We start from the raw sequence: 70566 nt of genomic DNA, 5'->3' as shown, positions 1-70566 counted from the left end.
GCGAGGTAATCACAAGTAGCAAAAATCCCAATAATAATATATAGTGTTTCAAAACCTCTTTTATTTATTGAATATCTTCTTTTTAATAGGTTTTAAAATTTATTTATTATTTTACATGATTGAACTATTTATAATTCCGCGTGGTTGGTGGGAGCTCTCAGTGCACGTCTTTCTGTGGTGGGGCGTTGCAGGTTCAAAACCCCAGTCGTAAGTTAAATAATAACTAGTGAGGTCTGCCTAACCCGAGCTTGCCTTTCATAAAAAAAAACTTTTTTATAACTTTAACTTCATAAAAACAACAAATTTTAATCTATTGCAAGATTTTTCCTTATCGAGGTTCGTGACTCTCTCTCCGGATATGCCGATAATTGGCATTCCAAAAACGAATCCAATCCATTTGCATCACTATCGTCGGATATAAAAAGTGCCTTACCATGTCCGGATCGGATATACTTTCAGACCTGATCCATCGACACGCCCACCCGTCGGTGGAGCTCGAGGGGAGTGGGGTCTGCGGATTCATGTTGGAGAGACAATGATCATAGTAGTTAGTGTGTTATTGACATTTAGGCAATCATTTAATCTTGGCTTGGAATCCCGTTTTTAAATGGAAATTACCGAGTATTTTAGGTGTTAGCTTTATTAAAAGGGGTATATTCCTAAAAGACCAAATTGCTCTTTTTATTTTTCAAATAAGGCTATCATTAAAAAAAAAAAAGCCTTTCATAACATGGGGATAAGGACCCTTTCAAGATTGCAGTAAATATGTGATTGTGCATTGAAAACCATTAATTGAATTTTATCTTTACATTTTGAATCGTGTCAAATGGATGGATGGCTGCCTGTTCTAAGACAACACATTTATTGTTTTTTATTAATTACATGAATAATAAAGAAATTTTGGTTAAGGGGGCGTTTGGATGTCACGGAAGGCGGCACCCGCTTCCGCGGATTCTACGGTCGCGAAAATAGAATCAGCCCCCTCACGCGAAATGTTTTCGCGAAAAAACCACCTTCAGCATGTAAAATTCCAAGACCATCGAGGTTTTTTTTTGGCGAAAACACACGATTCTATTGTTTGTGTCGTCATTGTGGACCTTGCGAAAATGCATCCCCCTCAATGCATTTTTTGCGAAGAGCAACCCACTTTTTGTGACACACAAGCGTGCCGCAAAAGTCCGTTTGCTTGTAACAAAAAGTGGGTCATTTTTTGCGAAAATGCATCGACAAGTGTGCATTTCTGCGGGGCCCACAGAGACAAATGGAGAATGCAATCCGCGTGGAAAAAGGAGGTCGTTTTTTATTCCGGACCCCTCTTTTTCACGGAAAGCGTTCTTGGGAGAGGATCTGATTCTGTTTCCGCGAAAGAGGTGCCGTGACATGCAAACGGACCCCTAAAGAAAGGCAGTTGAATGTTTTGTATGCCTTGTTTGGGAAATAGCAGTCATGGCAGCCAAGGATGTAGTTATAAAACCCCCAAAATTTGTGGTTTTAACAAATCCACATAGTTGTTTGGATAAGTTCAATGATTTAGCTGAGGATTTAACACTTCCACTTGTGCACTTGTTTGGAGTGCAACTGAAAAGCTTAAATTAAGACTGAAAAGGCATTAAGAATGACGTTGAAGCGATCACCAACGTTGAAACTGGTGGGCCCTGTTTGGAATCTTAGTGTGGGACATAGAAGAAGGTAGCTGAAGTGAGAAGTGGGAAATACCCTGTGCAAAAGTCGTTTGGGATGGATGAGGGAACTGGGGTGTTATTTGACACCTCCAGTTCCACATTTCACTTCCCACCATAGTGACAAACGTTTTTATCGGCAATTTCTCGTTTTTCAAAAACTTGCAAGAAATTGAAAAAAAAAATCATAAATTTCGCATTTTTTTGGCAAAATCTATGCAATAAAAAAATAAATTAAAAAATATAAAAAAAAAGAATTATAAGAAAATTTTAATAAAAATTATTTAAAAATAAAAATGCATGATTTTTTCAAGATAAATAGCCGTTTGAAACATAAATATTGCATTTAAATCATGGTATTTATGTTTTTTTTCATAAATCTCACGATATTTTAAAAATCTCACAAGAAATTGTCGTTTTAAACTTTCAGGCAATTTCTCGCAATATTATCGCAAGATTTTCATACATCTCGCGATATTTGTCACTATGCTTCCCACCACGTTGAGGTGGTATTGTCAAATACTACACCAGTTCCTACAGTGATGCCTACTCGACCTTCCCAATGCTCTTCCAGTATTAATTTCAGCTTTCAATTGTATTCCAAACAACTGTGCAAGTGAAAGTGCTAAATCCTCAATTGAACCCTTCCACTTACCCAAACAACCATGTGGATTTCCTAAAACCACAAATTTTTGGGATTCCATAACTGCATCCTTAGCTACCAGATTCCAAACAGAGTCGCATAGTATTTGATTACTATCAGCTCATCGAAGTGGGAAGTGAAAAGTGGAACTGGAGGTGTCAAAATACCACCTCCAATTTCATCATTTCCTACAACTGCATCCATCCCAAATGAGTTTGGTGCTGGGGATTCCACACTTCCAGTTTTTCAAACAGACAAATAGTTTTCAGTCAAGAGAACTTGATGTTGGGAGACAGGGTCAGCTAATTGTTTTTCCAGCTTGTTTGTGTGGTAAATATATAGTAAGTTTTTTTTAGGAAAGGAATGAATAATATAATTAAAACATAAAATTTAGTACAAGGTTGAAGATGAGATGTCCTCAAAACCTATGCGATGAAATAAAGATTTACAAGTCCTATAAAGCCCTTGAGGAACAATCAAGACCCGGTATGTGCTATATCAAGATTTACAAATAACTAATTATTTGCATACACATGTACACAGGATAACCCCTCTTTGACCCGAGAACATCAAAGATTTTCAGTCCAGAGGGTGGTTATAGTTATAGGACAATTATGAAAATGTATAGAGCTCTCATAAGTAAAGATAGGACCGCTTTAGGTATCGTTGAAAATATCTGATGACGTATGTTCATCCCGTGAGGCCGAACGTTCGTCGAAGTTCTACCTCTTGTATCCCGAAGCGGACATCGGAAAGCATTTTTCTAAGTCGGCAAGCTGTCACATTCGCCATGACGAGTTAATGAGTATGACTATTCTCGAGATAGAGTGTGGGTCAACTTAAGTTGAGAATTCTTCGGACTCTATACGTTCATCCGGTTTGCCTCTTCGACTATTGGGCCACCAGCATGATCTTGCTTCCGGAAGTTGTGCTGCATTTATTGCCCATGATGGATCTTGGGCCCGTTCATTTTTTGATGATCGTGGGATCTTTTGTTCCGCCGATTCTACACTTCGTATTCTAATGATATTCTTACCGTGCGAAGGCATCCTGGTGTGCATGGGGTCTGCCCCGACGTATTTTTGGGGTTTTACTTGCATGGTCTCACTTTCACCTTGCATGCCGCAACAAACCTACTTTCTGTGTTCGGCGAACTGCTTGTCCGATCAAGACAGGGGATGTCCTGTGGAAGTTCTTGAAGCATCTATTCAGGGGGGCTCGGAGGTCTCCTGCTTGCAACTCGTGCATCCACAACCTTGCCCAGATTTGTTAGGTTCAGGGGGTAGGTCGCAAAGGGTCGATGACATGTTCGACATATGGGGTATGTCCTTCATCGAGGTTGTAAGGCATAGAAGTGCAGATTTCACCCAGACAACTTTCTTCGATCCAGCAACAGATTGTTCCTCGGGCACAATCGGAGATCAAGGTCACAAATAGTCTTCATAGAGCTAAATCATTGGCCCGTTTGTACGCTCAGCTTCAAGAAATGGCTTCAGCTCAGTTCGACGCTCAACCAGACAAAGGCGTACTAGGGTGCTGCCTAATTATTTATAATGAAAATGTGTATTTGAAATACTAGGGGCATGAATTGCCCCCGTAAGTGCTTATTTTTAGCTAATTGGATTAGGTATGAAAGTTTGAACGTTGTTGCAATTTGTGAAACCAAAATAAAGGATATTCTGTTATCAGTGATATCTTACTTATGAATATGTGTGGCATATGCTTTTAAACCGGTCGTTGGATTTGTTGGGGGCATTCTGGTTCTTTGGAAAGCTTTTGTTAAGGTGGCGATAGTGGATATTGGTCATTATTCTATCTTCATTTCTGCAAACTTGTTGTCGTTGCTACAAGATGTCGTCTTCACCTTTGTGTATGACCCTATCGTATCTGCCTCGCGATCAACGTTTTGAGCTGATTTGGACCGAGTTTTAGTTACATCTGGGGCTCCTTAGTGTTTAGGAGGGGATTTCAATTGCCTATTGTTTGCGCAGGATTCTAGTCTACCGTTTTTTCTCAACCCTTTCATTAAGGGGTTTCAGGAGTTTATTCGGCGGAAGCAGCTTTACTCAATACCTCATATGGGGGAGCAATTCTCGTGGTCAAATATGATGTCTCGCCCTTGCTTGCGGATACTTGATCATGCTTTTTCTCTCCCCAGAACTATTTCACACAGTCTCGGATGTCACTGCATGTGTGCTGCCACGGACCCTGACTGATCATGGACAACTGATTGTTTCTTAGGGCATGGGCTTCAAATCGTGTCGTAAGTTCTTCTTTGAGGAGTGGTGGCTTCGTGTGCCAGACTTTCAACTGTTGGTCGGACAATCGTGGGCTTAACTTGCTATGGGATCTTGGGCAGCCATCTGCATTCATATAAAGCTTCTTCATCTTCGACAACGTATTAAGGAATGACTCAACTTTAATAACCTGAACAAGTTTAGGTTCATCGGTCGATGGGAAGTTGCTCTCTCTTATCTGGCCCAACGTCAGGTCGATCTTGTTGGTGTGTCGGAGGGTCAAGTGCTTCAGTTGCAGGAGAGTATCGTCGTCCTCTCTGCCCTCGTTGCAGAATATAGAGAACGAGATGAACTTAGATGAAAGTTGAGGGCCAGAGTTGCATAGTTGGCTAATGGCGATGATAATACATATTTTTTTCACATAAACGCATCAAATAAATATAGTAAGAAATGGTTACTCTCGATCAAGATCGATGGATGCCAATTTGGTCAGCAAAATTGTCTGTCAGCTATTACTTCTTATTTCTCCAGGTTGTATTCGGTCGACTTAAGCGTCGGGGGGTCATCGACGATATGGGCTATAAGCGATTGGTGGCAAACCAATTTGTTCCTCTGCAGGCTCGATTCACTGAAGTTGAGATTTCTAATACTATTAGCAGACTCTCGAGATGGAAGGCCTCAAGCATTGGCGGTTTCCACATCGACTTCTTTAAAGCTTTTTGGTCAATTGTTTAAACTAACATGCTCCACTTATTCGAAGAATTCTATCATAATGCAAGGCTGCCTAAACCATATTATGTGGCAGTCATCTCTTTGATTCCTAAGAAGCAAGGAGTATCAGACATATTCAACTTTAGGTCGATTTTGGTGCATGATGGGTGCTGTGTATCACATTATATCTAAGGTGTTGGCAAATCGGTTGCACGCTGTCATTGATCAACTTGTCTTTCCGAACCAGAGAGTTTTTATTCTAGGTCGAAGTTTGCAAGGGTCTTTTATTTGTGCAACTGAGCTTCTTTACTCTTTACAGTAAATTGAAGCACCGTACTTGTTCATAAATTGGATTTTCACAAGGCTTATAATAGTCTGTCATGAGATTTTTTTATTGAATCTCTAACAAACATGGGGTTTGGCAGCCAATTTATAGCATGGGTTAAGGAGTTGGTCACGAAATCCGTATTGTCGGTTTGCATCAACGAACTGAGAGAAGAAGAATTCAAGTTGGCTAGAGGTGTGCGACAGGGTTGTCCCCTAGCCCCTATCCTTTTTAATATCGTGGTAGATCGTTTACCTATTCTCATGAAAAGGGCAAAACAAACAGGCTTCTTGGATTCTTTGGGCATTCCTGGTTTTGTTGGTCACAAAATTTAATATGCAGACAATACTATAATATTTGGTTATGCGATGTTAATCAAATGTCCAGGTTGTGCTTCATTATTAAAGTCTTCGTTGCAATTTCAGACCTTCGCCTGAACGAGAGTAAGTCTGCTCTTGTCTTACTCAATCTTGACTCTCTTCTCCAATCGATTGCTGCAAGGATCTTCAACTGCCCATTATCCGACCTTCCTGTCAATTTCTTGGGTTTATTGTTGCACTCACTGCAGTCGATGGAAACTTCATCTTGGATGTCTACTATAGAGCGAGTGCAAGGAAGATTGCAGTCTTGAAAGGCCCGATATTTATCTTTTGTAGAGCAATTGATGTTAATTCGTCATATTTTGGCCCGATTACCAGAGTTTTGTATGAGCATGTCCATTATACCGACGACAGTAGAACGAACGATTAACCGTTTGCTTTCACACTTCCTTCGGTCTGAGAATGTGTCTCACAAAAAGTACCCGCTTGTTTCTTGACAACAGATCGTTCTCCCGAGGCAGCGAGGCGGCTTGGAGATTCCGACTCTGAGAAAGAGGAACATTGTTTTAGTCTTGAAGTGGGCTTGGTAGCTTCCACATCTCAATCTCCTTGGGCTACGTTTGTTAGGCAAAAATTTGGTAGTCTACGTGACTCCCTTTATTCGATGCCCAGTTCAGTGTGTCATTCGTCCCTCTGGCTGGATTCGGGATGGACTGGTGTCCCACTGATTATATATAGGGTAAGGGGCTCACTTCAAGGGTAAAATCTTTGGCGTGGCTAGTGGCTCTGAATCATGTTCAAACCCAGATTAATGTCAGAAAATGGGAGATTCAATTTCTCAGCATGTGTGTTCTTTGCGAGAATGCAGTAGAGGAAATGACTCACCTATTTTGGCTCTACCCGGTCGTTTTAGACTTATTTTTTCAAACTTGGGGTGCATCGTCTGTTCAAACTCGTTCGAGTTTCGTTATTCTGGACCTCTTGCTTGGTCCCATGATTTTTACGACACAAAAAAAATGAAGATTATTGTGGCGGGTATGGTTGTTTTCAGCATGGTGGGTGATCTGGACTGAAAGAAACAACATCTTCTTTAGGGGCATCAAATTCAATTTCGGAAGGCTTCACCAACGGGTCATGTCTGATGTGTATCTAGCTTTTCATTTGCATAGTAGAGACTGGGGTTTGATTTGCTTGTACTCTGGACTGTGCATAGTCATCATCTAGATCGTGGTTGTCTTACTCCTATGTTTCTCTCTCATCCAATATTCCGTTGGATGTATTTTTGGTAATGTTGAATGGTGAATGTTCTTTCGTCACTGTTTATGAATGTATACCTTTCACTACACTTTCTCTCACTATATAAATCACCACACCATAGTGTGATGAGTGCTAAGGTGATATAGACTTTTCTCAATTCTCCGAGTTCAAGGGTCCTGTTCACTTATTGACTTGATGACTTATCTACATGTTTAATTTATTAGGGATTTATCTTTAGATAAAAAAAAAAATCTGACGTGTACGTAGGATTTTCCGAAGATTAAAAAATCCAATGCTTAAAATATGCCAAAATTTTTACTTTTAAAAACATTTTACTTTTTGCATCGAAAAGACATGATATTAAAGTCCATTTTTTACTATTTTTAACTATATTTAATACATTTATGGGGTTGGATTTGGTCAATACAAACAGCCCATGAGTTTCAGGTAGGGGTTCCGAGCTAAGAGTGTGTAGCCAATATTTTTCCCTTGCAATTGACTTTTTTTAGTATAAAATATCTTCATTTATTATTAATAATGGCATAAAACATTTAATTTTTTATTCATAAAATTTCAGCTTATTATAAGCCATTCATTTTTTAATATTAAAAACAAAATCATGATGCAAGTAAAAGGATGCTTCTTATCCTGGAAGCTATATATGTATGTCACATTTCCTGATCTTGATCTAAGCGTTATAAAATATTGAACAATCCATGGGGTCTACTGAATAGAACGTCCTAACAACCTGACCAAATACCAAATTTATAAGGTTTATTACTTTCTTTTATGACTAGCCTATGCTTAAAATCTATCACAAAGGCCGTTTGAATTCAAGCTCATTTTATAATCATTTTTAAATTATTGCAGCAAAGTTACTCTTTGGTGGGCAGGACGACCTCAAGGGTTTTACCAACAGTTGGTGATGGGAGTTTTTTTTCCTTCGACTATTAAAAAAAAAAAATATTTGTATTCTTTTTAAAGAGACATGATAGTTTAAAGGGTATTGATGGAATTCTAAATTTGTATCACCTACCATTAATGTGAAAAAAAATTGTTGCTCATGCACCCCTTCCCAAACCTCGACTTAAAATGAAGTGTTATTTTAAATAACTTATTTTCATATTTTGAATGAATAACCCTTTTTATATTTTTCTCAATTTGTCGTCGCCTTCTTTTTTTTTATCAAAACCTAAATAGCCTTTATCTTCTCAATTGACATCTTCCTCCTACTTTTTTTTTTATATTTACACTGAGAAAATGAGTAGGGATGGCAGTGGACTAGGGGAAAGCGGAGCCCCGCGTCGCCCCGTTTGGACCGGGGATGAAGGGTATGAAACGGGGATGGAGGCGGGGACGAAGGTTAAAATCCATCCCCGTTCGGGAGTGGAGGCGGGGATGAACGTGCACTTTTCCCCACCCCGCCATGATCCCCGCCCCAACCACTTTTCCCCGCCCCACCCCACCTCATCCCCGTTTGAACCGGGGATGGAGGACATGAAACGGGGATGAAGGCGGGGGTGGAGGATAAAATCCATCCCCGTCGGGGATGGAGGCAGGGGTGGAGGATAAAATCTTGAGGCAGACCTTGTCCCCCCCCCCCCCTTATTTATGAGTTTACCTTTTGCCCCCAGATAGTCGACATGCTTCAGCTTGTGCAATTGATGATAACCATGGTATTTTAACCTGCCTAGGCCTGGGCCTCACCCCTCTACTTCAAACTCCTTTGGGGCCATCCTCTCCTCCTACTTACTCCCTTTTTTTAGATGACATCCTCTTTTTTTCACCTTTTTATCCATAGCAATAGCGGCATTGACCCCACCGAGGTGCTATCCCATGTGGTAAGCCGGGTCCTGTGTGCCAAGCTGAAGGGTCAAGCTCGAATCCCTGAGACATGGGGCTTAAGAGATATCCAGTAGGCGTCTGCCTAACCCCAGCTTGCCTTTGAAAACAAGAAAATAGCCGCATTGATTTTCCTTTTATTCTTTTTTGGGCAATTTTGCAACTGTCTAATAAAGTAGATGAGCATGAAAAAGTGCAAGAATTTCCAATTCAAGAAAGGGAGGCATGGGTAGGACTGTGTAATGAGGTGAATCTGGATGCAAACTCATCGGATCTGAGACAGCTAAATACATGAAGAGCAGATTTGGAACAGCTAAAAATTAAAGAACCTTCATCTTGGATCTGACCCATTTGCATCTTTAAAGGTGAGCTTGCTTCAAGGCAAATATTTGGGATATGTATTTACAGGCAAGAGAAAATGTCTTACCTTGAATACTATAAAGGAGGTGGTGGGTTGGAATCCCTTTTCCTCCTCTAATTGTTTCAAGTTTCTTCTTTTTCTTTTCAACTTTAAACATGTTCAACTTCTTTTGCTCGAGCTTAGCTGAGCTGAGCTTAGTTCGATCTTGACTTGAGCCTATTTTAGATAGGGGCTGTTCAAGCTTGACTGCTTTGCAGCCCCAGGCATGGGGTCATACCCTCTCTAACAAATATCGCAAGAAATTGCCTAAAAGTTTAAAACGGCAATTTCTTGAGAGATTTTCAAAATATTGTGAGATTTATGAAAAAAACATAAATACTGTAATTTAAAAGCAATATTTACGTTTTAAACGGCTAATTATAGTGAAAAAATCATGTATTTTCATTTTTAAATATTTTTTCTCTGTTTTCTTTGTTTTTTGGAACCCACGAGGGTAGCCAGTATTTTCTGTTTTTTTGGAAGGTCAGTATTTTCTCAGATAAAGATGGGTTATGTTGGCCACTTTAGGTGCCAGGGATATAATAGTTTTTATTGAAAAAAGAAAGGGCATTTTTTAGTTTTCGTTAATGCCCTTTTCGTAGTAATAAAGAAGATGAAAAGCTTAACCATTGACGTGTAAAGCAAAGAAAATAATTCTTTTTTTTAAGAGAAAAGTAAAGAAAAAAAAAATTGAAAACCATTTCTGGACCTTTGGAAGAACGGTAGTGAGAAGGGGTGTCAACGGGTCGGGTTTGGTTAGAGCCAGTAAAACCAAACTTAGATCAGATTTTTGGGTACGGTATCGGGTTTGGACCAAAGTCTAATCGGGTCATGAACCAAAAATAATATTTTTTATTATTTTTAAAAGTTGTGGGTCTTAATCAGAACTCGGGTCAGGCCTGAGTCCCGAGTCTGGTATAAAATTTCACAAATTATACCCAGATCTATGTATCAATTGAACCTCTTGAAGAATGGTAGTGAGAGCATTTTTCTCATCACCAAAAGGCAAAAGAATACCGCTTACGTTACTTTGTGTTGGGACATTGCAGGTTCAAAACCCAAATGGTATAGTTGTATAACTCGTAAGAGTCTGCCGAACCTCAGCTTGCATTTAAAAAAAAAAAAAAAAAAAGGAAGAACCTAAGATCATAAAATTACAAAATCCACCCTTCATTCTAGGAAACACTTGGGTCATTTATTTTCCAAATTATTTTATTTTGCAATTATGGCGTCTGCCCTTCGTAAGGATAGATAATGGGCATAATTAATTTTTTCATAAAGTTTCCTCCAGAGAATAAATACTACCAGCACATGTTTTTCTAACGAGATAGTATTTGGACATGGTGCCAACAAGGGCTCTGCTCATCTGGTAAGGGCGACCTGCGAATGTCACCAAGTTGACCAGACGTCACAAGACTGAAACCCATGAGTGATGTCAATTGCCCTAAGGTCTAAGCTGGGCGTGCATCCCGTTAGATAGAGGGACTTCAAAGGTTTTACCATCGAGAGGCCAGCTAATGTGTGGTTGGTGATGGGACGGTTTTTTCCCTTGGACTATTAAAAAAAAAAACAAAAATATTGGTCATAAAAACACGAATCACAAACACCTCTAAATCATATAGGAACAAGTTATTTTGATTCAATCGAACTTAATAGGTGGATTCAACATGATCCATTTACTAAGACCCATAATTTAGATCGTGTTTTTAGACTTAAAACACCGTGTTAGGTGTCCTGAAAATATCAACATCGTGGGCTGTTGATTGTTAAGCCTTCCAAAATTCATATCTTTGAGTCATAGTGATCCAAGCAATGATTCCCACTTTTATATCATTTCTATTATGTTAGATTCTTAAAAAAAAAAGTATTTTCAATTAGAGTACAAGCAAAAGGCATCTTTGTGGATTATCAAATGAGTAAAACACAGTGTGGATAACACATTTGATGCGGAGTATCGTCACATAAGTGTCCCTGTCATTGCGATGAAGCGGGCGACAAACGATCTCCTCAACTGAACTGCTCATGTCGATGAGTACAGGCCTTCAAGCAGTGGGTGAGTAGAGACCAATCTATGTTAGCTTTTAATTTCACACACACCATTACTCATCATGTGATGTATATATAAGTATCTAAAAGATACCTCCGAAGGATCACCATGCATCATACCTATGAGAAAAAACACATACGAAAGGGCACCTTGTTTCCCAACAATCTTCCCTCCAACTACAACGGGCGGCTTCGCATCCAATTTGGCTAGCGGCCCATGAACCTCATGGCAACTCTACCAAACGTTAACCTTTTTCTATTTAGTCATTTTATGGTAATTCCAGCGTTTTACTCAAAAAAATGTGCTGGCTACTTTTTTATTTTGATTTTTTCCATATCAAGCTAAACATATATGGTCTTCAATTTTGCATGATTTGTATTGACAAAATCATGTTTTGGATTGTTATGCATGTGTTACATAAGCAGGTTTCTTTAAAGCTTAAAAAATTAACAGCCACATGCATAACAAATTCACCAATCAAAGAATCAAACTTTATGTCAAAAGTTTTTTAATGTGCAAATTTTAGGGCATCTCTTTTCACTTGAAATCACGTGATTCCAACTCATGCCACTCAAAATCATATGATTCTATATTACATGGCGGACAGTGTGATTTGGAATCGCATGATGAAAAGAGTGAAGTGATCCAAAATATGATTTTGTATTTTTTTTTATGATCAAGTCCCTGCTGAAGTAGGTAATCTCTGAGTGAGGTCATCAACACCCACGCCCTTATAAAACCCACCAATGAAAGGCAGCGGCACATTCTAAAGGAGTCCAATATGAGACAAAGGATTCAACACTTTCTCCCCGCCAAGCTTGCTACCACAATATTTTTATGGTATTGTATCTCACCAATTCACTTTTTTTCATGTTTGTTTACGCAAAAGAAACATGGCGAGAACTATTTTCTAACCATCATGAGAGAGATTCTCGGTTGGGATCATAGGAACGTATGCTCACGTTGCCATGAAGTTTGAACGAGTTTTTTTTTCTATATTTTTTGTTCATTTTCATGAAACTCACCTTACAAATTTGATTTATATGGTTTGGTTAATGGTCCGATTACTACACAGGCACATTTTCATGAAGTTTGAAAAATCAATATCCTACAATGTTATACTTTGTGGATTCATAATTTTTTTTTCTTCTAAAAAATGTGATCCAAGAGTAAGTTCCTTGCATTTCTTTGACCACTAGAAGTTGATAGTCCGTTTTGTATCTTCGTTTTATGACATTTTATCTCATTGTATTACATACTGTTCTGCGATATTTGATAATCATCGTCAATACCTCAGATGTAGATCCGGGACAATCCTTTATTTAGGATCCGCTCTCTTACGAGGTACAGAGATTCAAACAAAAATATGCTGATTCGGACCGTGTGTACTGTATGTAGTTGTTTTTTGTTTAAAGGCAAGCTGGGGTTACGCAGACCCTTACCAGTTGCACCTCTGTATCATTGTGTTTTGAAACTGCAACGTCACAACATAAGAGCACTAGCTGCTCCTACCAGACAAGCGGAGCCCTCGTTGCTATACTGTTTACAACTACTACAGTATTATAGCGTAAGCCTATTCTATTTCCAACAAAAGACCTACACGTGAGTCCTACGGATCATGCTGAATCCATCCATGAAATCTAATCGGGTGAGTACAACTCACAATTATGATTTCTAGCTCATTCGGACTGTCATGTCGACATGACCCAAATATTGATTTGTACCGGCGGGAGCCAATCGTATGAAACTTGCATTGTTTTTTTTTTCCCGACGGAGAAAGCTGAGGTTAGGCATATATACCTTTACCAGTTATACAACCATGCCATTGGGATTCGAACTTTCAACGTCCCAACACAAGGTGACGTACACTAACTACTCCTGCCAGACAAGCGGAGGTCCCATTGGTATGAAAACTTGCATTGCATCTCAACTAAGACTGTATTATCTATTTACTATTAATATATTTTTTCTTAAAAAAATACTTACGAGTTCCTGTTGGAGGGGACGGTACAGTCCAATGCAACCAATGTTTTCCACTTCTGTTTTTTTTAATGTTTAAGGACAAAATGGTCATTAAAAAATTTTAAGGGACGTTGAGGAATTATTCGACGGGAGTTGCTTGGGGATGAAGGCTTCCTCAAGTCAGAAAAGGGTTTGGGAGAGAGTTGAGGTGCCACGTCATCTGTCTCCCACGTTCATCTTTATCTTCAGACGTGGCACCATCCACACCGTTCAAAGGCACACAGGGGTTTTAAGATGGAGCAAACATGCCACATCTGACGGATGGGTCCGGACCCGCCTAGCATGTGGGTCCCGCTACAATCGGGTCGATGGGACTAGGATCTTGTTCTGACTGTAACGGGGATCCGACTGACCTTAATGCTGACCACCTAGCAGGTGCGGTAAATGGATCTAATTTTTTTTGCGTTATGAGATTTTGGATTTTGGATCCCAAATTCAAGTGGGCACCCAACTGCCCACATCCGTTTAGTGGGTCCATTCTAGACGGGGATGCCAATGGTTAGGATGTTATCTGAAATGCAACCCAAATTCGAGTCTGATTAGTGGGATCAACAATTGGAATTGGATTCAGTTTGGGATTTCTTAGCGGAAACCCATGGATATCTGAATCCAATTATAATCATATTCAATATTATTATCTTTGTCTTATCTGAAAAGACTTCGAATCCAAATCCAATTTTACTTACCAATGTCCAAATAGTCTGATCTGGAATTAGCCACGCCTGACCCAAATCCGAACTGCTTACATCCCTACTTCTATATCCCATTAGATAAATAGTTTGGTTTGGTATGGGGTTTTAGGGTTCAACTCATAGCTGGCAATGCATCAAACAGCAAAAAAACCATTACAAAAATGAGCACATGATTGAGATGTTTTGCATTAAGAAAGAGGCATAAAAATGGTCCTCTCTCTCTCTCTCTCTCTCTCTCTCTCTCTCTATATATATATATATATATATATATATATATATATATATATATATATATATATATATATATAGCGTCAGACGGGTTTTCCATCGAACCAACGTTGGATGCAGCTTGCGCATTGGATTTGCAAAAAAGGCTCATTAGCAGAGGTCACAACTACCGCTAATGTGCTGGGCAGAAAATCCACATTTAGTGGCGGTCCGCTAAATGTGTTTTTTACGAAAAAGACATTCCGCCACTGATCTTTGCATGCTCAGCAGAGTAAAACGTTCTGATAACGTCTCTCTCTCTCTCTCGCTATATATATATATATATATATATATATATAGGTGGCAACTGCCTACCACTTTTTCAACTGACCACTTGCTTACCGATCCTTTTGAAGAATTTTGTATTGTTTTCTTAAATCTAATTGTATACGTGTAATACATGCTTGATTTTTATAAGAACCGCCTCTTGGATCATCCGATTCTAACGTACAAGTATAATTTTATAGGGCTTAAAAATCAATAATTTAAGATTTTACAAATATTCAATGCTTAAAAAATAATAATTTTTAATCCAAAAAACATGATAAAAGTGTTGTTTCCTAACAAATCAACCGTGACAAACACATTTGCGGTCAGATTTGCAAATAACAACCCAAAAATGCTTGCTTGCTTGTTAAGCCAAGAAAGTGATAGGTAGCTACCACTTTTCCTCTCTCTCTCTCTCTCTCTCTCTCTCTCTCTGTATAGGGTGCTTCTATGGTGGTGTTGAGTTATATGGTTCTAAGCTCAAATCCAAATGTAAAGTCTAACCTTTAGATTATGTTTAACATGTTTTATTTACTATTTGTGTATTTTAAAGTTACTGAAATATAATATTTTATACCATTTCTAGACCACGAAATGTTGATTTTCAGCGTCTCAAAAGTAATTTCTTATGTTATATTAGACATGATAAAACCTTCTAATATAATGATTAAATTAGATCTACCATTTGGTGGCTATATTCATACACAATATATATATATATATATCAGAGAATACTCTCTCTCTCTCAATCACAATCACTTACTTAAAAACCAATAAGGATTTTTATACTAATGTTTTTGCCTTTGGTAATGTGCCAAAGAAGTCCTCTCTCATAGTGTTACAATTCAAAAGACTTTGCGTTTTTGATGCGAAGCAACTACAATCTGGGTCATAAGAGATCTATTTGAATCTAATTTGGTTTAAAATGATTTGAGTTTGTTTGTTTTGATTTGAATATGTTATCATATAATAGATCCATCTTGGATCCAAAATAGATGTAGGGTTTCTCTTGTTTTCATACAAATACTTGTTATAAGGGTTTCTTAAGGGAGGTGATGAATTGGATGATTGATTATTGTTATTTTCTTTGAATTTATACATTACTTTTCTTGATTTTTCATTGCTTCTGCTTTCGTAGTGTAACCCTTATAAGAATGCTGTAACTTAATCAATTTTTTGCAAATAAGTTTTTTTTTTTTGCATCAAAGTGGTATAAGAGAGAGGGATCATTGCTTTGTTTGAAACAGGATCCTGAGCGATTCAAAATGCACCCTAGGAATAATTATACACATGAGGTGGTTTATAACTCCCAGATCGATTTCTCAAACTAGTGATATTCACCATCGTCGGTCAACCAAACAAAGGTCCCAAGCCATCCATCACTTTCTTTTCCACTGTCCACTTTTCCTCCCCCCTACCCATCGTCACTAACACCATCTTCTTCCTTGCCCACCCGCCTACCACAGCATCCAGCCACCACTATCACCCCCATCATTTTCCTATTCTTGTCCACCTACCAGCCCAGATACCACGTGGTGTGCCGTAACAAGGATGGTTGTTGCCACTGGACTATCACAGGTTGGATCGAAGACTAGAGCCTTTCCTTTTGGTGGGACACTTGGTCATCGGTCGGAGGCCTTGCCAATAGTTGTTTCAAGTCGATGGAGATAGGTGGAAATCCTAGCCCCACGATCCCCTTTCTCTCCTTTCCTTCCTATCGTGAGGTGGAGTCCTTGGGATTGAACATGTTGTCTCATTGCTCTCCCTCCACTCCTAATTTACTACTTGGAATCTTCCAAAATCGGTTTCAAACCTCTTGTTTTTAGCGGACCATGTTTCAGTCAAATACCCAACTTAACCCATTTGATCCAATCCAAATAGATCCTATTCACAATCATTTTCATACCTCTCCAAATAATTGCCCAACCCAAAATTTGGAAGCCCTATTTCTTGCAATCCAAATAGATCCTACCCATACCCATTTTCATTTTCACACAGAAAAAAAAACCATACATTTGTTCATACAAGCCAAAGCATTTATTGTTTCAACACAGTTAGCCTCTCTGTACTAAGTTGAACATACTATTCAGTTCATCATACATAGGGTGCATAAATGGACCGAGTGGCTTAGAAGGTTTGTCACTCAACCAGTTTTCATCTTGAGATAGTCAACTGCTCTTACCTAGCCTATACAATTTGATGCAAATAAAAAAAAACTCAATTAACCAAGAGAGTTAGGGAGATCTAACTATGAAAACCTGAATAATGGAAACTCAATAATAAACTATTGCATTAAAAGAAAGAAAATGACAGAATTCAATTTTTCCAAATTGAACTCTCCTTTTCCTAAACCCCATAAGTATTTATACGAAAAATAAGAAACCCTACCCTACGTTGGATCTTGGATAAGATTCAAATATTCAAACAAATATAAAAGAATCCGAATCCAAAATGCAACTACGGATCCTATTGAATCCAATGCAACTACGGATCCCATTGAATCCATATTTCCCTTGAATCCATCGAATCCAATCACCCTTTGTTGTTGTTGTTGTTCTTCTTCTTATTGCCTTTCACTAGAGTTGAAAGGATTCTTCTCCGACGAAACACAACTCTTGCATCATGTTTTTTGATGAAAAATATGTTTTTATGAATTGAAATTTTTTGAATCATTTATAGCCACCCATTTTCAAGTCACTGGAAAGCGCACTCATGCATTGGAATCCGGCGATCCAAATGTTGATCATCACAAAGCATACAATATGGATCATATCTACAATGTCAGATTTACCAACAAAAACAAAAAGATTTAAAAAAGGATTTGCTAAGTCGCTCGTTTATATATACAAACGATTACAACAAATCTTTTTCCACACACACGTATATATATCCTCTATGGTTTATAAATACAGTGAACCATTGCTTTTCAAGTTTTAATTTCGCTGCTGCAGGGTGGGCCTGCAGCATTGCTGCTTTACATCGTCCATCTCGCTATTGTGCAACATATATAGGGCAAGATTTGAAGAGCTTTCACCTGAAGCTGACAAAGCTTGAATTTCTTGCGGCCATGAAAATCCTTGATTTTCTTTTTATTATGGCAACTTTTTTCCTGCTGAAAAAACACAAACTTGAGAACAAGAGATGCTACATTCATAGCAAACCCACCCAACTGTTAATTTCCTTACCAAGGGGCGCTCCGCTTGTGTGGCAGAAGCAGTTAGTGCACGTCACCTTGTGTTGGGACGCTGCAAATTCGAATCCCTATTGTATAATTGTATAACTGGTAGGGGTCTCCCTAACCGTAGCTTTCTCTATCGAAAAAAAAACTGTTAGTTTCCTTCCCTTTGTGATGTTGTCAATGTTGGGTCCAGTCCTATCCCTCATTAATGGTGTGAGGAAGTGAAATATCCACCCACTACTTCCCATTAATGCAGAAGAAGTTGAAGGGTCAGCTCTATCCCTTCATTAATGATGTGGGGAAGTGAAATTGCCACCCACTTCCCATTAATGCAGGAAGTTGAAGGGTCAAAACCCATTCGGTTTCTGGAATGAGTCTAGAAGGCTCTATGCTATCTATAAAAAGGGGTACAGAGGCTGTGTGCTGGGGTGAGAAGAGTCGAGCGTTGTGAGCAAATTGGTTGTGTGCAGCGTGCAGAGAGAGAAGAAGTAAGAGGGAGAGAATAGAGAGAAGAAGAGGAAAGAAGAAGGTTTGTCACCATGCATTGATCATCAAAGAGAGGTGTTGGTTGTGGTGTGGGTTTTGACTCGGGTTGTGCACCCGAGAGGTAATCTTGTATTCATCTCTTTCTGTGATTTCTTTGTTGTTATTATCTTTAGCTTTGGGTAAGCTATTGGACGTTGTACTCTTTACTCTTATTATAGTGGATTATTCTCTCCGTGCCCCGTGGATGTAGGTCGTGTTGACCGAACCACGTAAACCCTTGTGTTGTGATTTGATTGTGCCTTTATTAGATTCTCTATTGCTTCTGCGTGAATTTTTGTTACCTCAATTACTCATCAAGTGGTATCAGAGCCAAGTTGATGGAAAGTCATGTCTTCCAAGTTAGTTAGCTCTAAGTTTGAGGTGGAGAGGTTTGATGGCAAAGAAAACTTCTCTTTATGGCAAAGAAGGGTGAAGGCTCTACTTGCACAGCAAGGGTTGCACAAGGCTCTTGTCGGGAAGGCGAATAAGCTAGAGACCATGACCGATGATGAATGTGATGATCTTGACTTGAGGGTCACTGGTGTTATTGAGTTGTGTCTACCAGATGAAGTCATGTGTAACGTGATGGAAGAGAGGACAACAACAGGATTGTGGTTGCGGCTAGAAAGCCTCTATATGACCAAAAACTTGTCCAACAAGTTACACCTTAAGAAACAACTTTATAGTCTTTGTATGAAGGAAGGTACTTCCATTCTTGACCATCTTAGTGTATTTAATAAGATTATTGCTGGTCTATTTAGTTTGGATGTTAAATTTGAAATGAGGATAAAGCTTTGTTGCTACTAACCTCATTGTCATCATCCTATGAACATCTTGTGACAACCATAATTTATGAAAAAGAAACATTGGATATGAAAGAGGTCACAGGTACCCTCATTTCAAATGAAATTAGGAGAAGACAATCACCAAATGAGGATTCTGGTGAAGGATTGACGGCGAATTCATCCAAATGCAGGGGTCGATCAAATGACAGAAAAATGACCGCAGATATAGGAGCAAGTCTAGGTCAGGTCAAGGAAGGACATCACTTGCTATAATTGTGGAAAGAAATGACACTTTCAGAATCAGTGCAAAGAGCAAAAAAAAATCAGAAAAAGAAGAAAGAAACAGAATCATCAGAAATCAAAGAAGATACCACAACCACAGTTGAAGGTGAGCTTGTGATTTTGTCTACTACTAATGATCCATGTATCTGTGTATGCCAAGATACAGATTGGGTCATAGACACAGGAGTCTTGTACCATGCCACACCATGGAAAGAGTATTCCAGTACATACAAGATCGATAATTTTGGTGTTGTCCGAATGGGAAATATAGGAACGCTAAAAATTATAGAGATTGAAAATATTCATCTCTACACCAGTCTTGGGTACATGTTGGTGCTCAAGGATGTCAGACATATTTCAGACTTGATGTTGAATTTGTTTTCAGTAGAAAAGCTTGATGAAGATGGCAAAAGCAGTGTTTTCAGCCAAGGACAGTGAAAACTCAGCAGCAGGTCATTGGTTCAGGTCAGAGGAAAGAGATGTTGTACTCTTTACAAGATGCAAGGAACGATTGAATACAACTGAAGACTCTTTTATTGATTTGTGGCACAGTCGATTAGGCCACATGAGTGAGAAGGGCTTACAGATTCTTGCTAGGGGGGGGGGCAACTTTCAGAGTTAAAATGTGCGCATCTAAACCCGTGTGTTCATTGCTTAGCTAGTAAAAAACATAGGATATCTTTTGTTAAAAATACCTTCCATAAAAATCTCACATTCTGGAGCGAGTTTATACTTATGTTTGTGGTCCTCTGAGAACAAAAATTGTTAATGGTTTTATTGATATGAAAACTTTCAGTGGTGCACTTTATTTTGTTACTTTTATAGATGACTTCTCCAGGAAGGTTTGGGCATACCCTCTAAAAACCAATGATCGGGTTATTGATGTATTCAAGCAATTTCATGCTATGGTTGAGAGAGAAACAGGAAAACAACTAAAATGCATCAGGTCAGATAATGGTGGCGAGTACACAGGTCCATTCCATGAATATTATAAAATTCATGGAATTTGCTATAAGTTGACAGCTCCAAGTACCCCACAACACAATATAGTTGCAGAAAGAATGAACCGTACAATTGCAGAAAGAATCTGGTGTATGCTTGCATAGTCTAAGCTAGCAAAGAAATTCTGGGGTGAGGCTTTAAGGACAACAATTAATGTGATCAACTTGTCTCCTGCTCATGCCTTAGCAAATGATGTTGCATATAGGGTGTGGTCAGGAAAGAATGTGTCCTAAAAGCACCTGAGGGTATTTGGATGCAGGGCATTTACATATATCCCCAAGGAGAAGAGGTCTAAGCTTGATGATAAGGTGAGGCAATGCATTTTTCTGGGATATGGTGATGCTGAATTCGGCTACAGGCTATGAGATCCAAAGAAGCAGACGGTATTCAGATTCAAAGACGTGGTATTCTTTGAATACCAAACACTTGAAGATATCAAGAAAGAGGTGTCAATTCAGACTTTTGCAGACCATTTGAGCAGAAAGAAGTTGGAGAGCAACCGCCTCCAGAACTCCAACTGAGAAGATCTTCCAGAGAGTCACAACCTTCTAGAAGGTATTCTCCATATGAGTATGTGATGCTTACTGATGCAAGTGAACCAGAGAGTTACCAGGAAGCACAGAAGTGTGAGCAGAAAGAGCAGTGGCTAAGAGCTATGCATGATAAGATGAATGCATTGCAAAAGAACCACACTTATGACTTTGTGGAACTACCAGAAGGCAAAAAAGCCTTGAAGAACAAGTGAGTTTTCAGGTTGAAGACTCAAGAACAAAGTTCTCAACCAAAGTACAAAGTCAGATTGGTTGTGAAAGGCTTTGGTCAAAAGCAAGGTATTGACTTTGAAGAGATTTTCTCTCCTATTGTTAAAATGTCTCATATTCATGTTACTCTAGGTATTGTTGCTAGCCTGAACTTGGAGATCGAGCAGTTAGATGAGAAGGCTGCTTTCCTCCATGGTGATTTGGAGGAGGAGATATGCATGGAGCAACCAGAAGGCTTCAAAGTCAAAGGTAAAGAAAATCTTGTATGCAGGTTGAAAAAGAGCTTGTTTGGGTTGAAGCAAGCTCCAAGACAGTGGTACAAAAAATTTGATTCATTTATAACTGAAAATGGATATAAAAGATCGACTTTAGATTATTGTGTCTACATAAAATGGTTCAGTGAGAATTTTGTTATCCTCTTGTTATATGTTGACGATATGCTTATCCTTGAAAAAAATATGTCTATAATTGACAGGCTCAAGAAGGAACTGAGTAAGACCTTTACAATGAAGGACATGGGGCGAGCAAAGGAAATATTAGGCATGCAGATCTCTCGTGATAGAAAAACCAAGAAGATATGGTTATCACAGGAGAAGTATATCGAGAATGTGTTGGACATGTTCAGTATGAACAATGCAAAGGCAGTTAGTTCTCCTTTTGCAGGTCACTTTAAGCTGAACTCAAAGCAAAGTCCATCAAATGACGATGAGAAGGAGAAAATAAAGAAAGTTCCTTATGCTTCAGCAGTCGGAAGCTTGATGTATGCGATGGTATGTACGAGACCAAACATCGCATATGCAGTAGGTGTTGCTAGCAGATTTCTTGCAAATCCAAGAAAAGAGCATTGAGCAGCAGTAAAGTGGATTTTTAGATATCTTAGAGGGAGCTCCAAAGTTTGTTTAAGCTTTGGGGGGTGAACCACCTATCTTGACAAGTTACACAGATGCATATATGGCTGAAGATATTGATATAAGGAAGTCCACATCAGGTTTTGTACTCACTTTTGCAGGGGGAGTTATATCATGGCAATCAAAATTGCAAAGGTGTATTGCTTTGTCTACTACAGAGGCACAGTACATTGCTCTTACAAAAGCTTGCAAAGAGATGCTATGGATGAAAAGATTCTTGAAGGAGTTGAGTTTAGAGCAAGACAAGTATTTGGTGTACTGCGTGTAACGACCCCAATCCAGACCCTTTAAAAATGCGGAATATTTTTTTTTCTAAGAGTTGCGAAAAACTTCCCAGAGACCTGGGGTCCCTACAGTTCCAATTTCAGTTGGATAACCACACACCACAAATGAAGTTGCAATTATCATCCATATCAACCAACTAAACTCTTTTATTAATGAGTAAGAAAATTTCAAAGAAAAAGTTTTCTTCAACTGAAAGTAAAGTAACAATTGCAGAAATTAAAAGAACTAAAAGAAGCAAAAATAGAGTCACTCTGTCCTCTGTTGAAGTCGTCAAGCTCAAGTATGACTCTTATCCATCCCCAGATGCATGTCCAACTTCACTGTTCACCATTTTCTGTGAAAAACCAACAAAATAGGGTGTCAGAACCGAAATTCTGAGCACAACTATTTGTAAAGAAATCAGGTGAGATAAAGAACATGGATAAGATTTCATGCCGTGATTTGAGTGAGTGCAGATATAAAATTTGCAATATTCAAATATCTATAACTACCAATAATTGCATATACTCACCAGTCAAGAACAGTAAAGCAGTGTCATATATCAAGAACTAAATAATCAAACCTTGCAACATGATTTCACAAAGTAAAACATATGTTACTACCCAATCATGTTATGGTATCAAGAATAGTTCATCATGCATGATCTAATGCATAACAGAAAAATGCATGATTATGTGCAATGCATGATTTCCTTTTTTGTTAGCTTTTATTTAAGTTCCATCTTTCCATATGCATGCCCTATTAAATGCACACATCTTTAAGTTCCTCTTTTTAATTACCGTGGCCCGCGGATACACCAAACAGGTACAAACTCCGAGGTCAAGTAGGTTTCAAGGGTAGCTTAACACACAATTTGTATTTTATTACTGGGTTCCAACTTAGCCCTCGACCGATATCAGGAAACAGCACCATCCATCGGAACATTAGACCTCCACATCTAATGTCGGGGACACAAGGGACACCCCACGCCCACAAGTGCCACTTCCTTGATACCATAAACTCACAACTGTGACTAACACACCACTCTCGGGTAAAGTGGCAGACTCACCCTAAAACCGTGGCCAGGAGAAGAACCTCAATATCGGGTTCAGGGGCAACAACGCACACAGAGTTTTTGTATCCTCACAGTCTCCCCAAGACCGGATATCCAAGATTCTCATACTCCATATGAGATATCCCAGAATGTATATTACACTGTTCTTATTCATTATATTTTTAATTAAGTCAATTTCTTTAAGTTTGCAACGCATATGCAAAAGTAAAGTGAAAACCCCGCATCCTCCCTTGCAGGGACCCATTCGGGACTCCAACCCGTATAAACCAGTAGAACAGTGTAGTAATGTGTCAAACCGACTTATATGGTTTTAGTGATGCAGTTAAATACATATGTGAAAGAAAACCAAACCCACGGCTCTCCAGGCCGATGATGGTCCATTTAGGCCCTCGAGGCATCACCTCACAAAACAAAAGTAGTGTTTTATTTATAACACTAAACCAAAGTGCCAAAAGCCTGTGCACTCATGAAATCATAAACCCAAATATATGCATGTCATAATAGATTCATATGCATTTTCAATATGTGTGTGTTACCTACATCACATATGGGTATTAACCCAATCCATGGTTTCTCTAAGTGTGTGAGTGTACATGTACCATTACACATAATAATGAAGCGTGCATATTCAAGAAGAATTACTAATGATTGAATCATGCTCACATTCATGCGTACCATAATCATAACAGTCAAGTGAAAGCATAAACCTCCACGACAAGTGTTTTCATACAATCCAATACACAAGTTCAATCCCAGCCTTAATGTCAATTACCATTAACTTTAAAATCAGTCAATTTGGATGATATTTAAAAGCTTTGAGACTACTCATTCATATCGATTATTCTGTCTAAGTTGACAGAGGTATTGGATGCTAATATTAGGCTCAGAAATTTTTGTTCAAAAACAGTAACTATAAGACCACTCCTTCAGGATTCCTTACATATAGATAAACCCTTAACAGGAAAACAAACACACCTAAAGGATAATGGATCAAAATCTCTGAAATGTATGCAAGGACGTTGTTCCACATGGGTGAAGTATAAAGCAATCTTATTATAATCAGGGTTGCCGTTCCACCCTAATCAAGCTTCACTCAACTTGAAACTTCATTCCAGCAAAGGTCCATACTATAATTATCAGTTCTGTATGCTCTCACCCTGAGATTCAAGCTTAATATAACAGATGATAATTTAATTTTATATAAAGGTAAACCCTGAATGAAACTGATGTGGATAAGGAATCACAAAAAGTACTTTGTAACCAAGCAACCTTCAAAAGTCTGAAATCATTAATTCACTAAAAGAATATCCAACTCGAGATTACAGCTATGTACAGTTTTACTCATGATGATTGCTAAAGCAGTTCATGCCTAAAAGAACCAATAAAGTGCACAGTGCCACGTGGATACACTCTAATTAATAGGACAACCAATGCACTCAATTTTCATATAGTTGGCTCCAAGCAATACTCTAATACAACAAAATCCAGAATAATCAAACAAATCACCACATTAATACATCCTAAGTATTAAAATTTCCGAATTTACACTAATTCAGGAATCAATTAGGGAAAAATTTGGGGGTCACGGTTATCAGGGTAAATGCCTTTAACAAAAACTGAAAACCCCCAAATCCACTGATTTGGGGTTTCGAATGACTCGCACCCCTCATCAGGAAAGATCCCCAACTATCACCATTGCTCCCATGAGCTGCAAATGAAATTAAGAGTTATTTTGATACAACTCATAACTGGTTGAGTCTAACCCTCAATATCCTAACACAACTCAGAAAAAAAATCATAGACTTCAGCAGACCCATGATAAAATGACACTTCACAGCCCTGAAGTTATGGTGAACCGAGCTTCTGATATGAAACTTCATCATACATAAACAAAATTTAACCCAACTGTTGCAACTTAGTATAAAGCCCATGATCAAGACTACTGTAGTCAAATGAATACTGTAAAAAGATACTACATAGAAAATAACTTAAAGTTCATGGTTTTAATTCTATCAACATCCATGTACAAGAGAATCAAATTTGCTTTAAGAGAATCGTGTTTACCCCAAAATCGATAGATCAAACCCTAGATTAGGCTAATCAGGTGCTTCCATACTGATTTCCTAAATTAATACACGCCAAACCAAAATCGGTGTAGAGCACGCATGTAAAATCCAGGATTTACACTGACAAGTTAAACCCTTATTGTTGTGTGAGTTAGGGCTTCCCCTATGACCCCTCACACGGAAAGATCTGAAACCCCCAAATTCACCAATTTGGGGTTTTACGTTTAGGGTTGCTGTAACCCCAAATCCTTCCCTCAAACCCCCACATGGAATCGAACCTATGTTCGATCCCTCACCCGAAACCAAGAAGCACCGTACCTCGAGAAGACTTCTTCGGCGATCGGAGGCTGGAGACGTGCAGGCACGGACAGCTGGTGTCGCTCCCCGCTGCTGCCTTGAAGAAGGGAGCTTGCTGGAAGACTTTGGTGGCTCTGGGTTGCCGCAGTTTTTTTTTTATGGCGACCCCTTCTTCCTCCAGTGCGCGCACGCAGACAGGGAGAGAGAGAGAGAGAGAAACGAGGGAAAAGAGATGGGGGAAGAAAAGGACTGAGTGGAGAGGGAGAGACGAGTAGAGAGGGCTCCCTCTCCACCTCCTTTTATCGACCCAGATTCCCCCTCCTCTGCCGAAAAGGGCGCGGGGTCGTTACGCTCTGCGTAACCCCCTGCCCCCCCGCCCCCCCCCTTTATGTTTTCTGCAAGAGTTTTATCGGGCAACCCTTATCGGGTTGCCCTTTTCATTTAACAGGGCAGAAAATATGGGGTGGGTGATCATGCATATAAATCAGGGTTAATTAACATTTAAATATGCATGATTTTATAAAATAATGTTTCAAAAACCCAATTTTATGTTAGTTTTCGAGTAAATGTGCTAAAATGATTTAAAAATAGAAAATGCATGAAAAATAGTTTTATTTTACATTTTTATGTCTATTTTAGTTTTTGTAGTTTGGTTTTAGTTTTTATTAAAAAGAAAAAAATAAAAAAATGGAGAAAAATAGTTTTATATTCATTTTAAGTGTTTGTTTTTTTAGAAAAGAAAATATATATATATATAGTTAGATTAGTTTTTACAAATAAATAGTTTTGTTTTTGAAAATTTTCATAATAAACCGATTTATACGGTTTTCTTTACTTTTAAAAAAATAAAAAATATATATAAAAACAAACCATTACATGGTTTGTGATTTTTGGAAAATTGAAAAAATTGAAAAAAAATAATAAAAACACAAACCGGCTTGAACCGGTTTGGATTTCTAAAAGAAAACTAAAAAAAATAATAACCAAACCAGCTGGAACCGGTTTGGATTTTTTTTAAACTGAAAATTTTCTGTTACAAACCGGTTCCAGCCGGTTTGAGCTCTTTAAAAACCCAAAAACAGAAGAAATCGGGGCTTTTCATTTTGTGCGCCAAAATTTCCTCTTCTCCCTCTGATTTTCTTTCCTTGTTCCCTTTTTCCCAGTTGCCGGATTTTTTTTCATCTACTGCTACCTCTTCTTCTTCTTCCATCATCCTATCTTCTTCATCCGGTGGCAGGGAGCTTCCTCAATCGGTGGCAGCGCACGAGGTGGAGGCCACCTCTTCCCTCTTTTCACTGTAAGTTTACTTCTTCCAATTCTTCTTCATCTTCTTCTCTCCTCTCTTCTCATTTCTTGTTTCATTCAATTTTTTTTTTCATCTCTCAGTAGAATAATTCAGTCACTTACTCAAAATCAAAATGAAAAAAAATGTTAGATTAAATTTCGTTTAATCCTGTGTTTTAGAATTTAGTTTTTTTTCTTTTTCTCTTCTGCAAAATGTTTTGTTCTGCTGTATTTTGAGCATCTTGATGATTGATTTGTTTTTCCAGAAATTGATTGAGTAATTTCCAGCAACAGAGCTGAGTACTTGAGAGATAATTGATCATTTGATCAATTATCGTCTGCACTTGAAGGAGTAGCATTTGTGTTTGGCGGTGAAAATGACATAATCTGATCAACTAAATTTCTGATTCCATTCGATCGGATATATGGATCCCTTTTATTGTTTTGTTTTTAACTGGTCATCATTTTTTTACATCAGAGAAAGAGATCACCGGAGATCTGGATGGATTTCTGTATGATGTCCCGGTGTTTACTGCGTTTCCAATGGTGGATTGCTCTTTAAAGATTTTTCCGGCGAGCAATTGTAAAATCCGATTGAGTGTTTACCGATTCATCAATTGAATATCTGATTTTTCAATTACGAGTGAATGCCTAAAATTTGTGGATCAGATATTAAAAGATGATTGTTGTTCAGACATTTTGGTTGATTTCTAATCACTGGATTAAAAGTAACAAGCTACTGATCGTTGGATCAGTTTGACTGATTAATGTGATTTCACAATTTTGAAGATCTATCTGATTTTTAATAATCAGGATTATTAGTTTACTGAGTTTGGTTGTTTTTACATTGTTGTTTTAGCTCATCTACTAGTAGTTGCTGTTTAGAATTTCAACCAGTATTGTTTGGAATGATTGATCAGATATATGGATCCGAGAGTTACTGATTTCTACATCAGTCTTATAATGGTTTAATACTTTCCAGCAAAATGTTACGTATACAATTCTTAATTCAAATCAACAAATTACTGAGTCTATTACAGATCAAATGATGCGTGTTAATTGATATGATTAGATCATTGAGTTGTTAATTGTTAGTTAAGTGAATAGATTAGATTAGTTGTTGGCAGATTTGAGTAATACAAGTAATTTGTACTTTTAATTACTTAGTTGAATAAAGTTGCTTAATGAAATAAATAGTGAGTTGTTAGTGTATCAATTCGTTTAGGATTAGTAGAATAAGCTTGTTTGAATTAGTTAAGTAACTAGGAATTGTTAGCGTGATTGATTAGTAAAGTAAACTAGCTTACTCAATATTAGATCATAAAACTTACTTAGTTGTACTAGACTAATTAGTTATTTTTAATAATACTTTTAGTCTTAGAATTACTTAGTTAATTGTCATTAGGTTTATCTAGTTATTGTCATTTCGTTTATTTTACTTTTCATTGTTTTAGTATTCTTCGTTTAGCACTGTTTCTACTTTTCTCTCTTGTACTGCTCGTGTTCATTTGATTTGTGCAGGATAACACAGGAGTGGAGCAGAAGTGATTACACGACACACGAAGTGCAAGAATAGAAGAATTTTACTTTTCAGTTTAAGAATTAGGAATTTAATTGGGTTTGTAAATATTGCACTTTACGCCCTCTGCGAAGGGTATTCATTTGTTGTAATAGTTAGTTGTTTTTACTTTTCTTGAACATTTTTTTTACATTTCAATAATTCGGCAATAAAGGTTAGTTTAGATTTGTGTACTTGAATACAAGTATTCCCGTTCCCAGAGTTCGACCCGGTCTCATCCACTAGTGAGAACCGGTTTTTTTTATTTGATGTCTGGTTTTCACATGTTTTTCATCTAAAAATCTTTTCAAAATTACAACGATTTAAAAGAAGACATCAAATTTTTGGCGCCGTTGCCGGGGAACGGCGTAATATTAGTATTCGCTTTATTGCCTAGTGTTTGTTTGCATTTAGGTTTAGGACCACGTATGTGCATATCTTAGAGGCGAGCTTACTTTTCTGCACAGCCCACCTACTGGGATTCCCTTAGAGGTGACTGTGTACGATTGGTACCGTACACATAGACTTTATATTTCTTTTGCATCATCTCTGTTTTGTTTACTTGTGTGGTGATTGTTTAGTTTTTGTTGTTTTTAGTTTACTCGCTGTGTGGTTTGCGTGGTTTGGCCGCTTAGTGGGTTAGTTAGGTAGAAAACCCAAAGTTAGGACGTGAACTACACCGGTCTACTACGAGGTGTATGCAAGGGCGACGCTCACTTGACCCTGAGCTGATAGAGTCGATTGAGGACCCCGAGTCTCTTATTAGGAGAGCCCAAAGATCTGCAACCATGGCTGAGAATCAGCAAATTACTCGTCCTCTTAGGGAGTACTTCATGCCTAACACCTATACTCCCGCCTCCTGCATCACAAGACCTGATGTAGGAGCGAATCAGTTTGAGATAAAGGCCAGTGTGATCCAGATGCTACCTTCATTTTATGGCCTTAGCAATGAAGACCCATATCGTCATCTCGACGAATTCTTAGAGATTTGTTCGACAGTGAGAATCAACAATTTTGGAGATGATGCTATGAGGTTGACCCTGTTTCCCTTCTCTCTGAAGGATAAAGCCAAACACTGACTGAAGGCGTTAGATACAGTTCGAATTACCACATGGGAACATATGCAAAGAGAATTTTTAAAAAAATATTTCCCAATTGGTAAGACGAACCAGTATCGAAAGGCCATCACCAGCTTTTCGCAAATAGATGGGGAACTGTTCCACGAGACTTGGGAGAGGATGAAGGATCTTCTCCGCAAGTGTCCCCACCACCAGGTGCTTCGATGGCAACTGGTGCAATATTTCTATGACGGTCTTACTGAGAAGAATCGTCAAATGGTTGATGCCGCATGTGGGGGCACTTTCAAGCTCAAAAGTGAGGATGAAGCGTGGTTGCTCTTTGAGACATTAAGCGAGAATTCGATGCACCATGCGACAGCTTCACGGTCTGATAGAGTTGCACCTATACAGGATAGCGCTAAGAAGGCAGGTATTTTCGAGATAGGGATGAACCTTGAGTTGAGCAACAAGGTAGACCAACTGTCCCAGAAATTAGATCAATTGTTGTTGGGTCCCTCCCCTGCCATGCAGGTGTGTACATTGTGTGCGAGTCCTGCACACCATGTTCTCCAGTGTCCGGCTGCGCCACAGTATCCTGAGTTTGTCTAAGAGTAAGCTCAGATGGCTCAAAACTTCGCTAGGCCCGCACCCAATCCATTTGCCAACACTTACAACCCGGGCTGGCGAAACCATCCAAATTTCTCATGGCGTAACTCACAGGCACAAGCCCCTAACCCTTCCCAGAGTCAATCCAGGCAAGGTGGTTATACACCTGGATTTCACAGATCCAATGATCCTCCAGCCCAACTTGCTTATACTCAACCCCATTTTCAGGAGCCTTTGCATAGTTAGTCTTTCGAGGACAAGATGTTACAAGCATTTTCAGATATTAAGGCGAATTTGAGCTCACATACCCAGTCTATTGCAAAATTAGAAACCCAAATGGGGCAACTTGCAGAAGCACTTAGCAGGAGAAGTGAGGGGGCATTGCCTAGTCAGCCTATAGTTAACCCTAGGGGTAAAGAACCTCTGCAAAGTTTGCATATGACAGATACACATCAAGAGCAGGCTCAGGCAGTAGTAACCCTTAGAAGTGGGAAGCAGTACCATTCGAGGGAGGCTGCAGAAGAAAGAGAGAAGATAAGTAAGAAGCAGCATGTCCCTAATGTTTTACCTCAGGAAAGCGAGAGGGTTCTTCCATTTGAGCCTTCCACAACCCATATTCCCAAAGCCCCCTTTCCTGAGGCGTTAGAGAAACCGAGAGTACTAGGTAAGTCGGGAGTAAACATGCAAGAGATGCTTGAGATATTCAAGCACGTTCAGATAAACCTCCCCTTACTAGATGCCATCCAGCAAGTCCCTGCATATGCAAAGTTTCTCAAAGAGCTTTGTACGCAGAAAAGGAAGTTGAGGTCCCATGCGCAGAAGAAAATATATTTGACTGAGCAGATAAGCGCAGTATTACAACACCAAACCCCACCTAAACTTAAGGACCCAGGGACACCTATCATCTCATGTGTCATAGGAAACATCACTGTTGAGCGTGCTTTGCTTGACCTTGGAGCAAGTGTTAACATTTTGCCGGGTTTCTTCTATGACAAATTTGGATTGAAAGAGATGAAACCTACACCTATGACGCTTCAACTTGCGAATAGATCGATTAAGGTCCCGAGAGGGATACTTGAAGATGTTTTAGTCAAGGTGGAGGATTGTTATTTCCCTGTCGACATCGTGATATTAGATATGGAGGGAGTTGATAGCATCAGACAGACTCCTATTATTCTTGGTCGCCCTTTCCTAGCTACTGCCAATGCGTGCATTAATTGCCGCACTGGTGAGATGGATGTTTCATTTGGAAATAGGAAAATGAGGCTGAACATTTTTTGTGCATCGATGGAGTCTGACACTGAGGAAGCTTCTTTTGAGGTTGATATCATTCAGGATCTTATAGAAGCTGAGCATGCTTGGTTGTTGAGTGATCCACCTCAAGAGAAGGTTGATGAATCATTCAAAGAGGATCGCCTTGATATGATAGATAGTGAGGCAGATAATGTCAGTTGGACTTGGCATTCCGAACCACTTCCAGAGTTAGCTGAGAAGCCAGCAAAACCATCAATAGAGAGTCCCCCAGAGTTGGAGTTGAAGCCTTTACCAGCTTCACTCAAGTATGTTTTTCTAGGAAAAGAGCAGACTCTCCCAGCTATTATTTCTGCAGACCTGACAGATTCACAGGAGCATCAGTTGTTACAGGTCTTGCATGAGCACAAGGAAGCTATTGGATGGTCTGTTGCGGATTTAAAGGGGATTGACCCCTCCTTTTGTATGCATCAGATCATTATGGATGAGGGAGCTAAACCCTCAAGAGAAGCGCAAATGAGACTAAATCCTCACATGAAAGAAGTGGTGAAGAAGGAAGTAGTTAAATTGTTAGATGCTGGGATTATTTATCCCATCTCTGACAGCCAGTGGGTGAGTCCTACCCAGGTTGTTCCCAAAAAGTCTGGGCTCACTGTGGAGAAGAATGAGAAAGGAGAGAGCATTCCCATGAGGACTACTACGGGATGGCGAGTATGTATTGACTATAGGAAGTTGAACAGTGCAACTAGGAAGGATCATTTCCCGTTACCGTTCATCGACCAGATTTTAAAAAGACTTGCAGACCAGCAATATTATTGCTTTTTAGATGGATATTCCGGATATAACCAGGTGGTCGTTCATCCCGAGGATCAGGATAAAACGACATTTACCTGTCCCTATGGTACATTTGCGTATAGGAGGATGCCGTTTGGGCTTTGTAATGCCCCGGCTACATTTCAGAGATGTATGATGGCGATTTTCTCTGACATGATGGATGATGTTCTTGAGATTTTCATGGATGATTTCTCGGTTTATGGCTCTTCTTTTGACGATTGTCTCCAAAAGTTATCTCATGTACTTCAGCGCTGTAGGGAGACAAATCTAGTGCTGAGTTGGGAAAAGAATCATTTCATGGTACAGCAGGGGATTGTTCTTGGACATATTGTGTCCGAGAAAGGTATTGAGGTCGATAAGGCCAAAGTGGAGACCATTGTCAGATTAGCTCCACCGACCTCTGTGAGGCAAGTGCGTTCATTTTTAGGGCATGCAGGTTTCTATAGACGGTTCATTAAGGATTTTAGTCAGATTTCTAGACCGTTGTGTAACCTGTTGTCGAAAGTCCAGTCGTTTGTGTTTGATGATGCCTGTCTGAAGGCATTCTTAGCCCTAAAGGAAGCACTGACCACTGCTCCTATTCTCAGATCGCCTGAGTGGTCAGTGCCCTTTGAGATTATGTGTGACGCTTCAGATTACGCGGTTGGAGCAATTTTACTTCAGAAGGTTGAGAAACGATCTCATGTTATTCATTATGCTAGTAGGACTCTTTATGACACACAAATGCATTATACTACCACTGAGAAGGAGTTACTAGCCGTTGTATTTGCACTTGAGAAGTTTCGATCATATTTGTTAGGCTCCAAAGTTATCATTTACTCAGATTATGCTGCATTGAGATATTTGATGAGTAAAAGAGATGCTAAACCGCGTCTCATTCGTTGGATTCTTCTGTTACAAGAATTTGATCTCGAGATTCGAGATAAGAGTGGATGTAAGAATCTTGTAGCAGATCATCTGTCCAGACTGACTATAGATTCATCTATTGATCAAGGACAGATTGTTGATTCTTTTTCGGATGAGCAGTTATTTCATGTCAAGCGTTTACCTTGGTTCACGGATATCATAAATTTCCTGGTTACTAGAGAGTATCCTGCGCACTGGAACCGGAATGAGAGAGATAGATTTTTTGCGCAAGTGAAGCATTATTTTTGGGAGGAACCAGAATTATTTAGATCATGCCCGGACCAAATGATTCAAATATGTGCGCCCGAAGAAGAGTATCATTCCATTTTATCTTTTTGTCATTCTTTAGCATGTGGGGGTCATTTTTCTAGTCGGAAGATCGCTGCAAAGGTCCTTCAGTCTGGATTTTGGTGGCCCACACTTCATAGAGATGCTCACGAATTCTGTAGGAAGTGTTTAGAATATTTTTGTCTATGTTCTTGCACATGTTTACACATCTCTCATGAAAAGTAGATTTTTAAAGAAAGAGTTTGAACTTATATGAATGTTATTTCAAATCTGATGTTTTTAGAGGATTTTTAAGCCCCACGAAAATTTTTTCTGACATAGATCTAAAAATTGTGGTTGTTTATGTGGATTTCAAAGAAATGATGATAGATACATGTTAGAATTTATTTTGAATTGCAAATATGAATATGCACAGTTCTATTTTTTGAAAAACTAAACAAATGAACAAAAGTGTAAAAAAGAGCTCAAAAGAGAAAAAAATAGCATGCGTTAGGTTGTTTGGATAATTCCACAATCATTAGTAGATGAAACTTAGATGTAAGTTGAAACTTTTAATTCCATTTTCGAAAAGGAGAGTGGAAAACTTCGTGATCCTAAGTAACTGAGAACAGATACAAGTTGAAATGTTTGACTCTCATGTTATAAAGGTGAATGAAGGAAGTCACTTTTATGTCTTAGTTAATATCTTTTTGTATGCATTGAAAAAGTATAGAAGATATTGACATTGCACAAGGCATAAAAGCAGACCACACGCAAGCTATAAGAGAAGAATGAATACGCAAAAAGAAAAAGCGTGAAAAAATGAAAAAATTGAGAAAAGAGCTGAAAAAGAAAGAAAAGTTCAGTGCTTAGAAGTGCGATTGAGAAAGCCTATGCAGAAAACATATGTGTGAGGATAAGTAAATAATAATATGTTTTTATTGGATTTTCTAAGAATAAAACATAAATAATTGTGATATTTAGAAAAGTGAAAGAAATTCTTTTCTGTGGTGGTATATAAAAGACTCTAATTATATTTTGATTTTGAAATAACAGGAAATATTTGTGAAAATAAAGTCTTTGATTACCTACTCATTGTGAGGATGTGTAATATTATGCATACATGACAGAGATGTTTGTGGGTAGCATCACTGCAAACCCTCACGAGACCTTACTCGTCCACTGGGGTAACACAGGGGTTGAAAGGGCTTGTTGCATGAGCTAAATGCAACCGTGATTCCTACGAAAGTGAGTTAGGTGATAGTTTGATTTCATGCATTTTTCTAGTTTGCTCGAGGACTAGCAAAACATAAGCATGGGGGTATTTGATCATGCATATAAATCAGGGTTAATTAACATTTAAATATGCATGATTTTATAAAATAATGTTTCAAAAACCCAATTTTATGTTAGTTTTCGAGTAAATGTGCTAAAATGATTTAAAAATAGAAAATGCATGAAAAATAGTTTTATTTTACATTTTTATGTCTATTTTAGTTTTTGTAGTTTGGTTTTAGTTTTTATTAAAAAGAAAAAAATAAAAAAATGGAGAAAAATAGTTTTATATTCATTTTAAGTGTTTGTTTTTTTTAGAAAAGAAAAAATATATATATATATATATAGTTAGATTAGTTTTTGAGTTTCTTTACAAATAAATAGTTTTGTTTTTGAAAATTTTCATAATAAACCGATTTATACGGTTTTATTTACTTTTAAAAAAATAAAAAAAAAATATAAAAACAAACCATTACATGGTTTGTGATTTTTGGAAAATTGAAAAAATTGAAAAAAAATAATAAAAACACAAACCGGCTTGAACCGGTTTGGATTTCTAAAAGAAAACTAAAAAAAATAATAACCAAACCAGTTGGAACCGGTTTGAATTTTTTTTAAACTGAAAATTTTCTGTTACAAACCGGTTCTAGCCGTTTTGAGCTCTTTAAAAACCCAAAAAACAGAAGAAATCGGGGCTTTTCATTTTGTGCGCCAAAATTTCCTCTTTTCCCTCTGATTTTCTTTCCTTGTTCCCTTTTTCCCAGTTGCCGGATTTTTTTTCATCTACTGCTACCTCTTCTTCTTCTTCCATCATCCTATCTTCTTCATCCGGTGGCAGGGAGCTTCCTCAATCGGTGGCAGCGCACGAGGTGGAGTCCACCTCTTCCCTCTTTTCACGGTAAGTTTACTTCTTCCAATTCTTCTTCATCTTCTTCGCTCCTCTCTTCTCATTTCTTCTTTCATTCAATTTTTTTTTTTCATCTCTCAGTAGAATAATTCAGTCACTTACTCAAAATCAAAATGAAAAAAAATGTTAGATTAAATTTCGTTTAATCCTGTGTTTTAGAATTTAGTTTTTTTTCTTTTTCTCTTCTGCAAAATGTTTTGTTCTGCTGTATTTTGAGCATCTTGATAATTGATTTGTTTTTCCAGAAATTGATTAAGTAATTTCCAGCAACAGAGCTGAGTACTTGAGAGATAATTGATCATTTGATCAATTATCGTCTGCACTTGAAGGAGTAGCATTTGTGTTTGGCGGTGAAAATGACATAATCCGATCAACTAAATTTCTGATTCCATTCGATCGGATATATGGATCCCTTTTATTGTTTTGTTTTTAACTGATCATCATTTTTTTACATCAGAGAAAGAGATCACTAGAGATCTGGATGGATTTCTGTATGATGTCCCGATGTTTACTGCGTTTCCAATGGTGGATTGCTGTTTAAAGATTTTTCCGGCGAGCAATTGTAAAATCCGATTGAGTGTTTACCGATTCATTAATTGAATATCTGATTTTTCAATTACCGAGTGAATGTCTGAAATTTGTGGATCAGATATTAAAAGATGAATGTTGTTCAGACATTTTGGTTGATTTCTTATCACTGGATTAAAAGTAACAAGCTACTGATCGTTGGATCAGTTTGACTGATTAATGTGATTTCACAATTTTGAAGATCTATCTGATTTTTAATAATCAGGATTATTAGTTTACTGAGTTTGGTTGTTTTTATATTGTTGTTTTAGCTCATCTACTAGTAGTTGCTGTTTAGAATTTCAACCAGTATTGTTTGGAATGATTGATCAGATGTATGGATCCGAGAGTTACTGATTTCTACATCAGTCTTATAATGGTTTAATACTTTCCAGCAAAATGCTACGTATACAATTCTTAATTCAAATCAACAAATTACTGAGTCTATTACAGATCAAATAATGTGTGTTAATTGATATGATTAGATTATTGAGTTGTTAATTGTTAGTTAAGTGAATAGATTAGATTAGTTGTTGGCAGATTTGAGTAATACAAGTAATTTGTACTTTTAATTACTTAGTTGAATAAAGTTGCTTAATGAAATAAATAGTGAGCTGTTAGTGTATCAATTCGTTTAGGATTAGTAGAATAAGCCTATTTGAATTAGTTAAGTAACTAGGAATTGTTAGAGTGATTGATTAGTAAAGTAAACTAGCTTACTCAATATTAGATCATAAAACTTACTTAGTTGTACTGGACTAATTAGTTCTTTTTAATAATACTTTTAGTCTTAGAATTACTTAGTTAATTGTCATTAGGTTTATCTAGTTATTGTCATTTCGTTTATTTTACTTTTCATTGTTTTAGTATTCTTCGTTTAGCACTGTTTCTACTTTTCTCTCTTGTACTGCTCGTGTTCATTTGATTTGTGCAGGATAACACAGGAGTGGAGCAGAAGTGATTACACGACACACGAAGTGCAAGAATAGAAGAATTTTACTTTTCAGTTTAAGAATTAGGAATTTAATTGGGTTTGTAAATATTGCACTTTACGCCCTCTGCGAAGGGTATTCATTTGTTGTAATAGTTAGTTGTTTTTACTTTTCTTGAACATTTTTTTTACATTTCAATAATTCGGCAATAAAGGTTAGTTTAGATTTGTGTACTTGAATACAAGTATTCCCGTTCCCTGAGTTCGACCCGGTCTCATCCACTAGTGAGAACCGGTTTTTATTATTTGATGTCTGTTTTTCACATGTTTTTCATATAAAAATCTTTTCAAAATTACAACGATTTAAAAGAAGACATCAGTGGGGCTCGGGTCCGAACCCGAGACCCGCAACCCGGCCCCAAGTCAAAATGTATCCATAAGTTGGATCCAAATGGATCCAACTGTGGATCCTCGGATAATTTTTTTTTTTAAACTTAAAATTTTATTTATTTATTGTTTTTATTATTATTAAATCGAGGTTTAAAACAATTAATCCTAATTACCCCCTTTATGGGTCCTAGATCCGTAATGTGGATCTAGGCCCAAATTGCATAATTTGGAATATTTTATAATCAAAATTTTTGGGTACTAACGATTGTCTGATCGTCCTGAGTACCTCCTTAAAAGAATTTCGTCCGCGAAATTATAACGTACTAAATGTGAGTAGTACCAAAATTAAATATCACACGAGTACTAACGATTGTCAACTAAGAAGATACCTTAGACCAGATCAGTCTGATCGTCCTGAGTAGAAGTCATAATGGCATAAACTCTCCCATTAGTCTTTCGCTGACTCTGTTGCGGTTGAGGTATCTGTTGTTGTTGTTGTGGTTGTTGTCCTACCGGAGCCGCTGGCTTGTTCGGACAAAAAGGAGCAATGTGCCCTAAATGTTGACAGTGATAGTAATTTCCCTTGAACAACGAGCAAAAACCTAGTGGATGGTTCTTGTCGCACCTACGACATGTTGCCGGGGCCTTTTCTTGATGTTGCCCATTATAGGTCCGCGACTTCTTGCCACCCTGAGTCTTTCCGCCTGTAGGTGGATCCTTCCTCTTTCCGCCCGAAGCATCACCTCCATTTGTGCCTCCCTTTTGTGATATGTTCCTAGACCTCTCCCAGTCCTTGGTCAGAACAGTGGCTGACTCAATAGCATCGGCCAAGGTAGGAGGCCGACCTGTCAGGACACGAGTTTGCAACCCGTCCTTTAATCCGTGCACGAATTTTGACGCCCTAGCCTTCTCATTATTGAAGAGGTTCGGACAGTACCTCTCGAGGTTTCGAAACTTGGTAGTGTAATCTACCAGACTCCTGGTTCCCTGTGTCAGATCAAGGAACTCCCGTTGCATCTGTTCCTCGGCGTACGCGGGGAAATACGTGTCCAGAAACTCTTCCCTGAACGTCTCTCAGGGGATCTCGTCCCAATCAGCGAACTTCACCCTTCGCAGGGTATCCCACCACTTCTTGGCATTGCCCTTCAGACGGTGCGTGCCAAAAGATGTCTTCCTGTCCTCAGGAACAGACAGGACGTCGAACACCCGTTCCAACTCCTCAACCCAGTTCTCTGCTGCCTCTGGGTTTGTCTCTCCTGAAAAAGTTGGTGGATCCAACTTCAGGAACTTTTCGAAGGAAACACCACTCGCGTTTGAAACAACATTGACAGGAGGGTCATGAGTTGCTGCTTGTGCGGCTGCCTGGGCAGCCTGTGCCGCTTGCGTCGTTTATGCAGCCTGTGCCGCCTGGAGGTTTTGGGCCGCTTGCAGCGCCTGCGCTGTTTGTGTTGCTTGAGCCGTCATGGTCTCGGTAAGGGTATGAATGGCCTCCATCATAAAGTCTCTCTGTTCCTACCAGTTCGCTGGAGCAGTAGCAGAGGACGAAACACCTCTACGGGTATAATGCGACATCTACAACGCACATCCTTTCTACAAATTAGACTTTTACTTATCCTACCCCCTTAGGGTTGATTACGAACAATAATCATTCACATAATCATACCAAGACTTATTAAATTCATACAAATAGAATATTAAACTATAATTGCAATCAATCATACAAAATTCACATACTTTAAGTAAAAGTATTAAATGGCCATATCAGTGAAGAAGACTGCTTTGGAGGATGAGTCACACTTGTCGATGCTTCAGGACAGAGCTCACATACCAAAGTAAAAAAAAAATTAATACTCAAAAGATGATCAAAATTGCAAGTCTTTGTGATGGCTCTGATACCAAACCTGTAACGACCTCAATCCAGACCCTTTAAAAATGCGGAATATTTTTTTTTCTAAGAGTTGCAGAAAACTTCCCAGAGACCTGGGGTCCCTACAGTTCCAATTTCAGTTGGATAACCACACACCACAAACGAAGTTGCAATTATCATCCATATCAACCAACTAAAACTCTTTTATTAATGAGTAAGAAAATTTCAAAGACAAGGTTTTCTTCAACTGAAAGTAAAGTAACAATTGCAGAAATTAAAAGAACTAAACGAAGCAAAAATAGAGTCACTCTGTCCTCTGCTGAAGCCGTCAAGCTCAAGTATGACTCTTATCCATCCCCAGATGCATGTCCAACTTCACTGTTTACCATTTTCTGTGAAAAACCAACAAAGTAGGGTGTCAGAACCGAAATTCTGAGCACAACTTCTTCTAAAGAAATCAGATGAGATAAAGAACATGGATAAGATTTCATGCCGTGATTTGAGTGAGTGCAGATATAAAATTTTCAACATTCAAATATTTATAACTACCAATAATTGCATATACTCACCAGTCAAGAACAGTAAAGCAGTGTCATATATCAAGAACTAAATAATCAAACCTTGCAGCATGATTTCATAAAGTAAATCATATGTTACTACCCAATCATGTTATGGTATCAAGAATGGTTCATCATGCATGATCTAATGCATAACAGAAAAATGCATGATTATGTGCAATGCATGATTTCCTTTTTTGTTAGCTTTTATTTAAGTTCCATCTTTCCATATGCATGCCCTATTAAATGCACACATCTTTAAGTTCCTCTTTTTAATTATCGTGGCCCGCGGATACACCAAACAGGTACAAACCCCGAGGTCAAGTAGGTTCCCAGGGTAGCGTAACACACAATTTGTATTTTATTACTGGGTTCCAACTTAGCCCTCGACCGATATCAGGAAACAGCACCATCCATCGGAACATTAGACCTCCACATCTAATGTCGGGGACACAAGGGACACCCTACACCCACAAGTGTCACTTCCTTGGTACCATAAACTCACAGTTGTGACTAACACACCACTCCCGGGTAAAGTGGCTGACTCTCCCTAAAACCGTGGCCAGGAGAAGAACCTCAATATCGGGTTCAGGGGCAACAACGCACACAGAGTTTTTGTATCCTCACAGTCTCCCCAAGACCGGATATCCAAGATTCTCATACTCCATACGAGATATCCCAAAATGTATATTACACTGTTCTTATTCATTATATTTTTAATTAAGTCAATTTCTTTAAGTATGCAACGCATATGCAAAAGTAAAGTGAAAACCCCGCATCCTCCCTTGCAGGGACCCATTCAGGACTCCAACCCGTATAAACCACTAGAACAGTGTAGTAATGTGTCAAACCATCTTATGTGGTTTTAGTGATGCAGTTAAATACATATGTGAAAGAAAACCAAACCCACGGCTCTCCAGGCCGATGATGGTCCATTTAGGCCCTCGAGGCATCACCTCACAAAACAAAAGTAGTGTTTTATTTATAACACTAAACCAAATTGCCAAAAGCCTGTGCACTCATGAAATCATAAACCCAAATATATGCATGTCATAATAGATTCATATGCATTTTCAATATGTGTGTGTTACCTACATCACATATGGGTATTAACCCAATCCATGGTTTCTCTAAGTGTGTGAGTGTACATGTACCATTACACACAACAATCAAGCGTGCATATTCAAGAAGAATTACTAATGATTAAATCATGCTCACACTCATGCGTACCATAATCATAACAGTCAAGTGAAAGCATAAACCTCCACGACAAGTGTTTTCATACAATCCAATACACAAGTTTAATCCGAGCCTTAATGTCAATTACCATTAACTTTAAAATCAGTCAATTTGGATGATATTTAAAAGCTTTGAGACTACTCATTCATATCGATTATTCTGTCTAAGTTGACAGAGGTATTGGATGCTAATATTAGGCTCAGAATTTTTTTTTCAAAAACAGTAACTATAAGACCACTCCTTCAGGCTTCCTTACATATAGATAAACCCTTATCAGGAAAACAAACACACCTAAAGGATAATGGATCAAAATCTCTGAAATGTATGCAAGGACGCTGTTCCGCATGGGTGAAGTATAAAGCAATCTTATTATAATCAGGGTTGCCGTTCCACCCTAATCAAGCTTCACTCAACTTGAAACTTCATTCCAGCAAAGGTCCAGACTATAATTATCAGTTTTGTATGCTCTCACCTTGAGATTCAAGCTTAATATAACAGATGATAATTTAATTTTATATAAAGGTAAACCCTGAATGAAACTGATGTGGATAAGGAATCACAAAAAGTACTTTGTAACCAAGCAACCTTCAAAAGTCTGAAATCATTAATTGACTAAAAGAATATCCAACTCGAGATTACAGCTATGTACAGTTTTACTCATGATGATTGCTAAAGTAGTTCATGCCTAAAAGAACCAATAAAGTGCACAGTGCCACATGGATACACCCTAATTAATAGGACAACCGATGCACTCAATTTTCATATAGTTGGCTCCAAGCAATACTCTAATACAACAAAATCCAGGATAATCAAACAAATCACCACATTAATACATCCTAAGTATTAAAATTTCCGAATTTACACTAATTCAGGAATCAATTAGGGAAAAATTTGGGGGTCACGGTTATCAGGGTAAATGCCTTTAACAAAAACTGAAAACCCCCAAATCCACTGATTTGGGGTTTCGGATGACCCGCACCCCTCATCAGGAAAGATCCCCAACTATCACCATTGCGCCCATGAGCTGCAAATGAAATTAAGAGTTATTTTGATACAACTCATAACTGGTTGAGTCCAACCCTCAATATCCTAACACAACTCAGAAAAAAAAATCATAGAGTTCAGCAGACCCATGATAAAATGACACTTCACAGCCCTGAAGTTATGGTGAACCGAGCTACTGATATGAAACTTCATCATACATAAACAAAATTTATCCCAACTGTTGCAACTTAGTATAAAGCCCATGATCAAGACTACTGTAGTCAAATGAATACTGTAAAAAGATACTACACAAAATAACTTAAAGTTCATGGTTTTAATTCTATCAACATCCATGTACAGGAGAATCAAATTTGCTTTAAGAGAATCGTGTTTACCCCAAAATCGATAGATCAAACCCTAGATTAGGCTAATCAGGTGTTTTCATACTAATTTCCTAAATTAATACACGCCAAACCAAAATCGGTGTAGAGCACGCATGTAAAATCAAGGATTTACACTGACAAGTTAAACCCTTATTGCTGTCCGAGTTAGGGCTTCCCCTATGACCCCTCACACGAAAAGATCCGCAACCCCCAAATTCACCGATTTGGGGTTTTAGGTTTAGGGTTGCTGTAACCCCAAATCCTTCCCTCAAACCCCCACATGGAATCGAACCTATGTTCGATCCCTCACCGAAACCCATGAAGCACCGTACCTCGAGAAGACTTTTTCGACGATCGGAGGCTGGAGACGTGCAGGCACGGACAGCTGGTGTCGCTCCCCGCTGCTGCCGTGAAGAAGGGAGCTTGCTGGAAGACTTTGGTGGTTGTGGGTTGCCGCAGTTTTTTTTTTTGGCGACCCCTTCTTCCTCCGGTGCGCGCACGCAGACAGGGAGAGAGAGAGAAACTAGGGAAAAGAGATGGGGGAAGGGAAGGACTGAGTGGAGAGGGCTCCCTCTCCACCTCCTTTTATCGACCCAGATTCCCCCTCCTCTGCCGAGATGGGCGCGGGGTCGTTACGCTCTGCCCCCCCCCCCTTTCTGTTTTCTGCAAGAGTTTTATCGGGAAACCCTTATCGGGTTGCCCTTTTCATTTAACAGGGCAGAAAATATGGGGTGGGGCTCGGGTCCAAACCCGAGACCCGCAATCCGGCCCCAAGCCAAAATGGATCCACAAGTTGGATCCAACTGTGGATCCTCGGATAATTTTTTTTTTAACTTAAAATTTTATTTATTTATTATTTTTATTATTATTAAATCGAGGTTTAAAACAATTAATCCTAATTACCCCCTTTATGGGTCCTATATCCGTAATGTGGATCTAGGCCCAAATTGCATAATTTGGAATATTTTATAATAAAAAATTTGGGTTTTACACTGCGACAGTCAGAGTGTCATTCATCTCACCAAGAATCTAAGTTTTTACTCAAAGTCAAAGCATATAGATATCATGTACCATTGGATCCGAGATGTGTTTGAGAAAAATTTACTTCATCTTGCAAAGATCTCCACAAATGACAATGGTGTAGATATGCTGACAAAGGCCTTATCGATGGAGAAACAAAATACATGTTGGCAGCTGGTCGGCATGGACTCCAGTTGATTAGTTGAATTGGAGTATCCCCTTGGGCTGGAGGGGGAGATTATTGGCTCCAGGCCTATCCCTCATTAATGGTGTGGGGAAGTTGAATAGCCACCCATTTTCCATTAATGCAGGAAGTTGAAGGGTCAAAACCCCTTCGATTTCTGGAATGAGTCTAGAAGGCTCACATCTAGAAGGATCACATCTATAAGGCTCTATGCTATCTATGAAAAGGGGTGCATAGGCTGTGTGCTGAGGTGAGAAGAGAAGAGTGTTGTGAGCAAAGTGACTGCGTGCAACATGCAGAGAGAGAGAGAGAGAGAGAGAGAGTAGAGAGAAGAAGAGGAAGGAAGAATGTTCGTCACCACGCATTGATCCTCAAAGAGAGGTGTTGGTTGTGGTGTGGGTTTTGACTCGGATTGTGCACCCAAGAGGTAATCTTGTGTTCATCTCTTTCTGTGATTCTTTTGTTGTTATTCTCTTTAGCTTTGGGCAAGCAATTGGACGTTGTACTCTCTACATTATACTCTCTACTCTTATTATAGTGGATTATTCTATCCATGCCCCATGGATGTAGGTCATGTTGACCGAACCACGTAAACCCTTGTGTTATGATTTGATTGTGCCTTTATTAGATCCTATATTGCTTCCGTGTGAATTTTTATTACCTCAATTACTCGAGTCAATGCTTAAGAAGTCTGTTTTTTACTTCTTAAAGGATGCTTGCAAACAAAATGGTTGGGTCAAGATCACAGGTTAGGCTTTGAAAAGTGTAAGTTTGTGCTTCATCCATACTGTCTTGAAGCTTCTCAATGTTGTAGGGGATTTGAATACTCTATTTAAAATATTTCATAGACCACCATATTATTCTTTCAAAGTGAATGGTCCTTGGTCTCAAACAAAAGATGTATAAATTCATCTTTGTTCAATAGGAAATGTATGCTATTATTTCTTTGTTCTCATGAATCTTGGTGCAACTCAATCAATTACCATTTTTTTCGCTCTTGCTAAGGCTATGCGTAATGGTAACGATCGCTGAAAACATCATCAATTATTTGATTTAAGTTAACTTCATATTATTCATTAGTTTTTCTGGAGAAATCTTTGGGGAATATAAAGTTACAGAAGCAGAAAAATAATGAAAATGATGAAGTATTGTGTATGATAAATAAATAGCAAACTAGCAAAACTAACCTTTGCTAAATAAATAACGTTTTCTTGATGAGTTTTGCTTGTAAGACTGAAAGATTAAAGTGTGCAGAGAGAGAACGATCAAAGAACATAGATATGAACAATGCCTGCTTCAGGAGGTTACTTCCATATTCTTGTCTTGTGGAATGAGATGCTTCCTTAATAAAAGGAGCAGAGGCTGGATCGCTATGCCTCCTTCAAGTAGTCGTTGCCCCGCAGATTCGGGATGCTCCTGAGCCTATGACTAAGCGATTGACTTTTCGATCATGTGTAGTCTCAACCAGGCCTTTCGCCAAATAGTTGGATCTTCTTGAACCAAACAGACAACAGTCAAATACAAACAACAATATTTGGTCAATAGGCTAGTGTTTTTTGATCAAGAGGAAACCTCAGTTCAGATGGTGGGTCCGGGAGAGATCCCCAACTGGCTAAAACCTTTCAGTTGGCCTCCTTACCCATCAGGAATCTGCTGCTTTGCTCTTAAAGCAGTGGATGCACACCCCAAATATTGAACTGGGAGGGTGGTGTATGTTCTCCCCCGATGATTCACTAAATCCCACGTCTGTGTTCGGGGGTCTGAATGAGCACCACGTATACAAGCACATGGGGCTCATATTCCCGTATATGTTGACATCACTTAGCATTGGAGTCTGGTGTGGTTGCAAAGACTTAAGTACCCTTTCTTGCTATTCTTCTCATAAAACGATGATTTGAGAAAATGACAAAAATGCCCTTCATTAAAAAAAAAAACAAATGTTTAAAAAAAGGACAAACATGTCCTCCATCCAGAAAGTCGAGGATGACGTTGACTCTTCAAAGTCTACACAACAAAACGAACCTTAATCGTTTTGTCGATGATGATCCGGCGAAACGATGGTGAGCCGACGATCCGATGGTGGGTCAGCGATCTGATGGTCATCCGGCGAAACGAACCTGAGCCATCAAAAATGTCTGTTTGAACTTTTCATCATCATCTTTTTCTTCTTCCTTCTCCGTAAAACACTGTAAAACCCTCTCTATCTTTCTAGAGAAGAAATCAAGAGAGACAAAGAGTTCCCCCTGGAGAAGGCCATGAACATCAACTCTCTCACTCTCTCTCCCTTCTCTTTTTACTCCTGTGCACATCCAGCAGACGATCCTACATTGCTCCATCAAACATCGACTGACCTGCACACTAACTGTAGCATTGTTCAACTTGATGAGTTGTGGAGCCTGATTCATAGTTTTTGCCCTTACAGGAGGGGGTTTGGGGGCTCCTCCCAGCGTGGGTAGCACCATTCAACTTGATGAGTTGTGGAGCCTGATTTAGAGTTTTTGCCCTTACAGAAGGGGGGTCCGGGGGCTCCTCCCCGACACGGGTCTCATTGTGCAGTCAGCGGACGGGGGTCCAGGGGGGGCGCCCGTTCCTGTTGAGGTAAAGTTCCTGTTGAGGTAAAGTTAGTCAACTAAGGTAGTTGTTCAAACTGGAAGGTACCATTACTAAAAGCATGATATGTCCTGCTGCAGATTACTCCATCTTGCATTTTTGTTTCTTTATGTTTTCATTCTTTGAATTTGTGGAGGAATGTTCGATGTAAGAAGAGATGATGAGGTAATTTAAATAAAGAAAACAAATGGAGACCACTCCTTTATGGAGTGCTTTTGGACTTTGATGATGTGAAATAGTCCCATATTGAAGAATCTCAAAAAGGTTGTGGGCTTTATAACCTACATGGAGATTCTAACATGTTCCAAAGAACAAGGGGATGAGATGACTACCACACACACGCGCACACACGCCGTGTCGTGCCGGGTCTGGGTAATTGGCCCTTTAGAGCCATATCCATTTTAAGTTCAATATTCTTTTTGTCCTGCATTATTATTTTTATTTAGATTAAATAATGAGATAAGAGAAATGGATAACAGATCATTTCGTTATCGGGTCACGTTACTTCATAATTTGTAACGGGTTTCTTCTATATTTTGTAACCGTTTGGAGGTTATAAAACGTGGTTAGAGGGCTGGGGTTACACAGACGAAGACGCCTGTGACTCTTATTTTGGTTTTCTCTCTTCCTGCTATCTCTCTCTCTCTCAATTTTTCCTGTGGGTGTTCCCCTGAAAGGGAAGTTCTGCATCATCCGTTCGCTGAGGTTGTCTTCGAAAGACGATCTACCATTAAAGTGCACCGATTCAGATCGTCGAGGCTACTGTATCCTGGGGAAGGATGCCAGCCTTTTTTGTACCGTATGTGGGGGCAAATCTTCTCTAAGGGGAGTATTTTTATACGTCTTAGCCTTTTGCAGAATAATAACATGCTTTCTTTGTTGTTTTTATTCTGTTCAATGCATATGTTTGATCTTTTGATCTTGTCTGGATTTTGGTTTAAAATCGTATATGACATGCTTGAACCCTGTTACAATTTGAATCAAATATTTTATTTCTATATCATGTTATATGAAAATTCGATTTACAACATGATACTGTTTTTTATTCTAACACAAGTGAGGGAGAAGGAGGGTTGAGTGCGGGAAGGGCGAAATGCAACAAAGTTGGGGAGGGGAATGCCTCAACATCTTTTGAGTGGGTTGATGACACATTGAAGAGAGCAGTGGTGGAGAAGCTCAACCACCACTCCCCTCCTCCTCTCTTTCATTTTTTTAATATTTTTTATTTTATTTTTCTCATGCTTGACAAACAAGTGAACTTTTTTTATTTAAAAAAATGATCGTATCAAAACTTCTAATAGACAAATAATTTTTTTCTATGAGAAATTTTCTTGCTTCCAAACGTGCTCAGTAAACTCATGGGCAAAAAGTTTTTCTTTCTTAATTTAGTGGTATAAAAATCAGAGACACTGCTGTCTAATGTCATCAAAATCGATTTGAATTAGCCAATTTAGATAAAGTTGGCCCATTTTTTGACACGAGTGCAACCAACAAATTTTATTTGAGTATTTTGCATTTATTATTTTTTAAAAAAATTCTGTTTTTTTTCTACGCAGATAAGGAAACCACCCCCGACTTGTGTAAACCAAAGCGCACCCCTCGACCCTAAGGAGCCACAAGCTTTGGCTTATGCAAGGAAGATAACACCCACAAGAATCGAACCCCGACTGCCCCTTTGACAGCCGAGGCCTGTTGGCTGTGGGCCCACACCACAGAAAAACGGAGTTGACATGTTTGTTTGGCATGCATACGGAAACGAAGGGTTTCATAGGTAAACCCCATTTTCATGTGTAAAATCGGTGAAACAAACGAAGCCCTAATGAATCTGGTTTTCACAACGTTGCTGCTAGCCTACTGCCTATTCCAACAAAAAAAAAAGGATCCTACTGCTATTGACCTAAACCCAGAGGACAACTTCGAGTTTTCGGTCACGAGAAAAAAAAAGTTAAACAAATTTACGAGAAAAATGTTCCATCGCCTGCAAATTCATGTCGCTTTCCTGCAAATGTATCAAATCTCTCGACGTAAAAGCCACAAAAAAAGAAAAGAAAAAGAAGGTAAAAAAGAAGAGAACAGAGACTACTCAGAGAGAGAGAGATAGAGCACTCTGTTGATAATTTTTAGTGTTTCTGGTGCGATCCGGAATAGATTCCTAGGGTTCTCTCTCTAGGTGTGTTGCAGAAGGAGCGATCGATCGGGGGAGATGGAAGGAGGAGGGGCTTCGGATACGGTGATGGCGGAGGCTCACGGCCCTCCGCCGCCGGAGAACAACGGCACGGCCGCCGCTCCGGCGTTGGACGGCATCCCTTCCATCCCTAGCCACGGCGGCCGATTCATCCAGTACAACATCTTCGGCAACATCTTCGAGGTCACCGCCAAGTATAATCCCCCGATCATGCCCATCGGCAAGGGCGCCTACGGGATCGTCTGGTGAGGCGTCGTCGCTCTCCTTCCTCCTCTCTTCTCGATTCTTGGCCTTGCTCTTGTTGGAATCTGGTGGAATATTTGTGGATTTTCTGTTTTTTTTTTGGGGGGGGGGGGGTTCTAATCCTGTGCTGTTTCTGTGTTCGTTCTTTGGTTTCGGAACGAATATGTTCGAGCTTTCTGTTGATTTGAGGCTGTGAATTTAGCTCGATTGGTACGCACATCACTTCAGAAAGCGACTTGTTCTTGTTCATCTTCTGTTTTTTTTTCGTAGCTGCTTGTTTCGAGCTTGCTCCGAAATATGAAATATTTGGGCTTTTATCATTATATTACCGTGCTAGGTTGCATGCGGGTTTGGTAGTTGGTAAGGGAAAACACCACCATCACCGACCGCACAATGGTAGGCCTCCGGTTGTTAAAACCCTTGAGCCCCCCCTGCCTGCCGGGTACTGCATCCAGCTTCGACCCTTGTGGCAAGGGACTCCCCCGTGGGTTTCGATGGTTGTCCCATGCCTGGTGGCAAACTACGGCTGATCCTAACCAGGAAGGCTGAGCTCTTGTTGGCAAGATCGTAGTCGGTAGTTGGTACTAAGGAAGTCAGGAAAAATCCAAAATTGCATACCTTTTTTGGAGTCATCGATCAATTTGTCTGAGGGGTTCTGTTGAGGTGATTCTGAGATAAAGTGGCAATTCTAGGTTTTATCTTTCCTAGATGCAATATTGTGTGTCCTTAACACTATCTTTCTCTGCCCTTCTCAATGCTTCATATTCTTCTCTTCTTCTTCTTCTGTTGTGGTATCAGAGTGGTAGATGATTAGTTGTGTTCTCTTCAGAAGAGGTTATAATTTGGCGAACTAAAGGAAGGTTTCAGTATTTTTCTGTTTAGAGATCAAGCTGTGATACTAAGCTATTGAGCATGCATGAAGGACTATGTCACACGGACTCTTCTAACAGGGCACCGCAGACACTTGGACATGACTTCCTTTGTGTTAGGTGAAGTCAACCACACTGAGGTCCATTTCTATCCAAAAGTAGATTCAGTTAACCCTAATCAAGTTCATTTTTATCTATATTATATATATAAATACATAAATGCACACAAATACACGTAGTGTTAACTTAAAACTGTTAAAAATTATATATATATATATATCCTCCCTGGCACCCAAGTTTTTTTTAAAGTGCCACATCTGTACCCGCATCCGCATCCGCATCCACATCCGCACCCGCACCCGCACCCGCACCTATGTGACATAGATGAATGACATCCATTAACATCAAAAGAAATACAATAGGTTCTTGACTGGTATTCATTTCACAAATTAATCATTTTGTAATCAAACATACTGATGTGGACTCAGTGAACACCGATCCACGATCCAAGATCCAAATGGATCTCATCACGCGCGGAAGCTTTTATGAAAATGAGTTTGAATAGGACCCAGGAAAATAGGGTTTTCGGGACCCGTGCACTCTGTTTCGACAGAGGCGGCCCAAAGGGAAGTTGTGAGTGATTCACATGCCTTTCCAACGAATCCGAAATCACTGGATTCAAATTAGCAGTGTCCGTTCCACGAACTCGAGACTGGGACGAACAAACAACTCTATGACAAACTTCTGGACTCCGCAGACAGTCTGTTCGGAGGGGTTTTTGACCCGTCAGACAATGGAGTTTGCGAAAACCACCAACTGAGAAAATGTAGGTCAGATCTAGACCTTTCTAATGAATTAAGATTCAGAATTTTTTGAGTTTTCTACAAGGCTCTACGGATTTTTGAATTCTATAAATGGTATGAGATATTATCAAAGGAATTAAAATTTCAAATATTCGACAGCAACAGAGAGATTAATATTTTTTGAGGCACTTAAACGAAGATTCAATTAAAACTCAAAACATGAAAGTTTTAGATCTAGATTCTAGCTTTCCATAGAATCAAATAAAACATTTTTTCATGCAGGGAATCTTCAGATAATAAAAAAATACCGAACACCACTAGGAGTGTTCTGAAACAAACAAGTGACAGTGGATTCCTGTTAGTCCGAAACTTTGACAACACTTTTCAGGGACTCAAACGGCCGATTCACGAAATGGCCTCAACTACAAAGTTGTAGGAAATCGTGTTAGCTTTTCGAGAAGCTAAAGAACGCCAGAAACCGATCAGTATCGAGTCCGATACGATCGTTTCTTTGGAGTTGTCCCTGACAACTCGTAACAGAAAACCTTGTTTCTTAGTAGAAACGAAATTCTGGACTTTCACGAAAATGCAGGAAATACTTTGAGTAACACAGTCAATTCGGAACATAAAAACCTCTAAACATGCATTAGAAATCAACAAGTACCTTGTTACAACTTACCAACAACATGTAATGAGAAACACAAGACACAAATGATTAAAGTAACAAAAAAATAAAAACACATGAACCTGTGAATAATATTCGGATGAAGATGGTAATTGGTGTCGTTGAGAAGCAACCGGCACCAATGAGGATTCATGAACAACAGATCTAACCAACAACCAACACGAACCAAGAATGATTGCAAAGCTCTCAAGGTCGATCTAGACAAGATCACCTTACACGCCCAAGTAAAAATCAAATTTTCTTTCACCCAAAGATGGTCTCTCTTCCAAACGAATTTTCAGCCACACCAAACAGATTTTTTTTGTCAAAGAGAAGCAACCTCCTCTCCCTTGGTCGACCCCCACATCATAAAGGCCCTCGAGCATGGGGAAGAGCCACATTAAAGAGGCAAATGACTTTCTTAAGCCATGCTCTAAAAAAAGGATTTTGATTGGACTATTTTTGGCTAAGGCTATTAAAGGTTCAACGACCATATTTGACTTGAACCAGTCAAGGCTGAGATTGGAATGATGACTAAAATGGTCCATTCCAAATGACGCCAACTAGGGCTCCATTGAAATGGATCGAGATCCAGATCCGGATTGTGCATCGAATTGGATCCTGCAAACAAAACGCATTAGAAAATGCAAATTGCGAAAAAAACAAAAAACTACCCGCATTTCCCATACACCCTCTAGTACCACAAAAAGATCCTACAGGGCACCAGAACTATCCGGATCTGTAGAATCCGGCTCCTAAAAAAATAAAAAAAAGATTATAAATAAAAATATATTTAATGCGATTCCTCACGTGCCAAAATGGAATCGAATATTAAAAATACAATCTCTGTGAAAGATGTAAAATATCTCAGATATTGTAGCACGATAATCAAAATGGGTCTGGGTTGGCAGAGATTCAATTGGACCCTGATAGTCCTGCATGATTGGATCTGTCCTGGATCGCATTCTGGATTGGATCTTAGAAATTGGATTTGGATCCAATTCATCTTCAAAGCTCGGATCTTCAGGATGCTTTGCATCACATACTGTTCCCTTTTCTTCCAGCTTGTGTTCTCCTTTTCTTTTCCTTAATAGTTTTGTTTGTCTATTTCTCTCTCTTGGTCTTTCACATGTTTGATTTATTTAAGCAATTAGATTTGTACAATTCCACTCGTATAACTCTTTTTTGGCAAGTGTTGATAAAAGAAATGAAACATCATATTGTTATGTCTTGGCATATCAATGCATTTGTGAAAGTTTGAGTAATGTAAATTTTCAAAGGTTTCTATCCATCCGTCTATCTTTGCCTTTTGCAGACACACCCTCATCTTTTCTTAATATCTTTTTGATCTTGTTTTTTGTAGTTTTGAAAATGAGACCATCAAATTAAAATTGGTTATATTAAAATTTATCACTCCATAAATACAAGGCTATGAAACGTTATATTGGTTTATATTCGGATGAAGACATGAGCATATGATTTCATGATTAAAACATTGAGATACTTTTTATATACTATATATTCTCTCTCTCTCTCTATATATATATATGTATGTATATTAGTATTGATGCAATGCACAGGGTACACTTATACCCTAATCAATCACGTTGGATCCATTTTGATCCAATGGCTATATTAATTCAGAAAAAGATGCCTTGTCTTTAATATGAAGTCCCTTTTTAGCTTTACACCTTTATTGGAGCATTTAATGTATATTAAGTAACCTATATTAAACATAATGCCCTTATAAATGCAATATTTTTTTTTCTAAATGATTATAGTTGTTGGATTGAAACAGGTCAAATGGGCTTTACTATGGTGTAGGTGCTCCTTTTGCACCATGCCTTTGCTAATATATATATATATATATATATATATATATATATATATATATATATATATATATTATATATGAGAGAGAGAGAGAGAGAGAGAGAGAGAGAGAGAGAGAGAGAGAGAGAGAGAGAGAGAGAGAGAGAGAGAGAGAGACCATCCAACCAAAAGAAGGTCCAAAATCTACAACCGATGATAATTGACAGCATTCATTCTCTAACGATTGAGCTTTTCATCGATCAGACTTTACATATTCGATTTTTATCATTCATTTATTGAGCAACATGCTTTGGATTATGAATTTTTGATGTTTAGATGCGTTTTTGATAGCGCTAAAATTCAACGGCCCACAATATTTTGTATTGTAAAGTTTTAAATGCATGTTGATTTTTCATGTTTCAAAAAACATGTCTATATGTAGTAAAGTCTTCGTGTAAAGCGTATTTCTTACTAGATAAATTATAAAGAACAAATATATGAGGTCCAATCGATGAGATGCTCAAGCATTGGAGAATGGGAGCCGTCCGATCGTCGTTGGTTGTAGATTTTGGACCTTCCTTTAGTTGGGCGGTCCCCCTTCCTTATATATATATATTATTGCTAATATATATCATACCCATTGGCAAGGCATATATGTCATATATATATATATATAATGTTTGATACCCTCGTTGGTAAGGAACCTCCTAGTGGAAAAATGTAATATTTTCATTTTTTTCAGTTTTTTTGCACATCTAACTCTCCAGATGTGATCGACATATTAAGTTTAGTAGAAACTGACCTTTGGGTCATGTTTTTTTTTATGTATAAGTCCGATTTTATACAACAACAACAACAACAACTACGCCTTCATCCCAAAACAATTGGGGTCGGCGATATGAACCAAAAAAGAAAATCATTCTGGGTCTTCCACATGAATCCTTCTCCTCCAATCATTTCTATCCAATGCCATGTCCTTGGTGAGGTTCAAAGCATTCATATCCTTTCCTATCATCTCCATCCATGTCTTCCTAGGCCTACCCCGACCTCTTTTAACTAATATATTTTCCCATCTCTCCATCCTTTTAACTGGAGCATCATTAGGCCTTCGCCGAATATGTCCAAACCATCGTAAATGATTCTCTCTCATCTTATTTTCAATGGGTGCAACGCCTACCTTCTTACGTATCTCCTCGTTCCGAATCTTATCTTTTATTGTATTTCCACACATCCATCTAAGCATATGCATCTCATGTTAAAAATATAAGTCCGATTTTATGAGGGTTAAAAAATCAACGGCCTACAATGTACCGACACAATCTTGTGCAACAGTGAAGCTCTCTTTGTTCATGTTATGAAAATGGTCGAAATTATATTTTTCATCTTTCTATAATCTGAAGTCACCACTCTATTCTCTCCTCTTGTCCAGTTCATTTGCACAGGTAGTACCATTGCAAGTATTAAATGCCATTAGTATCATGTTAATAATGGTATTGGGAAGAGAGATGCCATTAGTACTATGGCAATATATATATATATATATATATATATATATATATATATATATATATATATATATATATATATATATAGAGAGAGAGAGAGAGAGAGAGAGAGAGAGAGAGAGAGAGAGAGAGAGAGAGAGAGAGAGAGAGTACCTTGGGAGGAGAGTCATAGTGTCATTGGTACCATGGCATGCATCAAATGCCATTAGTACCATGGTAAGACTAGAATTTGCAAGTGGTTGGGAATGTGAAAGGTCAGGGTAACTTTTGAGAGAGAGAATGAGAGAGCAAGAGAGTGTTTAATTAGGAAAAAGAAAAAGACATAGTGTCAGTTGAAAAAGAGAGAGTATTTAATTAGGATTTGAAAATGGGTCTTATATAACATTTAAAGTGTATTTTCTAAATCAAATTCACTGAATTCCCATTGGTTGAGAAGTGGGGCTTCAATCACTTAGAATTTTGGGCTCTTCACACACACACACACACACACACACACACACACATATATATATATATATATATATATATATATATATATATATATAGAGAGAGAGAGAGAGAGAGAGAGAGCTGAACATATTAGGCCCCGTTCTGCCCCATAGGTTTTAAGTATTTTATGATAGATCTGAACTGTTAGATGTGTTCAGCATGCTCGATTCAGTGGGAATCGACTCTTGGATCGTGTTTTTTCGATGAAAAAACATATTTTTATCGCCCGAGAAAAACTGGTACCTTCGTAGCCATTGATTTTGGTTTACTGGAAAAACCTTTATACAGGTCAGATTCCGGCGATCCAAAAGCCGGTTTCCACTAAACAAAACCTATAGATCACATCTACGGTGTTAGACGTTAGAAAAAATACTTAAAACTATGATTTTTGAATGGGCCTAACGAGATCTAATGAAAAGGGGGCCTAAGGAACACATTACTCTCTCTCTCTCTGTATATATGTATGTATGTATCTTGCTGGTGATCAAACTGATGAGCAGGATAAAGACCAAAATATTTTATCCTAGAATCATTATACTTGGATCTAAAAGAACATGTCCAATACTCTAATTAGCTCATGTCTATAAACGTTGCTTTTTTGAAGTTGATTCAAGCTTGGTTTGGGTGTTTGCAACCTAGGCATAAATTTGATTTCAGATCTGTGTTAGATCCAAAGCCTTCATGTGTATTTTATTAAAAAATAGGGCTCCAGACGCTAGACTATCTGACAGGTGCCAAAAATGGGCCTTTTTCTTTTTCTGTAAAACACGAATTTACGTACTGGGTTGGATCCAGAGCTAAGCCAAGGTCCTGTCTTTGGTGCAGGTAGTCCAGCTTCGAATTCAGATTTGATGTTTAGATTAGGATGGATGGATAAAATCTTTTTTCAAGAACTTGAAGCATAAGATGCATCAAGGAACTGATATTATGCACTTGCAACAAAGGAAATTCTCAACCCTGATTTGATGAAGTGAGACTAACCTTCTAATTGCACAAATACATGTATTACCATATGCTTCTGTTATGTATGCCCAGAGCTTATGATTGTCTGTTCATGTGCATGCCTCTTGAAGGTGCTGTTCTTTTATTTGTCTACCTTTTTAATCACGTTAATGTTAGATTTGCTTTTTGTCCAACTAAATATTCTCTTTGTTGGAAAGTGATATTTAGTTTGAGGTGGTTATTGTATTTTTTCTGTTATTTCGCATATGTTTTTTTAAGTTCTATCTTTTGATTTCTGATAATTAGTTTTTTTTTTTCTATCAGTGTTTTTTAATTAATGATCAGTTCATTTGATTTATTATAATTCACCATTGAAGCTCTGTAATGAATTCTGAGACAAAGGAGCAAGTGGCAATTAAGAAGATTGGAAATGCTTTTGAAAACCGAATAGATGCTAAGAGAACACTTCGCGAGATAAAGCTTCTTCGTCATATGGATCATGAAAATGTGAGATACTGATTTTTCCATGTTCTGTTTGCTTCTTTTGTTCCTTGGGTTGGTTCATATTTTGATGGTAACTGATATTTTAATCGGTCATGAAAGAAGAATCAAACGAGAGGGAAAGGGGGAGAGAGATGCAATGTGTGGGGCTTGATAGAGAAAGAGGGCAAACACATTGGGGATATGGAGAAACCAATTTCAGGGAAAGAAAGCATTGATGATCCACAAGAACACTTATAAATTCCGGAGCTAAATAGAAAATTTAATTAGCACCCTTGAACTTACAACTTGAGACAAAACCAAGAGAGGAAGGAGGCGGAATGACCAGAGAGAGAGAGAGAGAGAGCAGGTGGAGATGATACAACCTTTTGTGAAATGTTCAAAGGAAAGAGAGATAATTTGGGGCTTGAAAGAGAGGGCATGTTGGAAGAGAGATGGAGTGAGAGAAAGAGAGGGGGTAGATATTAATGCATTTTAAGTTTCTATTGAGAGAGAGAGGGTGAAACGGCACCATGTGCGGAAAGGAAAAGGGATGTCCAACACATTAAAAAAATATTAAATAAACAAGAAAAAAATGACATCATTAAATTTTTATTGGTTGAGGGTTCAGTCACTTTGGAGTTTGGGTTTCTTCTCAAACATTGGTCTCTCTCTCTCTCTCTCTCTCTCTATATATATATATATATATATATGGGGTCATGTTGCCATGAGCATGTGAATGAATTTTATTTCTTATTTACCTTTCAGATGTTATCTACATGGTTTGGTTAATGAGAATCGGCTCTTGGATTGTCCGATTATGAAATGTAGGTGTGGTTTTATAAGCCTTGAAAAATCAATGGCAGTGCAAAAAGCGCGCCTCTCCTCAAGGCGAGGGGCTTAGGTGCAGGCATAAGGCGCAAAAGCCTTGAGGTGCATGCCTCATACGCCTCAGGGCATGTCAATGTGTTTTTATAAGAAATCTGCTCAATGAGGTTTGGGGGGACTTTCAAATCAACTGGGGTAACATCAACTTCCCAAGAGTTGTATTGGTTTCAGCACACATGCACTGGAAAGGTAAGAGATGGAAATTTATCTGGCGAGTGTGGGGCGTTATCTGCTTGGAAGGCAATCTGGACTGAGCGCAAGCAGCGGATTTTTAGAGGAATATACACAAACCCTGCTGCATTACATGATCTATTAAGGTGGGAAGTTACAAACAGAGAATGACCTCGATGCTCGACTGAATGGATTGGAGGTAACAGGGCCATTTTTGTGTGGATCGACTAGGCAGATCTGACCTCACAAATCACGGCCCTACATGGCTGCTGGTTTCACTGTTTTTAATTTTGTATTTGCTGTTTTCTGTTTCACACCCATTCATACGTTCTCTGTAATTTATACTGCTGAAGCAATGAAATTTATTCTTCAAAAAAAAAAAATCTCCTGAACTTGTTCAGTTCTTAATTTCCCTTCCATGGCTCAAGGGAAAAAATAATAGGTTTGATGTTAATGAAGCCTTATATGCACATACATTATGCATATGAAAGCTTCAACTGTGTATTGTGTCACATGTCACCTGCACAGGCATGAGAGGAACAATATCACCCATGTGATGGATAGCTTGGTTCCTCAGTATTGATAGTATATTTATCCTAGTTGCATGGGCAGGTGGTGCTTCAAATTAGCAGAACACAAGCATATGCAGATGCTACCATGGTTCTGTACTGTATTCTTTTCCTCAAAAAATTACTGTATTCTGGTGTCTTGTTTCTGAGGGAGCATTTTCAAGTCTTGCCCTTTCATATGTTACAACATTATGTTGTGTTGATGCATACGATTTTGATAGGTTTTCGCTAATTTTTGGTGGTATTATGCAAATGGATCGTTCGATGGTTGTCGACAACGAAAACCCGAGCGAGCGGCCCCAGATTTAGAATCCACCGCAGGTCATGGTGGCACCCCCAATTAATCAAGAGGATGGAGATGGGCTGATCATCGGATCGGGTCTGATCCATAAGAAACCGGGTCACAAACATAAGCCCCCCCCCAAAAAATTCTAAATCCGGGGGGAGCCCTCGGACCTCCCTACTGCAAGGGCAAAAACTCTGAATCAGGCTCCACAACTCATCATCTAGTCGAACCAACATACCTTGAAATCTGAAGAAGGGTTTTTGGGAGAAGGAAATGATTTTTCGGTTCTTCCTCTGTAGAAGAATGGCGAGTAGAGAGAGAGAGAGAGAGAGAGAGAGAGAGAGAGAGAGAGAGAGATTATCTGGATTTTGATAGCACTTATGCTTCGGTTTTGCATCAGTTAACTTCATTACTTGCTGAAATTGGATTGAACACAGAAGGGGATCATGCTTTCTCTACTACATATGGCTATTCTTTGGATATTTTTTTAGCTCTGTTTTTTTTTCTTGCAAATGTGGCAAGAGAACAATTTAATTGAAGAGAATTTTGGTTTCTAATATTTGAAAAACAACATAAATACGATCTCATGCTGTGATTGAATTTTGGTTTCTTAGATACTTAATTAGATCAAGTTGTTGCATTAATGTTACTTTTACATGTTAATCTCATATTTTTTCAGTATTTATTTGAGATTTTTTATTTCTTGTTGGTTGTTGCTTCATCAATAAAGCAATTTTTATTTATTTATAATTTTAGATATTTTTTATAGTTTTTTTTAAGTTTTCAAATTTTTTTTGAGGCTTACGCTTTACGCCTCGCCTCAGATTTTGGTGGAGCGCCTCGCTACGCCTCAACGCTTTTCACAACACTGATCAATGGTCTACAGTGTGATATTTTTTCAGCTCATAAAATCATGTTTTCTCATAAAAAAAATTCATTCCAAGCTAGTTCATAGCATTTGGACCATGCCGAACCCATCTATGAGGTTCGATTGGGTCAACATGGCCCCACACCTATGATTTCTAGTTCATTCAGATGGTCAGGTCGAGATGACCAAATACTACCCATATGTATATATATATATATTTATTTATATAGAGGTAAATATGTGATACTATTTATAGTGTTGTACTGTCTGATATGAAGTCGTAGTTGCAGGCATGATCTTCTCAATTGGACCCTATTGATGTGTTTTATCATAGTGTTCTTTGTTTAACTGAGAAAAATGCTTTAGATCAACTTGTTTTGATACAACGACCTGAATTTTTGTATCATAAAATTTCTTAAAAAATCTGTTTAAATGTCAAAATGTCGTAGTCTAGAAACATGGTCACCAACATTTGTCTTGGTAATATTTTGGCACTGCTGTTTCTCAGGATTTTATAAGTTATTCTGTAAGCCTTGGGAAAATCTTGAAAAAATGTCAATAGGAAGAGAACATTTATCAAGTTTTCTATTTTTATTAGTATTTTAAAAATAATTTAAAGAAATTTAAAATTATCAACAACATGGAAATCCGTTATCAAATTTACTTTTTTTAAGTTGAGTTTTTTAAAAGACAATTCCTCAACATCTTTGAGATTTCAAATATGGCCATGTTTTTAAAATATCATGACATTTCCGTCTTTTTTCTAAAAAAACTGTTAGAATGCAATAGCAACACTGATATTGTTGGCTATATCTAAAACATATTTTTTTCTAAATATACTGTTCTGCAGGGTTTGATCTTGGAAGCACTCAATGGATTGTTCGAAAGTCAATGAGTTTCTACTAGATCGTATGGTATTACTGATAGTACCAAATATTCGCCCTATATGCATCTACATGTGTTTGTGTTTAAGTATGCATGCACACATGCATGTATGTACTGAAAAGGATGGGAACCAATGGTGGTCTGAACTGAGATCTTCCTATGCTGCATCTCATTCCATCCAAACATTTTACAACTGAACAAAGCCTGAAAGCTGTTCTCCAAGCTTTCGTCAAACCATTAAAGGGTGATATTTTAAAATGTTCAGGCCAGTGCATTTCAAAGGACTCATGTTTTTCTTCTTGCTGTCAAAATAATTCAAATAATTGATAGGCCACCATTTAACTAGTTTACTAAAATGTTGTGTGATTTTTTTTCTTGTAACTTATATTTTATTGCACATGTTAAATTCCATATAAAGAGAATTCTTTAGTTGGCCGTGATATTCATTCTTTCATGCCATATCCATTTTCCTCACTTCTGCCAACAATGCATGATTTCTGTCTTCTATGAGGGAACTGTAGTTGGTGCTATCCTTGCTGATGGAATTTTTTGAACAGGTTGTGGCAATAAGGGATATAATACCACCACCTGTTCGTGAGTCATTCAATGATGTCTACATTGCTTATGAATTGATGGACACTGATCTTCATCAAATAATTCGTTCAAATCAAGCTCTGTCAGAGGAGCATTGTCAGGTTATTAGTTGTATTGATGTTGTGTTTGGAAAAATAATGTTGGGATTTAACATGTCATAATATCCAGTAATTATGTTTTCTTTTACTTCAAGTAGCATAATTGTTTTGGTTAACTTTATTGCTTGAATTTTGTTGGTCATGACAAGCCATCACTGCAGCACATCAAAATTAGATCTCTAAGAAATGGTTGTTCCTGGAAATATCGTACTTATGTATGTAAAGTCAATACATCCTTGTGTAGGTAGTGATGCAGTGTCATTCTCTCAAGAATATGAGGAGGTGATGTTCATGGTTTGTAAATAGGTAATTGAGAGTGTCAGACTATAGCTAGTCTGTGATTTGGCAGTTTGATGACTCAATGACACAGCAGGGTATGCTACAAATGATTTGTGAAATTGAAAAAAAAAGTTGCAATGTCACTGGTGGAAGCTACATCTAAATGCAAAAAGGGCAATTAGAGTTTTACTTCAAAGAATAGCTGGAGTCTACAACTCCTCAGCATATGGATTCATAAAGTACAAAATTTTCTTATTTGGTTCTCATGTCTTTTATTGTTTCCTTAAGAAACAACAAATTTGAAGAGACTGAAAGCTAGTTATAAATATTCAGTTTCTCATTTTTCTATGATATACATTTCCTGTTGTCCAGCAAGGAAAACACTTGTGCTTTTCTCAATCCAATTGTAGAAGTGATGGCTTCTGCCTTTGCTCTTTTTTCCTTTAGCCCCTGTTCGGCAAACTGCTGCAATCTTGAAAATGTGGAGGCCCGGGGCTTGGTGCATTCAAGGGTCCTTAGCTGGTTTGTGAGCGACCAGAAGGAGTGACCCTTGGATTGGGAGAGTCCATGAAGGGGTGTATGGGTTTTCTTCTTCCATATCTGAATCCAACTCTAAATCCAATTAGTATGCCTCCAATTATGTTGAATTCGGTTAATACCTACATCCAAACTGAGTTCTTTAAATGGGACAGCAGATCAGATTATATTATATATAACCGGTTACTGGGTTATATTCAATCCTCACACATCTCACTTGAGTACCGTGCATCTCACTTGGGAACCATCAGAGTGGGGTCCATACTGATGGTTATACACAATACTACCAAGAAATAGGTTATATACAGTATGACATGATCTCCTCTCTTTAAAATGAACTAAGTTGCTTGCAAGCAGCTTGTTCACCAGAGTCTTCACCAGGCTAGGTGCTCAGAGAACAGCATGATTCTCATAGGCTCTGCCCCTATCTATTTAGGAGAGAGCTGTAGGAAGGGCCTTCAAGCTGGATACTTTCGGAGCATTGGCAGCAGGCACAGACCATGGTGAAGTTTTCGTAACTTAAACACACCGATCAGATGCCAAATTTTGTTCGATCCTCTAATGTGGGACCTTCAGTGATAACCACTTTGATTATTTGCTTGCCGGTCTTGCAAGTCCATATTCAATGATTGATTTTGTTGCTGGCTGGATAAAGTATCTTGGTTTAAAGCAAATAATCAGACTAACTTGAAATAGTAAAAGAACTGCAAGGAATGTACAGATTTTATGCTTCCTCTTTACTTGTATGATACTTACCCAAGTGTAATGTGTATAATCATGCTGCTATGATGCATCTTCTTTTCAAGCTTCAAGCGTGTAATATTTGTTATAAAAAGCTATCATTAGTCAACTCTTCACAAAGAAGTGTTGCTTGTGTTCTTTCATATATAAACAGCTACAATACCATGAATGTTTGTTCATAGAGATAATAGTTGATGTATTTACTCAAATTGTTACATGCAAGTGCATTGCCATATTTTAGTGCAATAAGCATTGATGCCAGTTTTTTTGGAGTGTAATGCCTATGCAAATTCTTAATGCTTTTCTTTCATTTTGTGAGCCAACTAAAAAGTTTTACTTTTTTTGCAGTATTTTCTGTATCAGATTTTACGTGGACTGAAATACATACATTCTGCAAATGTTCTCCATAGAGATTTGAAGCCCAGCAATCTCCTCCTGAATGCCAATTGTGATCTTAAAATATGTGATTTCGGGCTTGCACGGATCACATCTGAAACTGATTTCATGACAGAATATGTTGTCACAAGATGGTACAGGGCACCAGAGCTGCTCTTGCACTCAGCGGAGTATACAACTGCAATTGATGTGTGGTCGGTGGGTTGCATATTTATGGAACTAATGAACCAGCAGCCTTTATTTCCAGGGAGGGACCATGTACATCAGCTGCGTCTGTTAATGGAGGTAAATTTCTTGTCAATAACTTTAATTGTCAAAGCCCGGAAGTGGATGCTATTTTAGATATGTTGAGTTTTGCTTTATCATGGACAACAAAGAGATGCAAGTTGCTTAGTAAACTGCCATGCACATGACCTCATACAAATAAATTCTTAATAAGGTATGCCAGAATGTAGGAGAAGACAAAGGAGTAGCATAATGGGTTTTTGTAAAAAATTCAAGTGGGTATGACATTCTGGTTGGAAACTGGAGGGATTCTCTTAGTTCAACTGGGTATAACGTTCTGGCAGGAAACTGGAGGGATTCTCTTAGTTCAACTGGGTATAACATTCTGGCTGGAAACTGGAGGGTTCTCTTAGTATAATTGGCATACTTTGCTTTATCCTGATATGTTGGGGCCTCTAGGTTTAAACCTCTGAAGAAAGGAGGAGAAGATTAATACTTAGAGAAAGGTGGAGGAAGTGGCATGCAGCCCTGGGAATCCTTAGCCTGAAAGCTTCTCTTGTTTTTGGGGCATCCACACATATGTGCTATTTATAACAAAGCCCATGGTAATTTACAAATACATCAACTGTACAAAAATATTATAATTGGCCATTCCTAACCAAATGCTATTTAATATTATAGCATTGTCACCACCTTTTTATGATTCTAAAGGTGGTGTTTCCATTGCTCCGCTCAAGTTGTACATTGGTGTTGACATTTAAAGTTTTCTCTTCAGATAGTTGAATCTATCCTTTGAAAGTCGTTTTGGTGAAGATATCAGCAAAATTGTTTTCTGAATTGGCGAACAATGCTTTTATTTCTTGTCCTTTAATCATTGACAAAATGGTTATATTTAGGCTAATGCATATGTGCTAAATGAAAGATGTTAAATGGGTTTTTGGGCTTTTCCGTTGTTTTTTTCGCGGTTCCCTGGTCGATTTACTAGGAATCCACTTCTGGATTATGTGTTATTGATGAAAAAAATGCTATTTGGACACTAAAAATTTACACAGATTTTGGACTCTTGATTTTTCGAACATTATAAAAACCCACTCATGTGTTGGAATCGAACGCTCCAAGAGCTGATCCCTATAAAATCAAGCACATAGATCACATCCGTACAGTCAGAATTTAAAAATAAAACAAAACACCCCCAAAAAAACCCAATTACCCTATATATATTGTATCAAAGATGAAACACAAAGGGTTTTAGTCAAAGATGAGGAGATTAAGGAGAGATGGAAAGATTATTTTGATAAGCTATTTAATGGAAGTCATGCTCAGGATCTTGAAGACTTCTCCATTCCTTTTCATGAGATGAATCGTGACTTCATGCGCAAGATTCAAAAGAAAGAAATTGCAGAGGCTTTGAAGAAAATGAAATCAAGAAGGGCAGTTGGCCCAAATGGTATACCTATCGAGGCTTGAAAATGCTTGGGTGAGAAAGGTTTAGAATGGTTGACAAATCTTTTTAACAAGATTTGGAGGACAAATAAGATGCCTAATGAGTGAAGGAAGAGTACTTTGATGCCTCTATATAAGAATAAGGGTGATATACAAGATTACACAAACTATCGTGCTATAAAACTCATGAGTCATACTATGAAACTTTGGGAGAGGGTGATTGAGTATAGGTTGAGGAAGGTTGTCATGATATCGGAAAATCAATTTGGTTTTATGCCCGCAAGATCAACTATGAAAGCTATACGTCTTCTTAGATAACTTATTGAGAGATATACAGAGAGGAACAAAGATTTGCATATGGTTTTTATTGATTTGGAGAAGGCATACAATAGAATACCTAGGGATGTTCTCTGGTGGACAATGATGAAGAAAGGTGTTTCTCTCAAGTACATTAGTATAATTAAAGATATGTACGAAGGAGTAGTGACAACCAATTTTCCTATAACGGTTGGGTTACATCAAAGATCTTCATTGAGCCCTTTCCTATTTGCTATAGTGATGGATGAGCTTACGAGATCAATTCAAGAAAATGTGCCGTGGTGTATGTTGTTTGCTGATGATATTGTTTTGATTGATGAGTGTAGAGTTGGGGTTAATGCTAAGTTAGAATTATGGAGATAGACATTGGAAGCAAGAGGTTTTAAGTTGAGTAAGAGTAAGGCAATATATGGAATGTCAGAGTGATGGGAGTGTAGTGAAGCTTGGTGAACAACAAATACCGGTGGATGACTATTTCAAATATTTGGGATCTATCATTCAAAAGTATGGAGAAATTGATGGAGATGTAAATCATATGATAAAGGTTGGGTGGATGAAATGGAAAAATGCAACTGGAGTGTTGTGCGATTGTAGAATGCCATTGCGGTTGAAGGAAAAGTTTTATAGGACGACAATTAGGCCCACTTTACTATATGGTAGAGAATGTTGGGCTGCCAAGAGACATCATATTCAAAAAATGAGTGTAGCTAAGATGCGTATGCTTAGATGGATGTGTGGAAATACAATAAAAGATAAGATTCGAAATGAGGAGATACGTAAGAAGGTAGGCGTTGCATCCATTGAAAATAAGATGAGAGAGAATCATTTACGGTGGTTTGGACATATTTGACGAAGGCCTAATGATGCCCCAGTTAGAAGGATGGAGAAATGGGAAAATATATTAGTTAAAAGAGGTCGGGGTAGGCCTAAGAAGACTTTGATGGAGATGATAGGAAAGGATATGAATGCTTTGAACCTCACCGAGGACATGGCATTGGATAGAAATGATTGGAGGAGGACTTATGTGGAAGACCCAGAATGATTTCCTTTTTTGGTTCATATCGTCGACCCCAATTGTTTTGGGATGAAGGCGTAGTTGTTGTTGTACCCTATATATATATATATATATATATATATATATATATATATATATATATATATATATATATAGAGAGAGAGAGAGAGAGAGAGAGAGAGAGAGAGAGAGAGACCATGCCAAATCTACCCAATGGAAAAAATTTTGGTGTTTTTTCAAAATTCTGACCGTACAGATGTGTTCAGCATGATTGATTTACTAGAAATTGACACTTAGATAATTAATTTTGGATAGAAAAAATGATATTTTTTATGAAAATTGTACCCCGTTGATTTTTGAAACTTATAAAAACCTATCCATGCATCAGAATCAAATGCTCCAAGAACTGATTCCTATAAAAACAAGCATATAGATCACATCTGTATGGTCGGAATTTTGAAAAAAACACCAAAAATCCAATAAAACGTCTGGTGGGTAGGTTTGGCATGCTTTCTATTGGGTAGGTTTTCATTCCTCTCTTTCTCTCTCTCTCTCTCTCTCTCTCTCTCTCTCTATATATATATATATATATATATATATATATATATAGAGAGAGAGAGAGAGAGAGAGAGAGAGGCTGGTACAGTGGATACATCAGGCACGTCCAATTTCATGTAATCTGGGGCATTAGTTGCAATCATGATCGCTGCAAATGCCCTGGGTGGAAAATAAGAAATTAGCAGCGGTCACAACCACGGCTAATTCCTTGTACACGTAAAATAAAAAAAGTGTAGTCGCTGATCCATGTGGGATGAGTGGTGGGAAAGCATCCACTAACAGTGAACGCTTTTGTTAAAATGTAATTGCAAACCAACATTGTAAGTATATATATATATATATATATATATATATATATATATATATATATATATATATATATATATCCATAATACCTGAAAGGGTATTTCTGTAATTTCTCTTTTTATGCATATTCCACTTGGAATAATGCTTATAATTTCTTTTTTATTTTATTTTCTATTTTTATTTATTTTCTATTTTTATTTTTATTTTTCTTTTTAAGTGTCGTATCACATTGGGAGCCTCCCAATAGAGTTGTTGCCCCCCCCAACGGTCACAAATGTGACTGGTGGGGGCTCCCCGACAACTCCTTTGTGAGCCCCCTATGTGGTCCCTTTTGTAATTTAAATTAGTTTGAGAGTCTCAAGCATTCTCCTTTTTTATTGAAACACATGCCTTAGTGCATGTTTGCTATTTTACGCATTTGTGTATAGTTGTTCAAGTGTTGTGTGAGTGCCTTCGTGCACATCTTTTGTAAAGTATTTGTGCTTGTATACGTATTATCTCTTCGTAGACATTTTCACATGGTATCAGAGCCAAGTTGGTGATAGAGGATCGTGTGATTCTTCGTTTTTTGAGTGCCTCGAAAAGCATGCCTTTGGTGTTATGAAGATTGAAGTGGTGGATCTTGCTTCTCCAATATTTTTAGAAGAATCTTATGCAAGTAAGACTTAAAGATATTCTTTTGGTACGTATTTCTCTCTCTATATTTACTCTCTAATGGGCAAAAAATAGTTTTCCTTTGCTCTCGGCTTTAAACTAAATGGCTCCAACTATCATGTTTGAGCCGGGAACATGGAGACTCACATAAAAGGGAAGAGTTTATGGGGTTATGTGCAGGGCACAATCCCGGAACCCGAACCGAAAATTACTATTGTTAAAGATGGAGAAATCAAGATTTTTGAAGGGGATGAAAGAACAAAAGCACTTGAGGATTATTCCAAGAAACATGACGAATGAGAAATGAAGAATTTAAAGATTCTTTCTTGGATTTTTTCGTCGGTTGAAACCAAGATTAATGCCAATATTATTAAGTTCAAGAAAGCTTCGGAAGCATGGCATTATCTTGAAAAAATGTATACCTCAAGGAATCTTTCCCATAAATACTACCTTCAAAAGAAGGCCCTTACTCTTCAACAAGGCGACATGACTATTAGAGAATATTTCGCTGACCTTTCTTCTATTTGGGATGAGCTTGCTATGCTCGAACCAAAATGGAGTGGAGAAGCAATTGAACTCCGTCACATGCAACTTGAAGAAGACCGGTTCTTCAACTTTTTGAATGGGCTAAGACCCGAATTTGAGCAAATAAGGTCGTCTCTTACCTATATTTTTTTGGAAAAAATAGCAAACCTATATTTTTTTCAAGGTTAATTTGTTATGGCGATGCTCTTTATACCTGAGCTTTGTCCTTCAAGCAACCACCATTGGTCAGTCCCTGTTCTTGCCCCATCTTCTATGTCATCATTCGTTGAGCTTGGAACAATATTGTACGGTCGTGCTAACATATAATGATTGCATTCTTTGCAGCTAATTGGAACTCCTACGGGTAACGATTTGGGATTTGTGAGTGACAATGCAAGAAGATACATTCAGCAGCTTCCACGACATGCTCGTCAATCACTTACTCAGAAATTTCCTCATGTTCATCCTTTAGCTATTGATCTTGTGGAGAGGATGTTGACATTCGACCCAAGACAAAGGATTACTGGTAAGGGCAGAGGAACTTTTGTATCCACGAATGCACTAGTATGATTCTTTATGCCCCATGATAATCATTCTCTCACACAAATGGTATGATTCTCATTGGCTCCATTCTCTCGCGTCAAAAAAAATGTGAGACTTAAGAGAATGGGCTTGAGAAAATGACTTTTTTTTTTGCAAATGAGTCATTTTCTCATTTGTGTCAGAATCATGATAGTAAGGGATCCCCTACCAGTCTGGTTCATACGACTACAAATCACATTTGATTTGAAGTCATGCGTGGCCAGCAAAGTAAAGCTATCCTAAGTGTGCTTGCAGAACATACACAATGGAAAAGGATAGAGACAAAAAAAAAGGATCAGCCATCATCCTTCTGTTAAGATGACCTGATTCATTTTGACCTGCGTTCTGTTTCAGAATGGGGATCTGGCCTATTACTTTTTCCATATATCCATGCATCAAAATAAGTTGTGTGTGTCATATTTTGATGCGTTTTTGTGGTTGCTCCATAACATTTTGACACAATGTTATTGCTCTTCTGACATTTTTGTCAATTGCAGTTGAGGATGCGTTGGCTCACCCATATCTGGCATCACTCCATGACATCAGCGATGAACCAGTGTGCTCAGCTCCTTTCAGCTTCGACTTTGAACAGGACGCGCTGACGGAGGAGCAGATGAAGGACCTAATTTATCAAGAGGCCATGTTATTCAACCCTGAGTACCGACAATAACTTCTTTCTTTCTTCCATTTATGTGCTTCAAATGTTGTAAGTCTGTTGTCTTGTATGTGGTGAGTTCTGTAAATATGCATATTCTATTATTTTGCCCTGAAGGAATATGCAAACTCACTTTGTTTGGTAGGGGAATTTCTTTTTCTTGGTATCATGTTTTCCCCAGCTAGAGAATATTGAGTGGCTTTGTAAGTGCTGTGTCGAGTCTGTGAATGGATGGAATAAGGAAAGAGAAATAAAAAACAGTTTCTCTGTTTAAGCGATCTGAGTATGTCTCAATTATAAAATCACTGGGTCTTAAGAGTCATCTGAGTCTCTTCAGATTCACTTTAGCAGTTGAACCCCTACTTGATTAGATTATGGGCCCTAGTTCTGTTGATCTACAATGTTCAATAGGTGGCCTAGAGGCTGGTAAACGAGCCAAATGGATTGAGCTTCAAGTGTTCAGGCTTGGCTCATTCTTCTGGGAGGCTGAGCTGAGTATAAACTGATAAGTTCAAGCTAAATGAGTTTCAGTTCGAGCTGGCTTGCTTGCAAACAGATACATTGTTCAAAGCTGCAAGTGATAGGATCTCCAATAAAATCCATTGTTTCAGAGATGGCAGCAATCAGATTTCATTTGTAAACCTATTTCTTCTCAGCCATATACTTAAATTATTTGTTCTATGTGATATAAAATATGTTTAAAATATATTCATTAACTACTTAGCGAGCTTATATGAGTTGAGTCAAGCCGAATGCTTATTCACGTTTTGCTTGCTGACCCTACTTTATGACTTCGAACGAGCTTTTTATGAGCCCAGCCCAGCCATGAGTGCTCATCTCGTTTCCCTCTTTAGAACTAAATCAGTGTAATTTTTATGGTTTCCAATTATTGGAGGCATTCTTACAAATTAAAGACATATAGTTTTTTTCTGACAAGTTCATCGGTGCTTGTCTTTAAAAAAATCAACCTAGACTGTTTGACAAAATGAGAATATTCTGCCTATTAGAGCTCCACATTTCTTGTTAGGTGCAATCATGGTTTGTCACCTGACATGGGATGATCACAGTTCGAAATCTTTGTTTGTCACCTGGCATCCCTTTTAAGCTAGGTGTACTCCTTGATGGGTAAAGGGGGAACTCAACTTCTTTTTACCATCCGGAGATCATGGGCGTCGCCCCTCTATGCAAGCCAATGCATAGCTTAGGCCCCGGGGGCAGGGGTCCTAGCCTTGGAGTTTTACACTGTGGGCACGACGTAGGTATGGCAGGCTGAACCACCAGTTCTTTGTGTTGGGTGTGATTTATTTGAGTTATAAATTAAAAAAAAAACTAGAGGCCTGCTGATGTACCAGTAGGAGCAGCTAGTGCACACCACTTGTGTTGGGACGTTGCAGGTTCAAAACCCAATGGTATAGTTGTATAACTGGTAGTGGTCTGCCTAACCCCAGCTC

The 70566-nt window shown here is 38.3% G+C and overlaps 1 protein-coding gene across 1 annotated transcript; it reads left to right on the top strand.

The window, feature by feature from the left end:
- Positions 1-48519: 48519 nt before the first annotated feature.
- LOC149836892 (mitogen-activated protein kinase homolog MMK1-like) lies at positions 48520-69389 on the top strand. The gene is made up of 6 exons (XM_090005644.1): positions 48520-48960; positions 56420-56549; positions 60747-60884; positions 62787-63119; positions 68224-68404; positions 68958-69389. The coding sequence occupies exons 1-6, from the start codon at positions 48734-48736 to the stop codon at positions 69128-69130; spliced, it is 1182 nt and encodes a 393-aa protein (XP_089861770.1). The 5' UTR covers positions 48520-48733; the 3' UTR covers positions 69131-69389.
- The last annotated feature ends 1177 nt before the right edge of the window (positions 69390-70566 follow it).

This window comes from Nuphar pumila, chromosome 5 (genome assembly GCF_984573655.1).
Source record: "Nuphar pumila chromosome 5, dmNupPumi1.hap1.1, whole genome shotgun sequence".
NCBI lineage: Eukaryota > Viridiplantae > Streptophyta > Magnoliopsida > Nymphaeales > Nymphaeaceae > Nuphar > Nuphar pumila.
This window is presented reverse-complemented; position numbering and strand designations above follow the sequence as displayed.

Bases quoted from the DNA above. Each gene is read 5' to 3' on its own strand.
- LOC149836892 (XM_090005644.1), top strand. From the start codon at position 48,734: ATGGAAGGAGGAGGGGCTTCGGATACGGTGATGGCGGAGGCTCACGGC. The intron at 60,885-62,786 runs GTTATTAGTTGT...CTTTTTTTGCAG, and splicing joins TGTCAGAGGAGCATTGTCAG to TATTTTCTGTATCAGATTTT. The intron at 63,120-68,223 runs GTAAATTTCTTG...CATTCTTTGCAG, and splicing joins AGCTGCGTCTGTTAATGGAG to CTAATTGGAACTCCTACGGG.